Below are 72089 nucleotides of genomic sequence, written 5' to 3'. Positions count from 1 at the left end.
TTGCTTGTGAATAATTTGTGGTTTTTGTTTCCATAGTACTTGAACATTCTTGAATTAGGACGAAATCAAAATGACTTTGAGGCTCAAGGACATTGGGAAAACTACTAAATTTTTGATTTGGGGTTTTTATTAGTTTTGGGATTTTAGGGTTCCTAATTAGGGTTTGTTGCAATTATAGATTTCAATTGCTAATATTTTCCCTCTCTGTTCTTTTTTGTTTTTCCCAAGGAAACACCATAGAAGATCAAATTCTACCTAGGCTTTGTCTCTTGGCATTTTAAGGCATGGTTAGTAATGTTTTTAATTTAATTTAGGATTTCCTCCCTAACATGTTCTCTTTATTTATTTGTTAGTAGGAGTGAAATTGTGGTTTTTGGGTCCAGTTTAGTGTGGTGGTTTTGGTATAGGTATGCTTGCTTTTCATTGCAAGATATTTTGGTCTTCGTCAATGATACAAGGTTGCTTATTTTGTTCTCTTAATGCTTTTGTCTCTCCTTAACTTCTGTTCATATAATGTTTATATCATTCCATATTTTTATATATGATTAATGTTACTGATGAGGTAGATATTTACTATTTAAATTATAAAAAAAAAGGTTTGGGAGAGGTGGGTTAGGTTGATTTCAAGACTCAAACTTGGAACACATTGCTTGAGGCGGACATAACTTGCTATTGCAATGTCTTTTATTTCAATTTTCTTTATAATTTGTAGGACTGGTCTTGATTCTGTAGACTCCTTGAATAAATTGAATTTGAAGAATTGTTACCCTTAAAACATATATTCTAATGCTTTCAAGTGATCATGTTTGACAACCTACATAGTTATTAACCTTTTTGTCTCCTTCAACTTATAACTTGCATTTGCATTTACATTTGTGTACAAAGAAGTTCTTGCATCCACACCGATGCCAGCTGGTGCAATTTAAAAAGAAAAAAAGGTATATTCTTGATGATGTGTTATTCTATTTAATGGTATTTTGTTGTATATTTGCTTCTCATGGTGCTTATTACAAGTGGCTGTACTGGATATTGCATGATAGTGGTAATGTTTTTTAGAGACTTTTAATTATTGATTTCATCCTTTTAAATGTTGGGCTTTTCTGGGTTTTGCATGTAATGCTATTCTTAAAATTTTAGTTGATAATCTGTTTGAGTGATGAAGGGGAAAATCAAACGCCTTGATTTGAATTATAGGGAGTTGCAAGAATGGTTAAGCTATATATAGGTAAATCATTCCAAATTTTTGTAGCATTCCTTGTTATAATGTTTCGAAGATTAAATGTTAACTATAGTCTTTTTTTTTTTTTTTAAATAAAAAAAATATTATGCAAAGGGTTGTAATTTAGTGCTTGAGTTTTCTAATCACATTTATGATGAGTATTTTTGCTATATGTTATGTATATTAAGCAATTTTTGGGGTGATATTGTCAAATTTACATCTTGAGAACTTTGAAATCTTTGTGAACATGTACTTTTTTTTTTTTGGTTCTGCCTCCTATCCATGGCTGTGGCATGTTCTTTTTGATTTTAGGGTAATTCTATAGATTTCTTAGAGTAATGCAGGATGGAGGTTGTCTAATCTTGGCTTTTGAGTAAAATTTGATGACCAAAATTGCACCATATTTGTCACAAATAAAAAGATATATGTTGCAAGTAACAATGGCAAAATTGCTAATTGATGTGCAGTCATTAAAATGTTGAATTTTGGTTAAAATGTTGGTATCAACCTAATTTTTAGCATCTTTCACAATTTTAAGTGAATACAAGTGAATTTGGTCAAATTTTAATTTTTATGCCTTATAGGGCTTTAAGGAGTACATAAATTTGATTTTGGAAGATGTTGGAAAAGTCAACATCAAGGAGAGAGCAAAAAACTTTAGGTGGGTTCATTTTTTCATTTTCATTTTCCTCTCTCTCTCTCTCTCTCTCTCTCTCTCTCTCTCTCTCTCCTCTCTCTCTCTCTCTCTCTCTCTCTCTCTCTCTCTCTCAATAGTGGAGATAATGATTTCAGAAATTGTGTAAATTGGCATTATGTTGCCTTTTCAATCCCATTGAGGTCTAGCGTCTTTGTTTACTGGTAATGTTATAATTTAGATATATTTTGGACATCAAGAATGATTAATGTAATTTATGAAGGATATTTGATTGAATGAGTATGAAATTAACTATATTTGTGTAAGTATTGGAGTGTACTTATATTAGTTATATTTTCTAAATATGATCTCAAGCTCTTGGTTATCATGATATCTCATTGTACGTGGTAGATTTTATTGGTTTGGTATATAATTTATACCATGATATTATTTTATTTTATTTTTTTATATTAGGGAAGTTATTAACAGCTTTCCCGTGCATCGCACAGGTTAGCGACTAGTAATATTTTATGATAGCGCAGTTAGAATTTTGGTTTAATTCTTGAACAATGAATTGGAAGTTGATTATATGAGTATTCAATGGTGAACAAAAATGAAGTTAAAATTTGAGCATTGTAACAACTTCTTCACACAGTATTCTACGGGTAGCAACGAATTTAATTTTATTGTGTTACTATATAATCCAAACTTATTAATATATCAGGACTTTGAATTAACTCAATAAAACTATCAAAGCCTTTCCACTACAAGAATATGTGAAGATTCTGTTAATTTGAGCAAACTTAAACCCCCTCCATCCACTTAAATTTTAGAAACAGATTATACACTTAAAAGGGTTAGTAATTTATAGCACTTACCCCCCACTATTAGTATACAGACACCAAGTGCGGTCATCGTAAACCTTTGAAAGAACCTTCCCCAATTGGACCCTATCAAAAAAAAAAAACACCCAATTAACAAAATTTATCCAAAAGGGTCTAAAAAGCACACAAAATCAATTCAAAAAACAAAAATATGAGACAAAGTAATTACTTTCCGCTGCCAATGAAATCGTCCTCTGTATTGCTATTCCAAACTGCAACACTTATCTCTCTAAGGCCTTCAATTAATGAAAACACAAACTTCTTTTGGAATACCGGAGTATTATGACCATCTATACACACACACACACAAAAACAAAATCAACATAACTCACTATAACTCTATAGAAGCCTAAAAAATATAAAGAGAAATTAAAGGGGTTGAATTTGATATTTACGTTTAGAGAGAGAGAGAGAGTTTGCAGAAACCGTGGCTTTATATTTCTTAACTTGAGAGAGGGGTAAGGTTGCTGGGGTTTTGAGGAGCTATAATGTTTTTATTTTTATTTTTTATTTTTTAAATATTGTGCTGACATGGAAAATTAAGATACCAGCAGAGGCTTCGGTTTTATATATATATATATATATATATATATATATATATATATAGATTAAGTATGTGAAAATCAACTGTCAAAAATATGATTTAGACTTCTGCCGTAAAATGACGATTTGCCATTGATGCGAGTTTAAACAAAGGTTTCAAAATGGGGTATCTACAGCTTCTCATCTTGAATTAATACATTTGTATATTTGATTTAACATTTTTCATAAATGTTACTATTTCATTGTTAATCACTTTAATATATTTGTCTCTCATATATTCTTGTCACCTTTAATCCTTCATGTAAATTGATGATAAATCAATGATTACATGGTAGGCCTAGTGATGATGAACTCCAAAGATGACCATTGGACACCTGAAATAAAGAAGGTGACTAAGATGTCATCGGTCTACGAACTTAGATGCTTAAATTAGTAATCTTTCGAAAGATTATTTTTGAGAGCGTGTAGTATTTTCAATTATTTCACACCTCCATTTGGTGAAGAGGTTCTAAATTTATATTGTTAGGGGAATTACTCTGATGAGAATCTTAAGTCGTTTCTTCCTCGTGAATGTAGCACCTATGTCTTAGATGTCATGCTTCTCCTTATTAGAGAATAGTTTGTCAATTGTGAATGTGCTTGTATGGCTAACTTGGAGAAAATGGGCAAATGCCCTTTTCGCGTAAAAATTTCAACGTTTTGCCCCATTTCCCAAACTAATTAGGGAAATGCTCATCTTTTGAAACTCGATTTTTAGAAAATCAAGTTTCAATTTAAAACTCGATTTTTGAACAATCAAGTTATAGCAAACTGAAAATTAAAAAAAAAAAAAAAAAAATTACTGGAACTCGTGCTCCATGAACTCGAGTTCCATGCAATTTTTTAAAACCCTATAGTAGCGTTTTAAAGTCCTATAGTGGCATTTTAAAACATGCAAGATTTTTTCTTAAGTCTGATCGGTCCATAGGGAGCCCTATATTGGCGTTTTTTATGAAACTCGAGCTCCATAAACTTGAGTTCCATGCAATTTTTTTTATTATTATTAAGTTTTACCTATAGCTGCATTTCATGAAGACCTATAGTGGCGTTTTTTATGGAACTCAAGTTCCATGCAATTTTTTTTTTTTTTTTATTTAAGTTTGATCGCCCCATACTTGATTTTCTACCAATCAAGTATTACATTGAAACTAGATTTTGAGAAAATCGAGTTAGAAAAGAGGGGCATTTCCCTAATTAGTTTGGAAAATGGGGCAAAACGCTGAAATTTTTTCACGAAAAGGGCATTTGCCCAAATTCCCCTGGCTAACTTGCTTGATTTTTGTTTTGTATAAAAACAACGTGAACAAGTTGAGAATATCAAGGGTCAAAGGTATTTTCACATTATCCTCAAAAACTGTAATAATGTGACTATTATAGGTGATTTTATGTCTCCATTTTGGACATGTGCTGAGTCCTTGTTAGTCATGTGTTCATAGGCACCTACTAGTCTTTCTAAATGTTTTTGAAAACTTCACCCTTTTACCACAAAAAAGAATCTCGCACACTTGTTCAATTTCACTTAGTTAGGCCTATCGATTTGTCCTTACATTTCGCATCTCATTTTTCCAATGACCTTTAAGGTTAAGGCTTCACAACACCTGCGAAATAAAAACAAAGAAGACCTTGTAGAGAGTATTGGTGTGGTACCGACCAAATACCCTCCGAATGTCAAGTTAGAGAACTCTCACAATTCTAGAATGCCAGAGCTAGGGGAAATTATGCATACCTTGGTTTATGAGGGTTTTGGGGTTTTTATAGTAACAGAGGGTTGACATCTGTTTCTTGGCATAGAGGGTCTTTCCTTGTAGAGAAGATCTTCATTAATACGCGTGTCTTATAGGATCCTTTCCTTGTAGGAATCCCCTTAATTGGGGTTAGTCGTGGGGCATAAGATGTTTCCTTATATACTCATGCGTGGAGGCCAAACAAGGCCATGTCAGACCCGTCAAAGGTTTACTTATCCCCTTCAGCTTCCTTCCATCAGCTTCTTATCCCGTCTGCATTCTAGTCGTCTCATTCGAGATGCAATCATCGGCCTTAAGGTGGAACCATCAGCTTTATGATATCCTCATTTATGTTGAAGAATGCATAAGCAAGGTTAACGGGTTCATTAAGATCGTCAGCTTTGCCTTATGTGAACAAACTTTCAGAATTACCCTTATCAGCTACCCCCTACTCCATAGCACCGTCAGCTCTAGCTAATGGGTTATGGAGTTTGATTTGTAGCTTTTTTATTATTATTATTATTTGTTTATTCAGGAAAAAAGAAAGGGGTATTTATGGATGATTCCTTGAGCAACCATTATTAAATGCTAGAACACGTGGCACAAGCTAGTTGGTCTCGTTTCTGAACAAGGGTGTCGCTTCATCTCTCGTGCATTTTTCGTCCTATATATCTCACCTCCTCCCTTCATTTCTCTTATTTCAACCTTGCTATTCTTAAGAGATAGCTCGTCATTTTGTCTACCTTGCTTTCGTCAACTTGCTGATCTCGTCAGCTTTGTTGCCATCATTTTTTTAAGGTTGTCAACTTCTCAAGGAACCATCTACTAACTTCATAAGTCTTTTCTTTTATTTCATTCTATCTTTTATTTTCATTTTTCTAGTTGGTTATTAATTCTTTAGAGAGGCCGTCAACTTAGGTTTTTAGAATGGCTCCATCTCTTGTAGGTGAATAGATGACTAGAGAAGCGACAAGTAAGCAGTTGTCAGTTTGTGAGGAAGCGGGCTACAACGAAGTCTTCCAGTCAGGTCATGAGCTTGAGGAAGGCTTTTCCAGATCGTTAGAGAGGGAAACGTCTGCCCATTCTCCTAACGAGGAAGTGGAAAGTTGTGATGGAGAGGAAGGTGAGGAAGAAGAGGTAGATGAGGGTGAGGACGAAGGTGATGAGGGAGAAGAGGAGGGAGAGGACCACGGGGACGAAGGTGAAGTTGACGGGAGAACCTCCGAAGGAGGAAGTTCAAGAAGCCCTGAGGATGGCCACCACACTCGTCCATTTATTCTACCCAAAGTGTGGACTGTCAATGACTTTAAGCCAATGATGACGGCCAACATCTTTAAGAATCTAAGGGACCATTATCAAATTCTTGACCATATTCCAATTCGTCTCCTTAGGAAGTTTGAGAAGTTCTACTCGAGGAAGACCGCAAACGTTGGCATGTACGATGCCATGTTCACAGCAGAACTGAGGTTGCCATTGATGACATTGCACTATTAGTTGACTAATTTTCTTGGATTATCCATCAGCCATGCGTGGAGGATATTCATTGGAGCTGAGATCCTATGGGGTCGTCTAAGTGGTGGGAACTGTCAGCTTTCGTTAGATGAGTTCTTTTGGTGTTACAGACCCCAGCACATCATTTCATCCCAAGGGATATACCACTTTGCTACGCGTAAAAAAGAGCTTAGGCTTGTGTCAGATATGTCTGATTCCAATAGGAATTGGAAGGGCAGATATTTCTTTGTTTAGAGGACGGATTGGGTATGTTGTCTAGAGGAGTGAGCTACATTGCCCCACGGCTTCGACAATACTTGGGATATTGTCAAAGATTTAGGTTTAGTGCCGTCAGTTTTTTTTTTTCTTTTACTTCTTTCTCTGTTTATTTGTTAAGTATTTAACGTCGTCGTTCCTCTTTTTAAGGCCGTGTTCATCCACGCATAACTGACGAGCAGGAGGCTTTTATACGTCAGGTTCTTGAGATCCCTTTTGAGGAATGGAAGTGCCGGGACCTCATCACTCTTGATACGCTGCACGCCTATTGTGGTGGTCTAAAGCCGACGCCTACTGCACGTAGGTTGAATATTTACTTTCATCGGTGTAAGTTCTTCCTTCATTACCTATTTCTTTCCATCTTTTTCTTGTCAACTTTATGTCTAACTCCTGTCATTTGTCCTTTACAGAAATGGAGGCAACTAGGATGAAGGCATCGGTAAGGGCGTCAGTTGTGGAGTGTAAGAAGGAGGAGGAGAAAAAGGAGAAGGGGAAGGAGGGAGTGTCCTCGTTAGCCCTTAAGGTCATCGGGAAAAGGGTGCCTAAAAGGAAAACTGATGGGAAGGATGACTGTCCTTCTAAGAAAGCATTAGTCACCCCTGAGGAGAAGCAGCCCAAGAAGCCGTCGCCTCCCTAGCCGAGCCATGGGACTGGCAAAGGCTTAATGATGATGTTGGGCCCCGTCACCTAGGGAACCCATCGTCTTCTTACGCACAAAGGATACACTGTCGAGATGGTTGAATCAATCATCAATAAGACGAACGTGGATCCTTATGCCGAGTAGGAAACGGAAGACCTAGGAGCGTCGGGTCTTTTTGACCTCTCTAGGGTATGTTCTTCTCCTAGACAAGTTTACTTTATTTTTTATTAGTCAGCTAATGGTTGTGTTCCATTTTTAGGCATTGGTGCGTATGAAGGCGCTCCAAGACTGGTGCGTTGTTGAGGAGGGGGTAATCAGTCGCCTTAGGAAGCACAATAAAGCGTTAACTAATGAACAGGATCACTACAAGGACACCCTTCGTACTCTTAACAAGGAGGTGATGGAGTTAAATGAAAAGTTGAAAGAGGAGACCCGTCAGCGGGAAAAGGAGGAAGAGATAAAGGTGACCTTGGAAAAGAAGCTGATGGCTCTTCTCGAGCAAGTAGAAACAACCAGGGCTGACACCGTAACTGAATTCAGCCTTTCATTGACTCTTGTGCCATCTACTATGGTGACGGGTTTGAGGACTGTGTAAAACAGGTCAAGTCCGTCTACCTACACTTGGGTCTATCCAAGGTCACAATGGACGACCCCTGCCGTCAACTCCAGCTGGTGACACCATCTTTGAGGAGACTGACAACTCCACCCAGTCAGAGCAGGATCCAAAAAATGATGGTGTTGTTCTTGCTCATCCTACTATGGAGAAGCCCGTCACTCCTTTGATCCCATCCACTGAAGCTCCTCAAGACGCTGAAAACCCTTCTACTCAGGCCACCTAAGATCTTCCTTCCAAAGCTGACGAGAACCCTTAGGACGTCCAGGCCCCTTTAGTTTAGCTTTTTTATTTTTGAGGATAATTTGTTATGTATTTCATCCAATTTCTAGACAATATTAAGTGCCCTTTTGTGTTTTGGGCCTTGTTTATAAAGATTTTACTTTATTTATAATATTATTTTATATCCATCTCTTTTTAGCATGTGTGATGATCTTTATGTGTTGATGTGTGCATGTCCATCCATTCTTGTGCCTATATGTTAGGATGTACTTGTCCCTTAGAGGACTAGGATGAACCCGTATGCTTTGGTGGACTTATCCTTTAGGCATGAAAATGAACTGGCTCTATTTGAAGACTTAATAATAAATCTGTCCATCTGTGGACTTAATAATAACCTCTTCCACTTGTGAATTTTGTGATAAATTTGCCCATTCGTGGACTTGATAATTTTAAGGCATCCATGGGATGAACTCGTCCTTGTGGACCTAAATAATTTCAACTCATCTACTTTGCGGACTTTGTAATAAACTTGTCCACTTGTGGATTTGCTAATGAACTTGTCCACTTATGGACTTAAATAATTTCAAGGCATCCTCATGGATGAACTCGTCCACTTGAGGACAATAATTTCAAGGCATCCTCATGGGATGAACATGTCCATTTTGTGGACTTTGTATTGAACTCGTCCACTTATGGACTTAATAATGAACTCGTCCACTTGAGGACTTAATAATTTCAAGGCATCCTCATGGGATGAACTCATCCACTTTGTGGACTTTGTTTTGAACTCGTCCACCTGTGGACTTAAATAATTTCAAGGCATCCTCATGGGATAAACTCGTCCACTTGTGAACTTAGTTATAAAAGTAGTTTTGTAGAGACAAATAAATACACAGGTCATATCTAAATAACTCCTCTTATTATGATAAATGCGTGCATAAGTAAAAAAATTGTTCTTAAAAAGGATAAAAACCTACCTTTTGGGCTTAGAAAGTACTATACGTAAAAATTAACTAAAAGAAACAAACTAGAAATGAGGAGTGTTGCTCTTCATGCTGTCATCTACTGGTAGTATTTTTTGAGATGCTCAGCGTTCCATGGGTGGTGTAACTTCTGCCCGTCTAATGTCTCCAAGTGATAGGTGCATTTCCTCTGTCATGACGTGACTCTGTATGGTCCTTCCCAATTAGGTCTGAGCTTTCCCTGGGAAAGATCTCTCATGGCCCCCGTTACCCTCCTTAGGACGAGATCCCCAACTTGGAAGTCTCTGTGTCTGATTTTGGAGTTGTAGTGCTTGGTCATAAGGTCCTGGTATCGTGCTAGTCTTTGTTCGACTACCACCCTAACTTCGTCAACTATGTCAAGCTGTAGATGCATGGCCTTACCATTCCTTATTTCATCATTATTGTCCACCCTATAGCTTGTAAGCCCGATCTCAGCTAGGATAACAACCTCGCTTTGGTATGCTAGTCGAAACGGCGTCTCTCCTGTAGGTGTTCTGACTGTTATCTTGTATGCCCAAAGTATGCTCGGAAACTCGTCTGGCCATATACCCTTTGCTCCCTTGAACCGAGTCTTGATAATTTTAAATAAGGATCGATTCATGACCTCAACTTATCCATTGGCTTGAGGGTGGGCAGGGGAAGAGTAATGGTTTTTTATTCCCAATTATGAGCAAAAGTCCCTAAAAGAGTCGTTGTTGAACTTTTTCACGTTATCTGAGACTAAGGCTTTAGGGATCTCATATCTGTAGATGATGTTCCTCCAAACAAAGTTTCGCACGTTCTTCTCTGTGATGGTGGCCAAAGTTTCAACTTCTACCCATTTGGTGAAGTAATCTATGCCAACTATTACGAACTTCAACTGTCTTATTGCTATTGGGAATAGGCCCATAATGTCTAATACCGATTGAGCGAAAGGCCATGGGGTCGCCATTGGGGTGGGCTCCTTTGTTGGCTATCTGATGATGCTACTGAAACTTTGACATTCGTCGCAAGCTTTGACATATGTCTCGGCATCCTTTTACATAGTAGGTTAGTAGTATCCTGCTCGAATCAGTTTGTGTACTAATGACCGTGATCCGAAGTAGTTCCCGTAGATCCCTTCATGGACTTCTCTCATCACATATTTCGCTTCTTCAGAGTTTAAGCACCTTAGGAACGAGCTGGAGAAGCCTCTCTTGTACAAGACATCCTTTATCCGAACGAATCGTGTTGCTCGAACCTTTAGCTTCATTGCGGCCTCCTTACTGTCGGGTAGTGTGTCGTTTTTCAAGTAGGAGACTAAAGGCGTGGTCCAATTGCTTTCAAAACCTATCTCCTACACATCGATGGGATCTATCACCGGTAAAAACTAAATAAAGGAGAGTACCTTGCCAAGGATGATCATGTGTTCTACTAATGCAGACTTGACGAGATGGTCCGCTTGCTCGTTCTCTCCTCTTGGGATTTGAACAATCTTGGCCTGTGGTTCGTTCACTCTTTTCTTTACTTGCTCCAGGTACTTTTTCATCCTCTCACCCTTACATCATAATCACCGTTCATTTGGTTTGTGACGACTTGGGAATCGCAATGAATAACCACACTCTTGGCCCTTTTTGCTTTAGCGAGATCTAGTCCTACAACTAGAGCTCCGTACTCTTCTTCATTGTTGGTTGTAAGGAAGTCGAGACGTACCATGCATTCAATCTCGTCCCCTTTTGGAGAACGAAGTACAATACCCGCTCCACCAACCTGTTTGTTGGATGATCCATCCGTGTGGATACTTCACTGAGGATACTCTTCTGCCCCCTAGCCTTCCATGTTAGTGAACTCCGCAATGAAGTTAGCAACCACCTGTCCCTTAATGGCAGTGCGCGGGTGGTACTGTACATCGAATTCGCTCAACTCTATTGCCCATAGTGCCATTTTTCTAGCAACTTCAAGATTGCTCATTGCTTGCCGTAGGGGCTTGTTAGTCAGGATGACCACCATGTGGGCCTCGAAGTAAGACTTGAGCTTATGGGCTACTGTAACCAAAGTGAAGGCGAGCTTCTCCATTGGTGGGTATCTCTCCTCTACACCACGGAGTGCCTAGCTAGTGTAGTACACAGGCTTTTGCACCTTGTCTTCTTCTTTGACCAAGGCCACATACAGCCAAGTAGAGGAATAGTTCTTCCCCTGTCTTGGAGAGACTCAACAACGGTGGGGAAGAGAGGTAGGCCTTCAGATCCTCAAATGCCTATTGACACTCGGCCGTACACTCAAAAGATTTCTTCATCGTATGGAAGAAAGGTAAACACTTATCAATTACCTTTGATATGAACTTGTTCAACACGGCTACCTTGCCGTTAAGGATTTGTACTTCTTTCACGTTCTTTGGGGGTGCCATCTCTATTATGGCCTGGATCTTGTATGAGTTGACTTCAATACCTCTTTGAGACACCATAAATCCTAGGAATTTCCAGCCATCACCCCGAATGTACACTTGCTCGGATTGAGTTTCATGTTGTAAAAGCAAAGGGTGTCGAAAGTTTCCCTGAGATCATCCAAATGATCATCCTGCCTTTGACTTTTTACCACCATGTTGTTAACATAGACTTGGACATTTCTTCCAATCTAATGTGAGAACATCTTGTTCATGAGCCTCTGATATGTCGTGCCCATGTTTTTGAGGCCGAATGGCATCACTTTGTAGCAGAAGAGGCCTTGGCTGGTGATGAACGAAGTCTTCTCTTGATCCGCTTCATCCATTTTGATTTGGTTGTATACAAAAAAGCATCCATGAAGCTCAATAACTAGTTTTGAGCTGTAGAGTCAACTAAGATGTCAACCCGCGGGTGGGGGTAGCTATCCTCGGGGCATGTTTTATTTAGGTCTGTAAAGTCCACGCACATCCTCCACTTCCTGTTGGCTTTCTTGACCATCAACACATTTGCCCACTAGTCGGGGTAGTAAACTTCTCTGATGAAATCTGCCTCTTGCAACTTGCGAACTTCTTCCACTATAGCTCGGTCTTGTTCTTAGGCGAACACCCGCTTCTTCTGATGGATAGGTGGAAAGGTGGGCAACACATTCAACCTATGCACCATGACTAAAGGGTCAATCCCGGGCATGTCTTCATGGCTTCAGACAAATACATCCTGGTTTTCTTTAAGAAAAGTTATGAGTGCTTGGCGGACCAGTGGACTAGCGAGGGTGCCGATCCTAGTTGTTCGATTTGGTCTGGAGTTGTCAAGACGTATCTCTTTAAGTCCTTCAACGGGCTTTGCCACCGTTCGCTGTTCTTCTATGTTTATTGTCTGTAGACGATCGTCTATCTCCAACATTGCTATGTAGCACTCACGTGCAGTCACTTGGTTTCCACGTACTTCTCCTATTCCGTACTTGGTGGGGAATTTAATCATTAGGTGGTAGGTCAAAGTTACGGCCTTTCACGAGTTGAGGGTAAGTCGTCCTAAGATGGCATTGTAGGTGTACGAGTAGTCGACAACAAGGAACGTAACATCCTTAATGATCTGCTAAGGGTAATCACCAACCATTACAGGCAACATGACTGCACCGAGAGGGTATACTTTTGTCCCTCCAAACCCAACGAGTGGGGCATTAGTCGAAACCAGCCATTCTCTATCAATCCTCATCTGCTGGAACATCGGGTAGTAAAGGTTGTCAACAAAGCTTCCATTGTCAACCAAGACCCGGTGTGTGTTGTAGTCTCCTACCCATATGCTAACAACAAGTGCATCGTCTTGTAGGTAATGGAGCCGTTGAGCATCTTCCTCTGAAAAGTCGATGATGGGGTTATCGATCTGCACTATCTTCGGGACGAAGCCCGTCAACTGGACGTTCTAAACCATTCTTAGGTAAGTTTTACAAGCCTTTTTGGATAAGCTAAAGGTCACAGTACCTCCCACGATTATTCTTATATCTCTTATGGGTGGCCTAGGACGCTCGATCTCCCGTCAGGGAACCTACTCTGGTGGTGGGTCTGTTTTTTTCTTACTAATGAACCTCTGCAACTTTCCTTATCTAATAAAAGCTTCTATTTTTTGCTTCACGTCGTAGCAGTCAGATGTGTCATGATCGTGGTCACGGTGAAAGCGGCAATACTTGTTTTTGGACCTCTTATTGGGATCCTCCTTTAGCTTGCCAGGAAATGTCAAGACTCCTTTATCTTTGATCTGCATTAGGACTTGGTCGATCAAGGCAGTTAACAAGGTGAAGCTTGAGAATCTCCCGGTAGAGGGTTTGGAGCGCCTGTCCTCCTGTTGTTCCCTCATCCTAGCATTTTTTGCCCCTTATCCTGCCATGTGTCCTCCTGTCTTTCCCTCTTCTTGGGTCTCTTCTCAGGCTAGCAGTGTATCTTCCGCGTTCATGTACTTAGTGGCCCTGTAAAGTACATCCGACATGGTATTCGGGTTGTTCTTATATAAAGAAAATAAAAACTTACCCTTCCATAACCCATTCATGAATGTAGCCACGAGTATCTTGTCGTCAGTTTCATCGATCGAGAGGGCCTCTTTATTAAAGCGAGTTGTGTAAGACCTCAGTGTCTTATCCTCCTGTTGCCTAATGCTCATCAAGCATGTAGTGGACTTCTTATAACTGTGTCCCTTGATAAAGTGTGAGGCAAACTGGGTGTTTAACTCCTTAAAGATACTAATAGAGTTGGGTGTCAACCTGCTAAACCAAATCCTTGCGGGGCCTTTTAGTGTAGTGGGGAAGGTCCTGCACATAATCTCATCCACCACTCCTTGCAAGTGTATCCGGGTCATGAAAGACTCCAGGTGATCTAAAGGATCCTTAGATCTGTCGTAGGTCTCCACCTACGGCATGCAAAACTTCAGTGGAAGGGGAAATGAAGTGATAGAGGCAGTGAATGGTGAATTAGTTCGATGGACTAACTCATCAAGATCGCTTGACATCCGTCCTCTAAGGGCGTTCATCATAAAATCCATCCGTTCCTTCATCATCTGCATCTTCACGACCATGTGTGGTAGAGTCGTTTCCGCAACGGATGGACGGCTTGTGTCCTATCGCTCTTGTCTACTTGGGGCTTTGCTACCCTCCAGCCCTTCTTGGTCCCTTTTCTCCGCACTCGTATCTTTTTAGTCCTCCTTCTAATTTTTAGGCCCTATGTTCTTTTGGTGCAGTTGCTCCTCTAGGTTGTGGTCTTGCTTTGTGAGATGTTTTACGGCCGTAGCAAGAGTCTGAACCTATCTTTCGAGGGTAGTGGTATGTAGTTCGTCCCTTTGACTGTTGTTGGTTATCACCATTGAGCGAGTTAATACCATGCAACTCTTTGTCTGGGAAGCGATAGTATGGCTTACAAAACAAATGCTCTTTCCCACAGATGGCGCCAAGTGATGATACCAAAAATCGTCAGTAAGTCACACAGTCCTCACGTGCTCGAGACAACACCTGCGAAATAAAAACTAAAAAGACCTTGTAGAAAGTACCGATGTGGTACTGGCCAAATACCCTCCGAAGATTAAGTTAGAGAACTCTCATAACTCTAAAGTGCCAGAGTTTGGGGAAATTATGCATACCTTGGTTTATGAGGGTTTTGGGGTTTTTATAGTAGCACAGGGTTGACATCCGTTCCTTGGCATAGAGGGTCTTTCCTTATAGAGAAGATCTTCATTAATACGCGTGTCTTGCGGGATCCTTTCCTTGTAGGAATCCCTTTGATTGGGGTTAGTCTTGGGGCACAAGATGTTTCCTAATATACTCATGCGTGGAGGCCAAGCAAGGCTATGTTAGACCCGTCAAAGGTTTACTTATCCCCTTCAACTTCCTTCCCTCAACTTCTTATCCCATTTGCATTCTGGTCGTCTCATTTGAGACGCAGTTGTAGGCCTTGAGGTGGAATCGTCAACTTTATGATATAGTTGTTTATGTCGAAGAATGCATAGGCAAGGTCAACAGGTTCATTAAGACCATCAGCTTTGCCTTATGTGAACAAACTTTCAGAATTACCCTTATTAGCTTCATTCCTGTCTCCTCCTCAACAATGCTCCAATGACTATTGAATCATTTTTTCTAGTGATTCGTATGCATTTCTTAGAATACTTGCTTGTGTTGAAATGTGTGCCATCTCACAACGATGTAGGATCATCTTTGCCTTGGATTTTGAGAAAAAATTCCTATAACTGGCTTTGCCAACTCTTACTTACGTGCCCAAAATGTTTTGAAAATATTTGAGTTCTCTATCATCGTGGTTGACTAAGACCCCTTGGTAAATGGTGATGAGCCCCTTTAATGTTGTCATTGGGGAACAAAGGCTTAATTCATAAGGGTACAAAATGTGGTGTCTACAAAGGTGCCGTTGGCTACTAGGTGGTGCATGGATTTCACAAGTTTGTGGCTTAAAGGCTTGGTGGTGACCTTGTGCCGGTGATGGCTTTAAGGCCATGGCCTGTTATGTTGCAAGCTGAGGTGTGTGCTGTGTGCACATGCTGAGTTAGGATGTGGTAGCTCTGCTTGGGCCTAGCCATGGGCAAGTTGTGGTGCATCAAAGTGTTGTTTTTGTGCTTCGCAAGGCTTGGCTACCTAGAGTGTAAGGCATATGAGACTTTGAAGATAATGTAGCTTAGTCTATAAGATGCTTGGCAAACATGGTTGGATGCATATGACCGATGATCAAGTTGTGGGTAGTTAGAAGGTGGCATTGACACGAGTCAAGCCCCCCATATGGTGCGGCATGTACCAAGACTGGATGTTGGGTAGCATCCTTGGGTTGCCAGAATGAAGAACAAGGCTTGCGATAGGCTAGAGCATGTGTACAACATGTGGGAACAACATATATGTTAGAGCAATTGGCAAAAATTACCATGTAGTAGAGGTCTTGTTGATGTGCTAATAGTGCAATAGATTGTCAAAGACAACAAGAACTTTGACATCCTAACGCAGTTCCCATGTTTGGGCAACATGTCCTGCGTTATATCCCATAAGCGTGTTAGTAGCAAGATAGGCAAAAACAAAGAGAGTGTCATGTGTAAGTGTAATTACTAATTAGTGTATTCTCTAGATTTCAGTGTGAGCAGTTCGCCAAGTGAACCCTGGGTGGGAGTTTTGTTTTAAGGGGCCTTAATTTCCTTTGTATTTTGGAGAAAGTAATAAATGTTGTGAGACTTCTCTTGTAAACTTGGTGTGGCACTGGCATGGTTTATTGTCTTGATTCACTAAAACTATTGTTTAAGTATTCTCCTTGTGTGCGCGTGCGCGTGCACTGTTGGTGTCGGTTGTGGCAATGTGAGCAACTTTTTTTTTTTTTTTTTTTTTTTGAGAAAAATGTGAGCAACTTAGTACCATCACAAGGCAAAAATATTTGGTATAAATTTTGTTATTTGACACGAGGTTAGAGGAGTATTGCATCATTTTGACTTTTTATTTTTCATCAATCACTGCCTTTATAACTAACATTTTTTTTCTTTGTTTCTTCCGCATGTTGCTTTTAGGAACTGTCTTTTGAGAGCACTTATTGTAATAATTGTTTTCCTAGTTGGAATTATATTATTCTTTTTTTTTTTTTAATTTATAATTCAATAGTTATAATAGTAGAGAGGGGGATTTGAACCTAGAACAACTCAACTAGAAATATTATAGCTTGTTTGGATGGATGGGGAGTAGAGAGGAGTAAAGTAGAGGGAGAGAAAGTAAGTTAAATTACCTTATTTGAATGTTTTTTAAAAGAGGAGGGGGAGGGGGAGGGATTTGGAGGCGTTCTAACTACTTCTAACTAGGGATGGCAATGGGATGGGGTAAGGCCAAATCTTCGTTCCTGCCCCACATGGTTTTGTCTTGCCCTACCCCTGCCTCGCTCCACATGACGGGAAAAACTTTCTAACCTCATCCCCACCCCCTAGGGCCCCGTGAAACCTCGCCCCACCCCGTAAAACTATACTTTTTTATTAATTTGCCCTACAACTAGTACAATTTTTCTAATGAAACCTATTTCATTAATAAAAATATATTTGAAATTATAACTAAATTTATCCCATCAAATCAAATCAAATTTTTTTTTAAAAAAAAATTGAATAATATGTCCAAGCGTTTAGCAAGATAATCACCCAAAAAAAAAAAAAAAAAAACTCATTGTATAACACATAACAAAATAAAAGCAAAGAACCACATTGGGTAATATAAAATAAGCTAATATTGATATGTTTGTTTAAATAGTAGGGTTTTAGGGTTTGAACATTTTTACAATTATAACCCTTAGCAATGCGGGGTGGACGGGTCTAAAAAGTCTAAATTTATCCTCGCCCCATCCCTTGGTATGGGGTTAAAATCTTGCCTCATCCCCACCCCACCACCTTTGGGGGGTAGGAAAACCCGCGTGGGGCGAAGTGGGGAGAGGCGGATTAAGCGGGGTGGGGCAAATATTATAGCTTGTTTCAATGGATGGGGAGTAGAGGGGAGTAGAATAGAGGGAGGGAGAGTAAGTTAAATTATCTTATTTAGATGTTTTTTAAAGGAGGAAGGGGAGGGATTTGAAGAGGTTTTAACTATTTCTAACCCCTCATTTTTAATTTCCCCAAATTGGAGAGATTTGGAGGAAGAGCAAAGTATAGAAATACTTGACCAAATGAATTACCAAATTTACTCTTACCATATTAACAAAATTACCAATTATGAAAAAGCTAATTATTCCCCTCTATCTTACTTAATTTTAAAACATCTAAATAAGGTGGAGATAACCATTCTCCTCTACTCTTGTCCTCGTTACTCTCCTTCCTTATACTGCCCTCTACTCTCTTTTCCCTCCAAACTTCCAAATATAGCATTAGAAAGTACTTATTGAGTAATAAACCTCTTGGCAATATTCATATCTATCGACATCAAAAGCTAATTAAATTGTATATGTTATTAGTGTAGCCCTATAAGGTTGCAAAGTTGTAGCAATTTTTTATTTTTTAGATACGTAGATATTGTAAGAGGAAGTAGAGTTTGAAACATATGTGATACGTGATGGCACCGTATTCCCACTTGATTATAGTTTGAATTCTCAGGAAAGAGTTATCTACTTAGAGATAGCCATGATAGTATTATTACCACCAATAAACTAAAACTAGGCAGTCTGCGTTGACCAACTTACCCTTACTGCATCATTCTTAGGTCAAAATTTCAGTCTTTAAGTCTTTTTTTTTTCTTTTTTTCTTTTTTGAGAAGCAGTCTTTAAGTCTTTTAGTCTTTAAGTCTTTATTTGAATTGAACAACAGGATTTGTAGAATAAGAATTTAGAAGGCCATTATTATAATAATTTATAAATATATAATTTAAGTTCATCAAAAAATATATATATAATTTAAAATTAATTAAAGAACTCGATCTCATCTTGTGGGGGCCCCTCACCCTCTTTCCTTTTGCATTGTCCACCAAAATCAGGAAATTCCATTGCTTTTTAAAAAAAAGAAAAAAAGTAAAACCAAAAAAGAAAAAACCCACTCATCACATCACAGATCACTATAATAAGCTACCCCACATTTCTCCTTTATTTACTAATCAGCACAGATCACAATATATAATAGGTTACCCCACTCCCACTGCCACTGGGTACCATTATGACTAAACCCACTAAACGTTACTTTCTCCCAGAATTTCAAATTTTTAAATAAGATCACACCCAGCTCATATTTTAGTTTTTAACAAACCCCCCAGACACTCCCGTAATTTTAACCCAACATCAAGCCCATTTATTTAGAAACCCAAGATTTATATATAATATTCATTCCATATTCTTAAAAAAATTAAAGTTACACTGCGCAACAGCACTTGTACCCATTAGCAGAAAGTTCTATTGGATTTGTTTAAATCACAAACCCAGATTCTCATATCTTTCTTCAAATCAGAAAAGTTCTTTTTTTAAAAAAAAAATTTGGGTGGGAATCTTATATTTGATTTTAGAACTCATTATAGATATGAAGTTGATGTAACTTAGGACAGAAAAAAAAAAAAAAAATGCTGTGTATATCTAAAATGTTATTGTAGTATAGTAGTAAGATTGGAAGAAAGATGTTGTGTAGAAAAGGGTCGAGGAATATTGATGCAGGAACGGTTCCGGTGCACCTTAATGTGTACGATCTGACACCAATTAATGGCTATGCTTATTGGTTTGGACTTGGAGTTTACCACTCAGGTGTACAAGGTTAGTGGTGTCCTGGTTTTTCTTTTTCATGAATTTCAGTTCTGCTTGAAGTTGGTGTGGTACATTTCTGGTTAGATCTATGTTTCAGTTAGCTTACCATGTTCAGAATTCAGATCACTTAACACTAAATCTAAAAGGGGTTTTTTTTTTTTTTTTTTTTTTTTTAGTAGTTTTAGTTTTTGTGCAGTACTGGATTTGGTCATTTTAGTTTACTGTTCATGTTCTGTTTGGATAATGAGAAGGTGCTAGAAGAGATTACATATATTGAGTTTTAGATATTTGTGAAGTGGGATCCATGGAAACAAACACAAAGAATCAAACAAAAGAAAAAAAAAAAATCCTCCCTTTATTTTTCTCTGTAACTTTCTCAGTAATCAAACAAAAGAAATATCTTTTTTCAATTGTTTTTGAATGCTTTGAAGATTCTTCTGTATGTTTCCTTTCTGGGTTTTTGCTGGCATGTGATTTTGTACGCTGTGTCTGTTAATTAAGGTTTAATTTCATTTGGGATATATTCAGTTCATGACATTGAGTATGCATTTGGAGCTCATGAATATCCAACAACTGGCATATTTGAGGGAGAACCAAAACAATGTGATGGATTTACATTTAGGAAGACAATTTTCATTGGAAAAACGGATCTGGGACCAGATGAGGTGAGGGCTGTAATGGAGGAGCTGGCAGGGGAGTATAGAGGGAATGCATATAATTTGATTACCAAAAACTGCAACCATTTTTGCAATGATGCTTGTATTAGACTCACCGGAAATCCAATCCCAAGTTGGATTAATCGGCTTGCTAGAATCGGTAAGAGACAGTGTGGATGCCATTTTTTTTTTTCTTTTTTTCTTTTTCTGAACTGAATCATTGTTACTTTGTTAGCATTTTAGGTCATTAATTTTGTCTAGATGCAACGTAAAGTGTCACCTTTGCTTCTGTTAAAAGCTAGGAACAATTTTGAATAAGGTAATAGAAGTGCCCATCTCCATGAGTAAATAATTTCTTCTGTGTCTCTCTCTCTCTTGGATGTAATTTTCTTCTTGAACATGCATTTCATTTATAACCACTGCAATAAATATACTTGATTCTGAATTTGTGTTATCTTGGATAGCTTTCCAAATTATCAGAAAAGGGATTATGAGCTTTAGAAATTTTGCTAAAATATTATACATTTATTTTGAAATAAATAGATTAGATTTTGCCACACCATCAATAACTTAATTAGTTATAATAATAATAATAATAATAGTCAATGTTGACTTTAGTAAAATTCTAAAAAAGCTTAATCGATCAAAAAATAAAAAACTTGAAGCCTTCAAAATTTATTACAATGTTTCATAAAACACGATAGTGTAGCAATCGAGCATCCATTGCATTGCATTGAGTTGATTTGGTTTTAGTCATACATACATTGTTCTCATTAGTAGAATGTTTTTGTAGGATTTCTTTGCAATTGTGTTGTACCAGCGACTTTAAATTCAACTAAAGTTCGGCATCATAGAATCGAAGAGAAGCCAAGTGAAGAAGAAAAGAAGAAAATCACAAGTGACTCAAACAGATTCACTTCTTCTAATTCTTCTTCGTCGTCATCATCGTCTCCTTCTAACACTGGAATACGCAGGGGTAGAAGCAGAAGCAGACGTGCTCTTCCTCCTTCTTCGCCTTTGATTGTCAACTCTTCATCTTGATGGAATTGGAAAGATTAAAAAAAATTTATATTAAAAAAAAAAAAAAAAATCCTCAACTTAAGGGGGCAAAGTCTTAAATTCAAATTTTTTGTTCATTCTTTTCAAGGTGTCTTATAATGCTAACATCTTCTTCAGAAAACTTGGAGGCACGTAGCAACACATGTATGGTTTTTTTTTTTTAAATTTAAATTTTGGGGCAAGTAATGAAGGTCTATTGCAACATTATCACATTATAGTTGACCTGACCTCATTTTGTGTTGTTTTCTTATAGCTGCCTTGGTGAAATTATTCTTGGAATTTTTAATTTAAGCATATTTTTCTTTTAGGCGATTCTTGCGGTCCCAGACCTAAAAAGTAAAAAAATAATAATAATAATAAATAAATTAATTAATTAATTAAAGTAATGCTTTTGTAAAAGAAAAAAGACTATTAATAGGTTCAAACGAAATGCTCCCCATAGGTTTGAGAAAGTATAGAGAAAGTGTGGTCTTAAATTGAATAAAGAAAATAATTGGAACTTTTTTTTCTTTTTTTTTTGAGAATCAAATAATTGGAACTTTAATCGTACAAGTTACAGGAAAATAATGCATCGGAATGATAAAGTTGTCATGTCATGTTAGTGTTTGGAAAGAAATTATGATTGTAGAGAATAATGTATGTGCCTGTGCCTTTTTTTTTTTCTTTTTTCTTTTTTTCTTTTTTATGGGAATGGTATGTGGGGTAGGATCGTTTTGTATTTGATGTAAAATCCAGTGAAATCAAGGTCATGGTGCCACGATTTAAGGTGAACCAGTCTTTTTCAATCAAAGGCTGTCACTTTTGTGATTCTAATTGGATTTTTTTCCCGCTTGATACTGCTTGGTGGTCAACAAATTAGCCTAATTAGGAACCACTGCTTTGACCTTTGGGAACGAATAAGGACCTTAAATTCAGTATAAAATTATATATACATATTTTAGTAGATACTATATATATAACCATTCTCTTCAATAATTCCTATTTCAACATATTCAGGTCAAATGTTAACTATTTCAAATTCTAATTCTTACATATTTTCTATGTAGAAAACCTTACTGTTAATTAACATTTACACCTAACAAAATTAAACTTGATATTATTGATTTTTAAGAAATGACACTTTACCTAAAATTATCAAAATAATTGAAACTCTACCCCCTTTTCTAAATTATTTTGGGGGTTGAGAATCAAATATTTTGATTATTTAGAGGTGGAACAAGGAGAGAGATAGTCAATTATTTTGAATTTTGATCATTTGGGGGGTGGGTTGTCATTTCTTAAAAATTTAGTATAACAAATCTAATTTCGTCATACTCCAGAGTTGTCAGTTTAATTTGCCCTAAAAATAATACTAATATTCTTGAAATTTTGAATATAAACCTAAGGATATTTTAGGAAAACAATTCTTAAAAATAAACCAAACAGTATAATCTATTTTTGGGAATTTATAAAAAAAAAAATTAGAAGAAAAGGAATTTAAAAGATTCTTAATAAACGTGAACGGAATTATTGTACAGATAGATTTCCCGAACTTAATTAAATTGGATCAATTAAAATTTTTTTTTTTTTCACTTTCTATTTTATATATAGTCAGCACTCTCAAAACCTTTCTATTATCACAAAATTTCTTATAGTTCGACCAAAATTATAAAATATCAATCTCCTCCTGCCCCTCCACACTCTTTCAAGCATGTTAAATGTCTCCTTCAATTCTTTTTTTACTCTAATTTAAAATAAAATTATTTCTTACATTCTTAGGCTTCAATTTGAATTAAATTATTTTTTCACTCACATTTTTAGGTGAAGAAAAGTTATTAACACTATGCATCATGCCTTTACACCAATCAAAAATAAATATTGTAGTATATTTTCAAATAAAATCCAACAAAAACATATATGCACATCTGCACTCAATGGTGCCAATGCAAGGCCCTTCGACCTATTGACATCTCCACCCTGATGGTGAGTATACTTGGGGATTAAAATTTCTGACATCTGCAATTACAATATATATATATGTGCGTGTGTGTGTTATAAATTCATCTTCTCCAATTTGGTGGCAAGAGGTTTTTATAAAATGGCTTTTGGAAAAGAAAATTCTGAATAAATGGCTAAGAATACTTTGATTTGTGATTATTGGCAAGATACATGGGGACATGGCACCTAGCACCATTTGATTAAGACAGGAGAAGATATAGGTTGGCGATAATTAAGAAGCACCAAATCCATTTGTCCAGGCAGAAGAAGCCAGATTGGGCCATCATTCTATAGAAAGCAGATTATTGAACCGCAATAGTATCTTTGTGTACTTTTTATAATAAAATGGTCAAAGATTGCAATAGAATTCTGATAAATAAATAAATTAAAGAATATATATATACACACACACAACCCTGCAGAAAGTGCTTATAAAATGCTGCCCATAAAATGCCTCGTTTCTTTTTTTCTTTTCTTTTTTTATATAATATGAAATACATTCAGATTTTGATCTCTTCAGAATAAAAGAGAGTAATAATACAGGTTTTAAAGATAAGCAGAAATAACTTGCAGCAAATAATTGGATAGTATCAATAGTATAATATTATTAATGGTTGCACGAAAATGAACATTACATACATCAAGACTTTCTCAAGCATTATCCACAACACAAACAGTTAGCTTTTGAGGATGAGGACCTTGAGCATGACTTTCATGTTTAAAAGAAAATGGAGAAATAACATGTTAAAAGATTGAAAAAAAAAGGGGGAGGCATTTCAGGTGTGTAGTCTGAATGGTCCTGCAAACAGAGAACTAATAATGAACTTAATCAAAAAGAGTGAAACACTTTGAAGTCGTAATGAATAAGCAATTGGGTAGACATATTTCAAGTCCACCTACTTTCACGACTGTGGTTTCCAGCAGAAAATCAAGCTGACCAAATGATATCGACTAGCTCTGCTTTGCTAGCATCCATTCAACGAAATTGTCCAGGATCAAGGGCCAGGCAAGTTCAGGATCATAATTACTAAAGTCCGGAAAACTTATCTGCATTGAATTGTGTCAATGCTACCTCAGGTTTTATAATATAAATTCAAAAACAAGGCGCCAGTGAATACACAAATCTGAGCAAGGAAATTAGTAGCTTAAGACATGACAAGGGAGACCTACAAAATAGATCCTTTTCAACTCATTTAATTTATTGTTCTCCTTTTCTTGTCTTATCAAAATGTTCATGATTTCTAATAACACAAATTGATCACTTCACTTAAGAAATTGCATAAATTTTGTGAGAACTTATGGTTAGCCACAGCCAAAAGCAACATCTCTAATAAACCTTAGGCCACACAGGCACATGAATGCAAGACTTAAATACAAGAGTAATGCTAGAAACACATAGAATGGTACAACTTGTGCCACAACTCGCCCACGTGGCGAGTTGTGAGTGATAGAGGTGTGATGGTGGGTCCATGTGGAGACACCTCTATCACTCACAACTCACCACGTGGGCGAGTTGTGGAACAAGTTGTGCCATTTTATACGTCCCTAGCATTACTCTAAATACAATTATCCTAAATAGGCTCAATTTGAACAAGCTTTGAGCACATCTAAAACAAATAATTAAAATTAAAATCAGAAGTAGCCAAATGAAGAGAAGAAATCTCTAATACATTTAAACTGACTACAACTAAGGCTTATATAAGCTTTACAATTACTTTGACCACCTAAGGCACCTGAACCTGTCAGCTGCACTATTGCTAAGTAAAAACCGTGTGAAGAAAAAAAAAAGCATATGCATCTAGTGGATCTTGAATACATATAATATGGTTGTCATAATCTTTCTTACTTGTCAAAAAAAAAAGTTTGCCATAATAGTATAAGGTTGTGAATTATTTATTTCAAATCCATTCAAAGAGGGAATTTGCTAGCAGCAACTTCAGCGCAAACAATTCAATTGACTAGTTCACATTTTACTTTCACCATGAAACTGAGATGTAATTTTAAAGTAGAACTTCAAACTAGGGATTAGAAAACAAGCATGGTTATTTTTTTTCCCCTTTTAGTAACTAAGTAGTAAAGTGTGCGTGTGCGTGTGCGTGTGCGAGTGCACATGCAAATGCAGTATAAACAAGATTGGTTAATAATTTTACCACAACACAGATATCATGTTTGACATGCTAGAAGTATATAGAAAAGAAATAAACAGAGAAACACAAACCAGTAACCAAACTATAAGAGTACCTCATTGCAAAACCGGTAGAAGCCCATCCACTGATCATTGTTTATGACCTTGTAATCATTCTGAGTCTGAATTTGGAACACAAGCATATAAGGAATTATTTATTTGATTATTATTTTACTTTTTTTTAATTGGGGGAAGGGGGGGGGGGGTGTGGAAGAGGTCATGAGAGATCAAGAATTACAAAAGATAAGCATCATAATAAATAGGTTGTTCGCTTTCTAGTCTAAGCCTATCAGACCAATCAGTTTGTGAACCACATCATACTAGCTACAAGATCTCTACTAATCCGTTTGGATTGAGGGGGAGGGAGGGTGAGTAGAGTAGAGTAGGCCCAAAATTAGCCTATTTTCAGCCAACTCTACTCTACTCCCCTCCATTCCCCCTCCCTCTCCCCTCAATCCAAACGGGCCCTAGAGTCCCCACATAAAAGAAAAATAGGAAGTGATCAAATCCATTCTATTTTCTCATAGAATATGGCAAGAGTTCATTAGTACAACAATGCCAAGCAGTGTTATCAGTAAGCTGACAAACTAAGTGGTCTTGTAAACCATACATCAGCTCAAGTTGATGTGAAACCTTCCCTCACAGGTATATATAAATGTGCAGCTCTATCAACTGTAGTTAAAAATGGCATACTTGAAAAATGTTGTAAAAAAAAAAAAAAAAAAAAGTAGAGAAAAAAAGAAGATAAAGTCATCCACTTACCTTTAAATACTCAACGAAAAAGTCAACCTGCTCCCGGAATTGGGAACCTAAAACGAGATCCAACAATTCGCATATGCTCTCTATATCTATGCTTTTTTGTTTCTCCTCTGACAGAATAAATAAGAGAGAGTTGCAAAGTAGAACAAATATGAACTTAAAATCAGAGGAAAAAATGAACAAGCATTAAAATTCAAGAATGCAAACTAATTATACCTGTTAAACAATACCGGAATGCATAGGAATAGAAATCCACAAAGTTCGTTGGCCTCTTGACCTTCTCAAGATATATTTACAAATTAGAGATATTAGCAGCTTACAATCTTCATTCGATTTCCAGTAAGAACCATATGCATGTTCCAAACATATTTAATTGACAACAAGTGTTTAGAAAGGTGGCCAATTCAATTATTTTACCTCTTTCTCTAGCTCCGGGAGTGCCTTCTTTAATTTGTTTACAGTGTCAGCCCTGAGTGCTTTAAGGCCTCTTCGCCACTCTTCCTATAAAAAAGTAATGTATCACAACATATGTATGAACTAAGCATAGAGAGAGAGAGAGAGAGAGAGAGAGATAACAATTAATAATTAAATAATATGAATGTTGGGCCATTAAGAAACATGTTCATAAAATGGTATAATGTTAAGATGGATAAGTGAAAATAAAAGAAAAGATAGGATTCAAACGTGAGTGCCCCCACCCACCATCCCCCACCACCTATATTATCCAACCCTTGTCAATTTTCACAGCCACCACCTTTGTACCCACCAGCCTGCCCACCTTTTGCTCCTTCACATTTTTTCCCTCCTCCATACCAGCAACCTTGTTACCCCCCCCAAAAAAAGCAACCATTTTTATCTCCACATACTATTCTTTTTCCACAATCTTATTACTGGCCGTATCAATTTGGACAGTATGTACCACACCCTTCGCCGGTCAACCCCACTAAACCTTTGGCCAATAAGAACCTAAAACCCCCTGTTACACAGCCACCAACACAAAATATCATCCCACCCTCTTTTCCACAACATAGACCTCTTCCTAACCAAGGGTTGACAAACAGAAATTCAGCTTCTTTTCGTATTGATTCGAAGGCCTTTTCCTTAGTTTTTGATGGGGGTCAAACGGATTCTTATTTCATTAATGAGCCAGGGTAAGTTCCATGAATCTATCTGAGTGGGAAGGAGCAGGTAGGTCTGCTTGTTGGGCTGATAAAACCCAGCCCATTAATGATGGGTCTATCTCCTTGTATACAAACCGTGAGTTTGGGCCTCCTGCTGCCCACCAAGCCCAGCCCGTTATTTCTAATAAAGCCTTGGGCACTTCACGTGTTGGGGATGTTCCAATAGTGTGTCAAAGCTCCTGGGAGATGGGTGAAGGGTTGAGCAACCTTGGGTCAGAATCAAAGACACCGGTGGTGAGGTGGGTCCTGTCTCTGACGTGGGTTAGTATCCCAATGGACACATCAACACGGGTGAAGGGTCAGGCAACCATGGTTCTAAATCGAAGATATTGGCACAGCTTCTGAGCTCTAGCGTTGAGGTGGGTCTCGTTTCGAAAGTGGGTTCATACCCCGAAGGACACATCGACTCGGGTACCTACTTGCTCCATCGGTGGTGAGCTTTCCGACCTCGTTTTCAGCTGATGAATTTGCCGATTCACTTCAGCGACAACTTGGTGAGCCCGAATCGATTTTCTCCTCTTTCTGTAATGGTTTCCGATGACGAGGTTTTAGTGTTAGAGTGGGATGAGTCTTTGTTGTCAGTTAAGGGTGACGAGGAGCCAAAGTCTTTGGTTTGCGAACCTTTGGCTTAGTGGGATCCCAATGGAGGTCTGGTTCTAGCTATGGAGGAGGGTGATTTTGTTGAGGTTAATTCAGGGGGACAATATGGAGCCTTCAAAGTGGGTGAGAATGATGATCAAAAGATTTGGCAAGTATGTGGGCTTCCTTATTTCATCTTGTGAGAATCTGTGTATTTCTTTTTTTCAAAAGCTTGAGAGAACCTGGGAAGAACAGGTTCATGCTGCAAGCACACATCAGGTGGGCAATCCTAGCCAAAAAAGTATGAGAGAATTAAGATATTTAATTTCCACAATTAATTATGATGGTCAATTGAGAAGAAATACTCGAGGAAGTTTAAAATCCATTGGAATGGATCATTGTCTATGAATTTGAAACTTTTATCTTGGAATGTGCAGGGATTGAACAATCCCTAGAAGAGGGTAATTGTGAAGAATTAGCTTACAGAGTGGAAATGTGATGTAGTTTGTCTCCAGGAGATAAAATTGGATAGTAAAGGAGATTCTTGAGGCACTAAAGGAGGCTGAGGGAGATAAGGCGCCTGGGCCTGATGGGTTTACTACAGCTTTCTTCTAAAAATGCTAGTGTAGTGGAAAGGGATGTTATGGCTTTCTTTGCAGATTTTCATAGACATGGCATCTTTGAGAAATCTCTTAATGCCACATTTCATTATTTGATCCCTACAAAGTTCAATGCTGTCAGTATAAAGGACTTTCGCCCTATTAGTCTTGTGGGCAGCTTGTATATGCTTCTGGCAAAGGTTTTAGCACATAGGCTATGAGGTGCTTTGAATAAGCTTGTTTTTTACTCTTAGAATTATTTTGTTGAGGGAGATAGATCCTTGACTCATTCCTTATTGCAAATGAGTGTTTGAATAGTAGAATTAAGAGTGGAATTCCTGGTGTGATTGTCAAGCTGGATATTCAGAAGGCTTATGATCATGTGAACTAGAATGCTTTGTTCTACCTTATGGAGAGGATGGGTTTGGGGGAGAGGTGGTGGAGATGGATGAAGGCTTGCATTTCAACAGTTAGGTTCTCAGTTCTTGTTAATGGTTCTCCAACAAGTTTTTTTTCGACAGTTAGGTTCTCATTATATGTAAGAATGGTGTTGATTTTCTTTGAAGTTATCATAGGTTTGAAAGTCAATATTGGTAAGAGTGAGATTGTGCCAATAGGTGAGGTAGGTAATTTACATGCACTAGCTCGTGTTATGTTGTAGGGCGAGAAGTCTACCTATGACTTACTTGGGTATGCCTCTTGGGGCACATTACAAGGATCCCTCGATATAGAATTCAATTCTAGAAAAAATGGAAAGGAGACTTTCTAGGTGGAAACAGTTATATTTGTCTAAGGGTGGTAGACTTACTTTGTTAAAGAGTACACTTTGGAGCCTCCCTACTTATTTTTTATCATTGTTCACTATTCCTCAAGCTGTAGTAGCCAGATTGGAAAAGATACAAAGGAATTTCCTTTGGGAGACTACTGATGAAGTATTTAAATATTCTTTAGTCGCGAGGGATAAAGTTTGTTTACCAATGGAGAAGGGTGGTTTAGGGATAAGGAGAGTGGGGTTGTTTAATCAAGCCTTGCTTGGTAAGTCGCTATGGTGCTTTGGGAAAGAAGTTCACAGATTATGGTGTTAGGTTATAGCAAACAAATATGGAGTGGATAGTGGGGGCTGGTGTACTAGGGAAGTTCAAGGGACTCATGGCTGTGTAACGTGGAAGAATATTAGAGCAAGAGCTGAGAGTTTCTTTAGACAGGTGGAGTATGCTATGGGGGAAGGCCATCGTATTCATTTTTGGTATGACCCTCAAAGTGGGACTATCCCTCTAAAGAATCTCTATCCAGATCTTTTTGCTCATGCTGTTTCCAAAGAAGCTTAGATTTATGATTTGGTTGTTTCTAATTTAGATGGGGGTTAATAGAAGCTGGAATTTACATTTCCATCAAGTTTTTCATGAAAGGGAGGTAGAAAGAGCATTTTCTCTATTAAGCATCCTTACTCCAATATGCCAAGGGGCGACGGAGATGATACTTTGACTTGGAAGTTGAATCATTTTGGTGTCTTTGATGTTCGCTCTTGTTATAATTTGTTAACTGTTCCGGATGGCTCTCCCTCTATCTCTTCCCCCTAGAAGGGTATTTGGAGTAGAAAGGTACCTAAAAGGGTGTCTTTCTTTTTATGGACAGCAGCTAGGGGTAGAATTCTTACCATTGATAATTTGGTTCTTAGACATTTACCATTGATTAATTGGTGTTGCATGTGTCGGTGTGATAAGGAAACTGTGGACCATCTTCTACTACATTGTAAGTTTGCTTATGTCTTGTGGAGTGAAGTTTTATTTATTTTATATATATATATATATATATATATTTGGGATCCAATGGGTGATGCCGAAGACAGTAGCCTCCCTTCTTTTTGGCTGGTGGAATTGGCTGGGGAAGCATTCCTCTAATATTTGGAATATGGTTCCAGCTTGTTTGAAGTGGTTAATTTGGTAGGAGTGTAATAATCGTACTTTTGAAAATATTGTAAGATTAGTAGATCTTTTGAAGCCTATACAAGTTGGGACCTTTTCAGTGGGATAGAATTTGGGGTTTTACACATCGTATTTCCATTTCTAAATTTCTTCCTTCTGTTCGTATCTCTTCTTGAGGTACTTGTATTCGTTTTAAGAACAGAATGTTCACCATCGTGAACATGATGTCCTTTTTATGAAATAAATCTTTGATTACCTATGAAAAAAAAAAAGGATTCGAGTTTGAAATGAAAAAAATTCGCTGAAAGATAAAGTTTACCCTCATTAATGAAAAGATGAGAGTCTCTTGAGAAGATTTGTCATGTGCAAAGAAGAGCAATTAAAACACCAGAGAGGAATAATGAGTTAATTCAAGTCAAGGGAATGAAAAAAATAATAATAATAATAGAGAAAGACCTAAAATAACATTAAAACAAAAATATCAAGTATGCCATGCTAGTAGCCAACCCCAAAATGTTGGGACTAAGGCTTGGTTGTTGTTCTAATTATGCAATATGGTATCTAGACTTTAAAAGTATAACAAACATGAAGAATGTAAGGAAGAGGAGTAAGAGGAATAGTGAAATACAATTCCTTATGAGGATCAGAGTTAACAAGACAGGCTAAAGAACTTAAGATTTGATTACTCATAACATGGAAACTTCTAATGTGTAATTTCTTTTGACGGGTAAAAGCTTTTTAGGGAAAAGTCTTTTTTTTCCCCGCCAAACTGGCAAATGACCTATGGGTGCTTATAATTTCTTTGCTTCAAGAAATAGGGCTGCTGCCACAAGCAAGATAGGACCTAGCAGAATTGCAAAATCCAACAACTAGGTGAAGGAAACAACAGCGTCATAATGGTGGTGATGATAGTGTTGGGTGCCACAGTAGTGGTTGCAGTCATGATGGTGGTGGCCACAGTAGTGGGCTGGTAGCCGTGACAATGGCAATGATGACATTGTAGACACCGCTAGAGGGGGGTGTGCACAAGTCGGTTTGGGTTAGTTTGGAATGATTTTTCAACCCAAACCAACCTCATTGGGTTGATAAACTACCAAACCAAATCAATCCACACTCCACAGTCCCTAAATTAACTGATCCAAACCAACCCACAAGTGACCAGTATAGATTGATTTGGGTTGGTCAATATGGGCTTACTTTGTCAGGTCCATTGGGCATTTATCTCCAATAAGGGTCTCAAAACCGCCAAAGGCCCACATTTTTATTTCAATATGTAAATTTCAAGAGTAACTTCCTAATCAATCAACAAAAGCCATAAGAAATAAGGGTTTTTTTTTTTTTTTTTTTTCAATTGAAAAGGTTTTGATGAAAATGTTGGTTGTAGGTAGGACTATCCAGAAGACCCGGCGACCCGCTCAACCCGGCCAACCCGCCCGCGTCCGACCCGCCGCCATCCAATCCGACGACTCCAGTGGTCGAACGCGGGTTCCGGCGAAGCTAACCCGACCCCACGCAGGTCGATTGTCGGTTTTTGGTTTTCAAACCCGTGACACCCGACCCGAACCGAATCCTTATCCTTTCCGGCGAAGTATTTTTTTTGATAGGTAATTAGAAAACTTATATTAAAGAGGAAAAAAAAGAAGAGAGAAGTACAAGATGTTCATGATGATGAACAACAACACAACACAACAGCAATAAAACAGCAACACAGCACAACACTACACAACACAATAGCAAGAGAGAAGTCAGGAAACTAAGCTAAGGGAAGGCATAAACTCAGAGAGGGAAGAACACTCAGTAAAACCCCAACACTGAGACCACTCCATTAGACTGCGTTGGCATAAAATCTTTAACTCCTCCAATGTTTTCTCTTTATCTTCAAAAGATCGACGATTTCGCTCTAGCCACACAATCCACATTAAGCACCCTGGAACCAAGTTCCAAATTTCCGAATTATGCTTCCCAAGCCATTGATGCCAACTAGATAACAAACCCGCCACCGAACCCGGCATAACCCAATGAATACCAAAAGAGAGTAAGAAGAAGGTGGTCTACCGACTCTCCATCAGAGCAACACATACAACACCAATTAGCTAGAGGACGACCCTTAAGCATTAGGTTATCCAAAGTGAGGATCCGACCATGGGCAGCAGTCCAAAGAAAAAAAGCCACGCGCTTAGGAATCTTTGATTTCCAAACACCCTTCCAAAGAAATAAAGAATTCGAGGCACCCCGAATCTCATGGTAGTAAGATCGGGTGTCAAACTTCCCATCCCCTTTCAGCCCCCAGCGAAGAGTATCTCTCCTATCACCTCGAGGAATACGAGGATGGATAAGCTGAAAAAGAGAGTAAGAAGCAGCCAACTCCCAATCTTCAAACGCTCTATAAAACCTTAAATTCCACACTCTAACAGAACCCCCTTCTGGAGCCCACAAAACCTCAGAGATGCAAGCATCCTTGACTGCTGAACATGCATAAAGCACAGGATAGCGATCTTTTAAAGAATTCTCACCAATCCACCTATCATGCCAAAAGCGGATACGAGTACCATCACCCACTTCATAGGACAGATGCTTAGAAAAGCTCTCCCACCCTTCATTAATGCTTCTCCAAAGACCACACCCATGAGCCCTCCTGCAGACTTTAGTGCACCACCCCCCTTGACCCTCACCGTATTTTGAGGAGATAACTCTCCTCCAAAGATGGGTAGCTTCATGACCAAATCTCCATAGCCAATTCCCTAAAAGAGCTTGATTAAAAGACACCACATTTCTTATCCCCAAACCGCCCCTCTCAACGGGAGAACACACCTTATCCCAAGCCACCAACGGAAACTTGAAACTCCCCTCAGAAGACCCCCACAGAAAATTCCTCTGAATACTTTCCAATCTAGCCGCCACAACTTTAGGAATAGTAAAAAGAGATAAAAAATATGTAGGGAGACTTGAGAGAGTACTCTTTATAAGCATGAGTCTACCACCTTTAGATAAATAGAGCCGCTTCCACCTAGATAGCTTCTTCTCCATTTTCTCCAAAATAGGATTCCATACCGCAGCTGTCTTAAAAGAAGTTCCCAACGGCATCCCCAAATATTTCATAGGCAATCTGCCCACTCTACATTGAAGAATATTAGCCAGAACATCTATATTATTCACCTCCCCAACAGGAACGATCTCACTTTTCCCGATATTAACCTTCAACCCTGTAAAAGACTGAAAACAAGACATCACCAACCTTATGGACAGCAACTGTTCCCTAGAGGCATCACAAAATAAGATAGTGTCATCAGCAAATAACAGATGGGAAATATGCACACCAACAGCGTTCACACCTCCCACATGGAATCCCCGAATAAGATTACACTCCTCTGTCTTCTTCAAGAGTCTACTTAGAACCTCCATAATCAAGAGAAACAATAGCGGGGATAGTGGATCTCCTTGTCTCAATCCACGCGAGCATCCAAAAAAACCTTCAGGAGATCCATTTACCAGGACAGAAAAACGGACAGACGTAACACAAGCCTTAATACACCCCCTCCATTTCATCCCAAAACCCATCCGGTCCATCAAATAAAACAAGGCTTCCCAGTTCACGTGATCATAAGCTTTTTCAATATCAAGCTTGCATATCACCCCTGGACTTCTGCTCTTCAACCTGCTATCCAGGCATTCGTTTGCAATAAGCACTGAATCTAGAATCTACCTTCCGCCAACAAACGCATTTTGAGTCTCAGATATGAGCTTGTCCAAAACCACCCTCAACCTATTAGCCAAAACCTTAGATAGCAACTTGTACACGCTACTCACCAAACTGATGGGACGAAAATCCTTGATGTTAATGGCATTACCCTTCTTAGGAATTAAAGTGATAAACGAAGCATTCATAGACCTCTCAAACCCCGAGTGTCGGTGAAAATAGGCGAAAAAATCCATAACATCTTTTTCCACCACACTCCAACAAGTGTGGAAAAAAGCTATGGTGAAACCATCAGGACCAGGGGCTTTATCCCCCTCCATCTCCCTTAATACCTAGGAGACTTCCTCCTTTGAGAACTCCTTCTCTAACGATAACCGCTCACCCTCTTCGATACAAGCAAAATCTAGCCCATCCATAGAGGGCCGCCCCACCTCAGTTTCCTTAAACAGTCCTTGATAGAAAAGAACTAACTGAGAGCGCACGTCAGGCTCATCCTCATAAAGAACACCATCCACCTCAATCCTTTTAATTTGATTAGCATTTCTATGAGAGTTTGCTAATCTGTGAAAGAATCGAGTATTATTATCGCCCTCCTTCACATACAAGGCCCGAGACTTTTGCCTCCAAGAAATCTCCTCAAGAGAAGCCAACTGATCTATGTCACCTTTGATTTGAAGGCGACGGATCTGATCTTCATCTGAAAGTCCCACCAACTCCTCCCTCGCATCTAATCCCATTAGCTCAGCCAGCAAGTTCTTTTTTTTGAAAGCCAAATCACCAAACTCCTCCATGTTCTATTTTTTTAAATCTGCTTTCAAAGCCTTCAATTTTTGAGCCAAAATGAAGCTTGGAGAGCCCGCGAAACTGTACCCATCCCACCAATGCTTAACTCTATCAACAAAACCCTCAACTTTTAACCACATATTTTCAAATTTAAAGGCACTTCGACCACGCCGAACAACACCAGCTTCCAACAAAAGAGGGCAATGGTCAGAAAGAACCCGGGGAAGAACCCGTTGGGATACATTGACATAATGCTCCTCCCAATCTAGAGAAACCAATGCCCTATCAATTCTTGACATAGAGGGGACACCAGAATCTCTAAACCAAGTGAAGGAGGCCCCCTCTAAAGGTAAATCAACTGAAGAATTATTCTCAATAAAATCCGAAAATGCGAACATAGCAGGGCTAAAAGACTCACAGCCAATCCTTTCACTAGGGTACCTGATAATATTGAAATCACCTACAAGACACCAAGCCATAGGCCACCTGGCACGCACCTGGGATAACTCATCCCATAAGGTAGATCGCTGACCATTGTCATTAGGACCATAAACACCTGTACAAGCCCACACAAAATCATCCACCACTCCTCTCAATAATACACTGACAGAAAACTGACCAACCATAACATCCAACTTCTCAAAGACCCTCTTATCCCAAATCAGCAGGACCCCTCCTGAAGTTTGCACAGCATCCAAAGCAGCCCAATCAATAAAAGGACAACCCCATAAACTCCAGCGAAGTATTACGATTTTCCGACTAGATCCGGCGAGATCTCGCCGGATCCAGCCAAAATCAGGTCGTATCGGCCGGCGGCCGAAACTGACCAAATTGGCCTTGAATCATGCCAAAATCGGCTTTGAATGAGGCCCAAACATACTAAATTTGTCCTTCCTCAATTTTATTTTGAATATTTGTTGCTTCTTTTGTGTTTTCTTTATTGTTTTGTTTCTTGCCTTCTTCTTTCTTTGTTTTGTGAACCAAGGACATATAATGTGTTTTTTAAGAATATTTTAATAGTAAAAATATATAGAAAATATAAATAAAAATATTTTTAATAATTTTTTAATCGCCGCACCCGCACTCTACTTTTTCAAAAATTGCCGAGTCCCGCACCTGTGCTTCATAGCAATCCATTGCCTTCTTATTGGATTGGGATGGTTGGTTTGTATGCACACTCTTACTGGCAGTTGTGGCAAGTGGTCCAACACTCTAGATAATCACAAATTTAAGGGATTTATTTGGACATTCCAGTTCCTATGAATTACTCCAAAAATACAAATTTTTGTAGGACTGTACACGGGTCAGTCGGACTCAGGTTGAGGGTCAACCTGTGACTCGACCCGATCTCATCGGGTATTGGAGTATGTCACCTGCAGTCGATTGACAATACTTGGGTCTCTGACTGCCGTTTGCCTTCAGGTTTATGGACAGGTTCAGTCGGACTGGCTGTTGGCTTCAAATCTACAACCACACACAAAAATGAAAAACCCCAAACACAATACAACACACAACATCAAATCATACCATAGCCACCTCACCATACCCAAAGGAACTCACACTCGCACGCGAAATGAATTTGGTTTTAGCTTTTGATTTCAAAGAGAAAACCCAAGAGTCCGAGCCTCAGAGGTAATATTTGATAAGGATAGGACAGATAAGTTTGCATAGAAAAAGGGAAAAAGAGAGATAAGGCTTAGTACGTGTCAGCCATGCAAAGAGGCAAGAATTTTAAAAGCCAATCAAGTAGAGACACATTACACAGGTAAAAAGAGGTTATTTATCTCACAATAATCAGTCAGTTTGGTTCTAACGGTTAGCCATTATAGAGACCGACATCAGAACCAAAAAATTGTCAGATTTAAATGTTTACATCTGTTGCCGACAGAAACTTATTCAGAGCCGACCCATATCTGATTGGGTCGAGTTGGTCCGGTCAATTTTGCTCAGGTCCGGGTTGGTTTGGACACCCCTACATTTCTGGATAGCCACACATTCAAAGGATGGATTTGGTCATCCAAGTTCATATTTCGAATTCCTTCAATAATTTTGAAATTGCCCATACATGTTCTCCTAGACTTAGGGATTGCGTTGAAGGAATTTAAAACTTCCACCTGGATACTATCCTAGTAGGAATAGAAAATAATTCTACTAACCTAGTAAGAAAAAGAATTAATTTCCTATACTAAATAGGAAAATAAAATAACTAATGAAAAATAAAATATATACTAAACATTAATAGATTGGGCCTTAGGTCCAACTAATAGCAGACTCATTCATAACACCCACTGACGTAGGACAAATTGGGGAATTTGTCTACATGTGCTTGTGGTGGGTTTAAGTTTACTTATAAAACTGTGTAGAATTGCTGGAAAAAAATTATGGGGTTGCGTTAGGAATTGAAAGATGGTTTGATGAGTTATTTTATGGCTATTTGATATAATATTAAAGGATTTGATTTGGGGTTGTAAGGAGGGAGGAAAAGAGAGGAAATCGTGGTGTTTCGGCATAAACAGTATCTGTGAACAGTACCACAACAGAGGGAAGTATAACAGAGAGGAGAAAAGGAAGAAGAGTGAAAAGGGTAAGGGAGGAAAAACGAATAAGGCCAACATGCCTCAATACTCAAAACACTCAATATTTTATTAATCAACTCCATCTCCTTTGAATACATCGAGCAAAAATACACACACACACACACACTAGAATCAGGACTCCTAATTTATCTAGTAAATTAAAAACCTAATAAAAGACTAACTTGGACTTAAAGAAAATAAAACCTAAGATAGGATGTCTTAGAAAATTGTAGAGTCAACTAAAGTACCAAAATACCCTTAATTCGCAAAAATTGCAGAAATTATAGATTTTCCTAACTACAAAATTGACGATAAAATAAAATAAAAACCCAAATAAAAAAAACAATATGTAGACATTGAAAACTACACAACTTTAACGTCATCCACATGAGGAACCCATAAAATAGACTAATGTATATTTTTGGCCCTTAAAGTTTGGGGTTGTTTTCATTTTTTCCATTTACATTTCAAAATTTCATTTTGGCCTTCCATATATGATTTTGTTTTCATATTGGCCTTAACATCCATTTTCATGTTTTTATGCCTACAACAATGAAATTCCTACATTCCATAGCATTTTAGAGATGGTATTTCTTGAAATGATTAAACATGACGGCCGTTTAATGGTAAATCACTAATGGAAATGGCCAATATGAAAATGAAATCAGACACAAAGGGTACCAAAAAAAAAAAAAAAGAGGCAAAATAAACACAGCCCCAAACTTTAAGGGCCAAAAAGTGTACTTTAGTCCATAAAATAATTCTTGAATAGGCAAATTTGAATAGTAATCACAAATCAATCTTCCATGGGTGCATAAACCCCCAATTGAGCCATCTTTTTGTGTCCATAGATCTTCGTAATTGGAGGCCTATATTTTGTTTTTGCACCATTATGTTAACAAATGTTATAAACTGTTAAAGTATTGGGTTTGTGTTAATGTAATGGCCCAAGAGGCCCAGTTATGTTGAAAGCCCAAATTGGGCTAACCCTAGCTTGTAGTCTCTATATGTATCATGTTAGGGTTTACTGTAATTGATGACTTTGAGTATACAATTAAGATGTAGCCGCTAGGGCTTTATTTTGTCAATGTAGGCTGTTGGCCGAACCACGTAATCCCTTGTGTTCTTCTCTCTTTCTTGCTTCCGCTTCTCAATATTATTTTATTCTCATCTTTAACATGGTATCAGAGCCGATGGTTGTCAGTGGTTGTTTGCTTGTGCAACCTTCAGATAAATTTGTTGGTTGTTATTGGTGTGGTTATGGTTGTTGTTGGTGATTGTAGTTGTTGTTGGTTGTTGTTCTCAGCACTTCTTGGTGGTCATTCTATTATTTGGTTGTTTTCGGTTTGTTCTGGAGCCACCGGTGTTGGTTGTTGGTCAAAGTAGACAGGGAAATCCCTTGCCAATTTGGTGGATTTTTGTTGTTTGGGTATAGGTTTTACCTGTTCCTTATCCATGATAAGGATAACCTAACCACTATAAAACTTTTGTTTGGTTTTTTTTTTTTTTATATTGCAGAACTTCGGTTGGTTCATCTCGTTTTTTGATTGATTCAACTTCAATTTTGGCCAATTCACTTTGTTTTCAGCCTCTTCAAGCAAGTTGGCAGTTGTGTGTTACAAGCTGGATCTATAGGACTATATGCTCCAGCTTGAGGGGAAGTTTTAAAATATTGGGTTTATGTTGATGTAATAGTCCAAGAGGCCCAGTTATGTTGTAAGCCCATATTAGGCTAACCCTAACTTCTAGTCTCTATATATACCCTGTTAGGGTTCACAGTAATTGATGACTTTGAGTATACAATAAAGATGTAGCTGCTAGGGCTTTATTCTGTGGATGTAGGCCGTTGGCCAAACCACATAATCTCTGGTGTTCTTCTCTCTTTCTCGCTTCCGCTTCTCAATATTATTTTATTCTCGTCCTTAACATAAACTCTCACTTATCCCAAAATATTTTAGAGGGTAAAAATGTTGAAATTAATTACTTAACCATTATTCTAACACTACATCTTATGTATTGGCCTAGACACGCCCTTAATAAGTGCAGCTAAACAAGTGTAATTTCAAAATTTTAAATGGAATGTCCAGTGGAGATAAGGTTATAACTCCTTCAACTAAGAGTGGGGACCATGTGAGGTGGAAGTGGAAAAAGAATGGAGACTTTGATATCCATTCTTATTATAATATGCTAAGAGTTCACTCTTGTAACATCTTCCCTTGGAAAGACATTTGGGGGGTTAAGGCATCCAGAAGAGTTTCCTTCTTTGTTTAGACTACAGTGTGGGGAAAGATACTCACCAGTGATAGTTTGAGGATAAGAGATTTTACAATGTGGATTGGTGTTGTATGCGCTGATGTCATGGGGAGAGTGGATCATCTAATGATTTATTGTGAAGAGGCTTATCAATTATGGTGTTTTTTCTTTAGATCATTTGGAGTTTCTTGAGTTTTACTAAGGAGGGTGATAGATCTGCTATTTGGGTAGAGGAATTGGTTGGGGAGCACTTGTCCAGCATTTGGAATTTGGCACCGTTGTGTTTGATGTGGAGCATTTGGAGGGAGCGCAATAATTGCACATTTGAGGATGAGAAGAGTTGGGGGAATCAGCTTCTTGCCTCATTTATTTTCTCTTTGTTTGATTGGTCACGGGCTTGGGACTCACATTTGGTGATTCCCTTCCGATGTTATAGATTCACTTCTTCCTTATACATAGGTTTTTTAGTTGTTTCCCTCTTCTTTGTACTTGGCTGCTTTGTGATCTTTTCGCATGAAAATGTCTTTTTTTAATAAAATTTTTCTTACTTATCAAAAAAAAACTTAAACGACTAGCTCTAATACCATGATAACTACCACTTATCAAAATAGCTTAGGTTGATCGGAAATGATGAATTTAATCACTTAGGGCATGTTTGGTAGACTGTAATAGACGTTGTAATGTAATAGTTATTCCTATGATTTAGTTATTCTTTAGTTTGGTTATGTTTTTATTACAATGAATAATCATTCCTTATGAATAGCTATTCTTCAAAATGAGGAATAACTATTCCTCTTTAAGAGGTTGTATTAGCTATTCCTTAGTAAGTGCAATAATTTCAAAACTTAATATATTTCCAAGTAAACAAACTTTCTATATACATCTAACAATTATAAAAATAAAAAATCATAAAAAATAACACATATCTCTCTTAAATTTAAAAATAACAATTTTTAAGGAAATATAATTGTATGAGTAAGAAATTTCCAAAAATAAATGTTAAGTTTCAATCTAATGTTATAACTCACAACCAAACTAATGAATAGATTTAGTTATTACATTACAACACATTTTATTCCTAGTAATAAAGATTACAATTCCTGTCGTAATTCTCATTCAGTGTACCAAACGTATCCTTAATTATTATTCTAAATAGCATAATAGCTTGCAAGTCCAGCATTGGATTTTGCTAAGCATGCCTACCTTCTATTTTTTATTCCTTTTTGATTGGTATGTTACACGTATGCCCAATGGGTCTTAAACCCACAAGGATTTCATTGGAATGCCTACCTATAAGGGGGGCGTTAGTGTTAGTGTCGGTAATTTTTTATTAACGTATGCTTGAAATGCATCATTGGCTCACCGACCACAATTTTTTGTTGTTGTACGGTTGTGGTGACGACAATGACAAGGGGCCGTTTGGTAACGTTGTTCTAGTAACATTGCTTGAATTTTTTGGAAATACGTGTGGGTGAAAAAGTGTGAAAATACGTATAATGTTGTTTAAAAACTGAAAACATGTGTTTAAACACATGTACCAAATGACCCCTAAATATCTGCAAATGTTGCCTAAATGCTAGCATGAATATATTGTATCTTCAAGCAAACAAGATAATAAATGAAACATGATAACCCAAAGAACACAATTCTTAACAAAAAGATAAGCATCCTTCATCACAAAATCAACCTTTAAAATCTGGTGTTAAATACTAGTAGACTTTACAATGGATTGTGAAATTTGATATATAAAAAATCATATGGTAGCACAAGTGGGTGATAAAAATATAAATGAAGTGGCTAAAACAGTCATTAAAAAAAAAAGGTAACAGAAACAGAAAGAAATGCTGTGAATAAAATTTCCTTACCAGGCTAAAATATCCCTGCTTTTCAGCTTTCATTTTCCTGGTACGTGTAGTCATCAGTTTTAACAAAAGGGTGAAACCTAAAAAGTGAGATGTCCAATGATTCTAGGCTCCGCTTGTTTAACGTAAAAAATTTTCTTAGCAAATGTGTTTTCAATAAAAAAATATTTTTAGGGAAAATGGATTGTTTAGTTCAAATCCAGAAAATTATTTAAGTGTTTGGTTGCACTGAAAGTCTCTATGTTAAAACTAACAGAAACAACCAAAAAAATCAGTAGATAGTGATAGTTGAGGTGGAGAGAGGTGTCAATGGTTAAAAAGGAGGGGGGGCCCTAGTGGAGAGGGGGCACTCAGAAGGGTGGTGATGCAGCCGCACCAGGGGAGTTGGGGAGAAAGGTGATGGTGGAAGCACTAATATGGGAAAAGGTGTTGGTGGAATGAAGTAGGGTTAGGTAAAAGGTTGTGGTGGCCAGGCAGTCAAATGGGAGGGGAAAGGTGAGAAGGGGGTGGAGGAGGTATCGGTAGTAGGGACAATGGGAGGGGAGGAGGCATAAGCTTGGTCCAAGAAATGGCTCACACTTGCAAAAAAGCATAACTGTTTACCACTTCTTTGGTTATAATTTTCTGTTGGTCATAAAAGTTTTTCCTTTAACTGTCAATTTTGATTGCACCAAAAACAGGAAAATTCAAAACACATTTCTAGAAAAAAAATTTACGTTGAAACAAACGGAGATAAAACTTACCAAGCAAGCATCAAGATCCTCACATCAGTATGATCTACTTCCATGTCTGAACAAAGAGCTTCGATTCCCTCTGGGCTGTTGAAAAAACAATTAGTATACTAAAGCTGTATTTGCATTTTCATACATGAAAGATAGCTTTTTACATAAAGCAAATAAATAAGGTGGAGTTTGATACAAAAGTTAGTTATCAACTTATCATTAAACTAAAAAGGATATGAATCAAATTTATTACCAAATCAGTGTTAATCATAATAAAAAGAATATCAAGAAGCATCACTTCTTTCTCTTTGGAAAAACATATTTACCATTTCTTGTCATAAGAATCTGGTTGGACCTAAAGGATCTAAAAGAAGGGGAAAAATTTTAGTAAAAAAGTAAATATATTAGAAGACAAAAGATTAAGTAAATAGGATGAATATACTCCATCCTCTCAAGAATATTACCAAAATTGGGAAGAGCAATGAATCCAAGAAAGAATTATTATGTGTACTTCTCAAAGCGTGTGGCTAGTCAAATAATGAACAAATGAGCTACACAACATAGAAAGTATGGTATTCCTCTCCCAGCAAGATGTCACATGATAGTGAAAGGAATTAACCCCCAAATAACATCATTCTCATGACAACTAAAACTCCTTCTCCAGCTAGCAAATACTTTCATCACAATATGAGACATTACCTAATGCATCCTAAATAAGGAACAGGCTAACGACCACAATTCTCCTGCCACAACACAACACAGCACAGCACAATATAACAAGAGATGGTCTATCATCTCACAGCAATCCATACACATTCCACATCTGTCCACAATCATTTTTCCCCTTGTTTTCTCAAGGTGTTAATTGTAAAAACCTTGCCCAAAGCTGCTACTATTTTCCATGGTACCCTTGCAAACAAAATATTCTTCCATGGAAATTCAATCATTAAAGACCCTAAAAGCCTCAAAGAAAGCAATAACTAGCTTAAGTGATTAGGCTTCAGCTCATTATTTCCACACAATACTTTCCTACACTCTTTTATGGTCCAAATCACTCCCAAGAATTTATAGTATAGAAGTATTGACACATCACCATTTTTCAGGATAAGTAAAGAGAACACATGTACAAAGAGTTTTAGAATTTTTCATTATAGATGTCAAAATTGAGCTATCATGCCTTGCATATCACACAACCTCATACACTTAGACATCCAGAAAAGATTTCTAAATCCATAATTGAAATATAAGCAGAGGCAATACAAGTCAGACGTAACAAAGAAATTGATTTAAAGAGGGATCAAAAAAGAGAGCTTACGTTACATACTAAAAGAATGGCATACATGAGCACAGTGGCGGAGCCAGGAATTTTTTCTAAGGGGGGGCCGAACTATCGTAACTAAAAAAAAGGTTTTATTTCATAAATTAATTTAAGTCAACAAAGTAGTGCATACTAAAGTCATTTTTAATTGATTCCAAACTAATTTGTTTAACAATCATTTTTTCTTAATATACAGTTAAACAATCACTCAAAAACTCATCGTATTACAAAACTTCATTTTGAGAGACGTTTGATGGATTTCATACCGTGGATTAAACGAATTCCAATATTGATCTTTGTAACACATTCTAAAGAAGCAATATCCATTTGTTTAGGTTAACATCTTCAAGTGTTTCTAGGGGATTTTACCTATAAAGTTGAACCGATAACTTCTAAATTATGACATTTCTTTCTCAAAAAACAATCATCAAATATGGATGGTTTGTCTATAAATTACTTACACTTTAAAATCTAATTATTAAATTTTATAAAATAGTTACGGTTATATAGCTTAAGTTAAAAAGAAAAAGAAAAAAAAAAATTGTATGAACATGAAACGTAGCTGCTATATATTATATAACGTTATTTGTTTTTGAGAGTATATAATATAACATTCATTTTAAACTACACTAATTCCTAGAAATGTTTGTACCTTTAATTCAATATCAATGTTAGTGTCCAACAATTATTCACTCACACGGTAATAGTATGTATATATAAAGTAATAAACTAAAATTTGACAGCCAAACATACTCCATCCAAATAAAAATAATAAAAAACAGATAGAAATTAACAGCCACACAAAAAGTTAAGGTTAGTGCAATACAATTGTACAGCATATACTATCACAAAAGAAAAGGAGAGAGAGTAGTAACTAGTTTAGTGATAGTCTGTAGCAGTAAATGCTAAACAGAGCAAGAGTGTGACAGAGCGAGAGATAGAGAGAGTGAGAGATCTGTACCAGTTATGATGGTCGCCAGAGCCTGGAAGACCACGGACTCACCGCAGTCAGTTGACTGACGGTGCAAAGGGGCAGGTGCACATGAACTATGGTGATTTGGGATATATTAAAGGGGAGTTTAGGTTTTGTTACTTTTTGGACAGCCAAAGTGAATGGACCATTAGATGGATTATATTTATTTGTACCAATTTAATTTTTTTTTTTTTTTTAGGAATACAATCTCGACAATATTTTCACAACAAATCTTAAGTGACAGGTTAATATTGGTGGACAAAAAAAAATTTAGTGGTAGGTTTAAATTAGAACCAATAACACCTTACCACTTATGAATTGTTGGGAAAATGTTGTGGACTTAGCTTCTTTTTTTTTTTTTTTTTTTTTTTTTTTTGTGACCAATTTAGTTCTTTTGGTTTGCTAGACTGCTTAAAAATTTGAGCTGCCACTCTTATGATATAAATTTTACATTTTGAGAGGCAAAATTAGAAAATTTTGCGCGGGGGGGCGGGGGGGGGGGGTGTGGGGAGTATGCAAATTTTTATCTAAGTTATAAATATTTTTACCTACTCTAGGGCAAAATTTAAAAAGCTAGGGGGGACCATGGCCCCCTCTAGCCCCCTCTAGCCCCCTTCTAGCTCCACCGCAGCATGAGAGTATCATGCATTGATGTATAAAATATGCTGCTAACTGAATAGGTTTTCTTTTTTTTTTTTTTTTTGGTGATAATAAAAAATTTTATTGTGAAGAAAAATGCATAACCAAGTGCACAGGGGGTATACTATGGGTACATAAAAACCAGAGCCTCAAATTACAAGGATTAATCAAATCTAAAAGGGGTGGGGAGAAAAAACAAAGCCTACTGTGCATCCACTCATACAAAGATTGAAAGAAAACTAATTGATCTGAAGAGGGATCAAAAAGGAGAGCTTGCATTACATACTAAAATAATTGCATACATGAGCACATCATGCATTGAAATATAAAATAATAATGCTGACTGAATAGTTTTTTTTTTTTTTTTTTAATTTTAAAAATAACAAATTTTATTAAGATGAAAAATGCATAACCAAGTACTCAGGGAGTATAATATGGGTACATCAAAACCAAAGCCTCAAAATACAATGACCAATCAAATATAAAAGAAATGACAAAATAAAAAATAAAAAATAAAAATAAAAGCCTAATGCTAGTATCCACTTACAAAGATTGAAAGTACACTAATTTCAAGTCTATAATAAACTTCGAGCATTCCGTTCCTACAAAAGATTCCAGATTAAGCAATGAGGGACAGTCTTCCAAACTTCTATGTTCTGATGTTGACCAAATCTACCTTGTCAGCAAATCAACATATTTAGGACACTTTTCAGCATAACCCATTGAACTCCAAACAAGCCAAAAACCACCTCTCACAATTCTCTAGCTATAGGATAATGGAACAGCAGATGATCAACAGTCTCCCCACTCCTTTTGCACATACAATGCAAATCAGTCACTAAGCTTGCTGAAAATAAGAAGCAATCAATTCTAGGGTTGCTAAAAGTAGCCTATACAACCTCCTCTAAGTCATAGTTGGGAAGTGATCCCCCACCACTTGCCAAAAATAAGAAGCAATCAATTCTAGAGTTGTTCGACCATGTGTTGAGATGAAATCAAAAAATCCATGCATTGCTTGAGAAATATTCTCATCCCCCATTCAATCTGTAGGAAAACGAACCACTGACCACGTTAAAATCAGTACCCACACACCAAGGTGTATCCTACCAACACATCCTCACCGAAGGCAATAGTGGCCATTGTGTCCCTTGCTGGTGACTGAGGTAGCCTCAGCCAGAGAACCCATACACTGGAGTTGCCCACGACTGCCCTACCTTCCCAACGTAGTTATATATGATTTAATGTAGAATAGGATTACAATCCTCAATTAAAGAAGTACACAATTGACTTCAAAGCTAACTTAAATTTCACACACACACACAATTTAAGGCACAATAGTCAAATAGAAAAGGCAAAGATTAGCATAAGCATTTTGACATAGTAGACTTACTCAATCATAGCAGAAGACCCATTTGCATACGAATAGTATAAGGCGTCGATTCGTTCCAGCTCTTTCGTAGTGGCTTTACTCGACGCTGAATAGTTGAGATTCATGGCATTATAATAAGCATCGTGAGCTAAGTAATTAATATTATTGAAAAAACAATAAATGACAAAGCTAGAAGAAGCTTTTTTTCTTTTCTTTTCTTTTTTTAGTTTCCACAATACATATGCATAGTCAACAACAGAGCAAAACCATAAGAGCTTAATTTTCCAATTCCAATCACAATAGTTCATGAATTGGAATTTTTTTTTTCCCGAGAAAATTAATATTGATCACCTACACAAACACACAGTTATGCAACAAATAAATTCCCATCACAATAGGCAATAGCTCATAAACTGAAAAAGGAGGAGTTTTTGAAAAAATAGAAGAAAAGTAAAGCAAAAAAAAAAAGAAGAGAAACATACCAGAGCGGAAGAGATCGGCGGGGGAAGAATTGAGGGAGGGAGTCGAATTTGGTTGACCCGTTTTCCTCGATGCAGAGCGACGCATCTTCAGGAATTCCAGCGAGAGAGAGAGAGAGAGATAATCAGAGAGAGCGATCGAAGAATTAAAGCTTCGTCGCTCGATATTATGCCCAAATCCTTTTACAGAGAGACAGAGAGAGAGAAAAAAATTAAAGAAAAAAAAAAAGTTTTGGTTATTGGGTTTTCTTTCTAATCTTTTCCTTTCTACTTTCTAGAGAGTTGGGAAATTGATGAGAGTCTGTTTGAGAGAGAGAAAGAGAAAGAGAGAGAGATAGGGGTAGATCATGGATGACGTAGTTGGGTGGTTCCTTAGATTTGAGGCTAATAACTAAGGTCAATTATCACCGGGTGTGGTTAGATATAGTTTATTTTGTTAAAATTAAAAAATTATTGCAAAAAATATTATAGATAAAAGTAAAAATTAATTGAAATAGTACAATGGAATCATGAATAGTAGTAAGAATAAACTAAATAGTGAAATAATTTTAATTTTTAATTCTAACACAAAGGCACACATGCTCAAAATTTAAATTTATTGTTCAGTTTTTTTTTTTTTTTTTTTTGGTTACAATGGTTAAGAAGATTTACAATCTTATGTATGTGTCATGTCATATGCCAAGCTATTAAGTTACAACTAGTCGACCAATTAAGCTACAAGAATAGTTGTCAAAATGTGAATCATATCGTAAATCCTTTTTTTTTTTTTTTATCGTGTATCATATTGTATCATATCATATATCGTAAGATACACAAACACTTGATAAAATTTAAAAAAAAATATATATATATATATATATTATAGATCTACATATATAAAGGGTATATCAATTATAAATTTTGAATATATTCAGATAATAACTAATTCCTTCATCACTTATGTAATAATATCTAACAAGCTAACTAAATAAATCAAGTTTATAACATACACATTCAAATTGCTTAAATTCAGAAGTGATAATATATTACAAATGACTCAAAAATTAATTTATTTTCATCATATTAGCTAATCAATCTCATCTAAGTCAATGCTATCATCACATTTATCATTTTGCAAATTTATTTCTTCACTAAAATTTTCTTGATCGTCATTAACATTTACTATCTCTTCTTGTTTTTTTATTTTAATAATTAAAAAAAAAAATCTTCTTGGCATTCTAGTTTCTTGGACTTATAACAATAATTAAAAAAATTAAAAAATAATTATATTTTCAATTAATATCTTATTCATAGTATAGAAAATATATTTGTAAATATTAAAGTGAAGTGTAAGTGTGTACTGTGTACTCCAAATTTTATAGAAGAAAGAGAGGGAAAAAAACTTATGAATATGTTATTTTATTAGATTAAATTAAGTAACCTAATAATTTTGTGTTTAAAACAAGTCTAACAACTTGTTAGATACAAATAAAAGTACAAATTTTAACAAAAAAATATCATTTTAAAGCATTTGTCCATGTATCGTACGATACGATATGATTTATACGATACACACACTGTATCGTGCGATTCATGAGCACTTACGATACGTTAATACGATATGAAACTTTTTACACACAATACGACAACTGCCTACAACTAGTCGCTAACCCATGCGATACACGAAAATACTTTTAAATGTAAGATTCAAAAAAAAAAAAAAAAATGTCATGCACTTTTGCAACATAAAGGTTGTATCTGGCAGCATGTAAAATAATTTTCAAGTATAAAATACTTTCAGTTGAAAATATTTTACTGAAAGGTCATTTTCATCTATTTGGTTGTGTTCTGAAAAATAGTAAAATATGCCGAAAAAGTATTTCCGGTGTTTAGTTTTGCATGTAAAACATTTTCCAGAAAAAATTGTCAAAAACCTTACCTAACAAAAGCAAATCTAAGCAAAAACAAATCAATTGTAACCCAAGAACAAATCATTGTTATTACCTCAACCAAATCATGTAAACAAAACCAAAAAAAAAAAAAAAATCTACACTATAAATATGAACAACCCCATAAAAACCAAGATCTTAGTTTGAGGAAGTGTCTTGAGGGAAAAGAAGGAGGAAGGTGGGTCGGAGGAGGTGGATCAATGAGGACAAGGGATGAGCCAGTGGAGGTGGGTTGGGTAGGAAGAAGAATGGGTCAGTGGAGAGAAGAGAGAGAGGAGGAAGAGAGAAGTGTGAAACTACCAACACCGGCGGAATGGCTTGCATGAACGACAAAGGGGGCCATGGGTCGAGGGCTGGTTCTAGGCTTCACTAGCGATACCCTCTCCTTTATTCTCAGCCTGGGCTTGGCGTGAATGATGAGAGTGTCTTCTTCAGGTTTACTCTTTAAGTTCTCTCTCTCTCTCTCTCTCTTTGGGTGTGTGAGTCTGGAAAATGATTTGAAGGTAAATGAAATATGTAATCCATTTTACAGGTCAAAGGACGAATTTTACGGAAAAAGTTTAATATTTTCAATTTGACTTTATTTTACTTTTGCACCCAAACACGCATCAAGGTGTAAAATATTTTCCCAATTCCATTTACACCCAAAACAAACATAGCCAAAGTATCAAAGAGATCATACAACTAATTTTTTGATAATTTTGGTGGCCATCGCCTACTTGAAATATTAAAATCACTATGAAGGCGTTTGGATTGTGCTTGCCAAGGGCGTTTCAGCATTTGGGTTTTGGATTACGGTGGGACCCACGCTACAGTGCCACGAAATTAAACACGCAAAAGTTCAACTGAAACGCATGGATGAAAGATTAAACGCATCGTTTCATTAACACTGTGCATGTGTGTATATTGTTCATGGACACCCTTGAAAGGAAACGCGTACACTAGTGTGTATTGTTCACTCATCTGACCCACGAAAAAGCAGAGTAAAATAAACACAAAACAGTGTGTTCAGGCCAACGGCTATTTTTGCATTCTTAGGTTTCTTCTTTCTTTCAACTACCGTAGAAGATGTCTTCAAATTTCTTCAATGCTCCGTCCTCTTCCTCTTTAATAAATTGCACCTACCTACCAACCAATAAACCATCAAAACAGAGGAAACACAGTAATTGCAAACTCATTACGCGAAATAAGCTAAAATTTCCCCCTCTGTTCTTCCTTCACTCGAGCTCACCTTCTCTCCGTTTGGGACATCCTTGCCACCATTGTGGGTCTCTGCATTCACGGGTAAGTTGTGTCTAACATCTCATACTCTCTGATCTGTTGGTGTATGGTTATATTATTTTCCATTAGGCTTCAATCTATGGTTTTGTGTTCAACGTTTGTGTGTGGTTTTTGTGTTTTCCATGACACTTGAATTTGGGTTTCTTTCCTTCGTGTAATTTTGTATATTTCTCTTCCTGCCTATGTTGTATTTGGATTATGTGAATTTACTTTGCATTTTTCATGTGGGCATGCGTAACTAATTATGATATGCATATGAATTGTTTGTTGAAATGCCTCAATGAGTATAGAAGGAAGTTGTTGTAGCAAAAATGGGTAAGGGGAAATCGAAGGACGGTGGTAATGATGCAAGATTTGGGTAGAAAGAACCAGCGGAACTAAAAGTTTTTTGTGATTTGTGTGCTGCTCAAGTCCTAGCTGAGAAGAGGAATGAAGGATTTTTGAGAAAGGAAGGGGTTGATGCAGTGATTACGAAGTTGGATGAAATGGGAAAAGTGGTGACTCATTTGTAATTTAAAAACAAATGAGATCATCTGAGAAAACAGCAGAAGGCTTGGAAGGAGTGTTTTGACCGTGAGACTGGGTTGGGTTATGATTCTGTAACTGGCAAGCTTGAGGCCAGTGATGAGTGGTAGACCCAAAAGATTGAGGTTAGTTCACTTTATATAATTGTGAAAAACTCAATTATCTACAACTATATTGTGTTCTAACTACTGGTTGTCCACATGTAAGCATGTCCCAAGGTATTAACCTTTAAAAAGAAAGGTTTGCCAAATGTTGAGTCCATGGGAATCATGTTTGACGGCACAGTTGCAACAGGGAAAAATGCATTCTGTACAAGTGTTGAAATACCAAAGGAAAGCATCGAAGGGTCTGGGGATTTTGCTGATAACAAAAAATTTGTTGACCCCCAGTGTCAACCCTCTACGAATGTTGACCTAATGGAGGTTGAAGGCCCATCATCATCGAGGGCAGGACCGGTAGTGAATAAGGGGAAAGGCTTGGTAAGCGATGTCCACCATTTTAGGGGAATTTCAAAGAAACCAAGAAAAATGCGTTCAGTTGTGTAAGAGATGTCCAACTTTTTGAAGAACATCTCAGATGTTATTGTTGAAAGTAGAAGTGTAAGCACTCGTACACCATTTGCTTCTACAGCAACTGCTGAGGTTCAAGCAATTCTGGACATGGTGTTGAGCCTACTTGGGGTGCAATCGAGTGATCGCCTTCATCTATTCAACACCTGCTTTATCATAGGAAACTCAGAGCATAGGATCATGTTTGCAACACTTGTTCACAACAAGGATGTCCAGCTGAAATGGCTAGAGATGCAGTACCAAATGGACCCTCAAGATCCGTTTGGATTGAACTTATTGTTGCTGAAACTGAAAACTGAAAACTGAAAACATTATAGCAAAATAATTTTTAAATGTGTGAATAGTATCATGGGACCCGTAAACAGTGCATGAACAGTGCGTGAACAGTGTTTTTTGTCCCTTGCACAGTAAAATCATGTGATTTTACTGTTCATGCGCAGGGAAAAAAAAAAAAAAAAAAAGAGCTTGAAAACGCAACGCCACTTTCAGCCACTTTAAGCCCAATTCAAACGCTCACTCAATATCATTTTTCCTGAAGGAAAGGGGATTGTCTTGATAAGGTTGCTTAGGCTTGGTGTTGTAGTAATCGAATTTTCTTTATGTACCTGTTGCATTTTTTTTTTTTTTTTTTTTATTGGTAGAAACTATGTTTACCATGGGTGTGTATGTAAGACAATGGTTACTAATTAATTGTCATCTAGTGTATGCTTACCTTTTCCTTTTTCTTCTGCTAGTGTTTATAATTGTCATCTATAAGTAAGACAATGGTTACTAATTAAACCATAGCTCTAATTGCATCAATGTCTACCCCATAGTTTGAAGTAAACTTATTACAATCTAGATCTTGAATGAGTCTTTGTTTTCATTTTTTTCCCTCTAATGGGTATCTGAAGCTTCCTAGTTAAATTGTTAAATGCATGGATTTTGTATGTGTATATATATTCTTGGGTCTCAATTTTGGATGCCCAGACATAAAGTTCTGTCTTTTATTTTTTATTTTTGTTTAATTTTTCTTAGCTTTATTGTTTTTTTCTGGTCTGGATCATCCAACTGTTTGTTTAGAATTTTACTCTATGATTTTGTTGAAATCAGTTTCAACTATGTTGAATTATATGGTTGAAAATATTGTGCAAGTTTCTTACTATTTTTCTAGTGTTGATTCAGTGTACATTCCTTAGTTAGCAATGTGTCTGAGTTGGGATCAAGCTAAGTTCACTTGTTGATGCAAAAAGGTTGTTTGATGAAGTGTCATAGCTTCAATTTCATCCTTATACAAAAACACTACATGGGTCTCATGCTATAACTTTCAAAATCGAAGTCCCTAAACTATTACTTGGGTCATTCATCCGTCAAATTTCAACATCAAGTAAATTCCATCACTTATTGTTAGAACTTGACTTGATTAAGGAAAAATTTGACTTGATTTTAAAAAGTTGAGATATGAAATTGACAAAATTAGATATAGTAGAATAGATTTGAAATTAAAGGCATTGTTGGAGCACCAAAAGTGTAGTTTGGTCTCTCTCTCTCTCTCTCTCTCTCATAAATTATGTTCAAATGTATGTTTTGTATGAGGTCATATGATAATGAAATTGGATTTTACTTTGCAGGTTATTGGTATCCTCACTGAAACATATTTAGCCTTGTTGATGAACTGGGAATTAAGCCATTCACAAATTGGATAAAATCTGCATAGTACTTAGGAGAGGGGTTAGAGGTAATCACCAGCTTTCTTTTCTCTTGTTGTTTGAAGGAGATTTGATATGCAGATTATAATCCCATAGTTCCTATTTTATTGCATTAGTAAACTCAATTTGATGTTATGATGTCTTCTCTAGGATTTTGACAAATCAGATATTCAGTTGGAAGCATTGTTGATAGAACTCTTTTTTATTGGTCTTGTGCTAGGGGTCTTACAAATTGCAACACTCTTAAATATTTCACAGAATCACTTCTATTTTGTGCATAACCTTCTGTAATTAGTTTTAGTTATAGAGTGCTCATCATCCTGAGCATGAAGTAATCTATTTTATTTGTAAATTTATTACTAATAAAAAAAATAGATTGCCGGAAAACATGGACAACAGTTGTGCTTTGGGATTTATGGCTGATTTGATGTGGTTTTTGGTGGATATTACTAGAGAAAATATGTGGGATTTTATGGTTTTGATAGGTAAGGAGACCAGCTTGATTTGGGGTTGTAAAGAAGAACAAAAGGAGAGTAATTTATTGTTGTTCATGGACTGTATGAACCATGAGGTGAACAGTAACTGTGCACCAAAGAGAAAGAGAGATAAGAATATTCTAGGTACTTCAGCCTCATTTTCCATTAATGAAAGTCTGAATAAAAGACTCCTAATACCTTTGAGAAGCTCTAGACTAATCTAGATCAAGCACTATTTAAAAACTATGGTCATAGGTGAAAGACAATTTCATGAGGGATCTAAATTGCAAGTATTAATAGTCAATAGACAGATTTAGAAGCTACCCCAAACATAAGAGTGTTGTGCATTTTAGCCTAAAAGGTTTGGAGTGGTTTTGTAATCTTTCTAGTCAGATGATCAATTTTAACAAATCTGTAGTGTTTTTCCTGAGCGTGTAAAGAACATGTTATAACTCTTTTTAAGGTTAAAGCTTAAAGAATCTAATTTGGTTGGTAACACCTGTAGGTTTTTGTTCTCTCTCTTTACGTTGTACCTGCTGTATTTACTCCAGCCAATCTTAAAAGTTTCCTTCTATTTGGATTTTAGTGGTAAGGTACTGAACATGTATAGCACCCCGTTAGATGGTCTTTTGTTATTATTGGTTAATTCTTCGAAAAGTCTGGCTTTTAGGCTTTAATTTCTTTTAACAAGTCTGATTTTGAATTCCCTTCTCTCCCATTCTAATAAAAATTGAAGGTGTTTGGGGCATTAGCAAGAATGAGATGTCATTGAACTTGCCTGGCAACATGGACTCTTTTATGCGACGTTGTTCTTGTGTTATTGATTTTTACTAATATCTATTAGTATCTCCAATTGGACTTTGAATTGTAAAGTGTAAACATTAAAAATATCATTGATTTGCCAAATACTCAAGCTCTTAATTATGCTGCAATATTCACGGGTACTGTTATCACAGCCTCTAAACAGCCCTAGCTAGCCTCTCTCTAATTCTTCTTCTTTCCTACCCTAACCCCACCACAAATAAACGTAGGCAAATCCCTAATTTGTCCTACATCAGTGTGTAACAATGATAGGAGTGCTCTGGTGTATTGGGTGTTGTTGGTGCGTGGGGTGCTGATGACTGGTGTGTGGAGTGCTGATGTGGCCAGGAGCTGCTACGCTTGTGATCAGGGGTTGCTGCTACCATGTATATGACCGAAGTAATTGTGAAGTTAGTTAATGGATAGTTCTAATTGGTATTATTCTGTTAGTTACAACAATTGAGTGATGGGGTGGTTAGTTAGTTAGTAGCAGTTATAGGGAATACCAATGTACCACAATTCTGTTAAGCTCGGGTATAAAGGAATGTAGGGTTTGAAGGTATGAATCAATGAGAAATCTAATGCAAATTCCTGTGTCTTCACTCTTCTTAATCTCTATCTCTTCCTCTGTCTAAACTCTCACTGTTCCATTCTTCTTTCCATCCCCTGTTTCTTCTTATTTGGATAGGAATAAGGTGAATCAGAATCAGTACTTTCATTTCATGAAAATATGCAATTCTTTATTTATTGATTTATTTTTCAAAATTACAAATTTGACTCAAATGGCTGCTTTAGATATTCTTGAAGGACTTCAAGGGCAACACTCATGCAAAATACCCCAAAAGAATTTTGAATTTCCAGATGGGCATGGATTTCTCTTTCAAGTCAGTGGGGCACTTAGCTGATTTATTGTACTTTGTTAATTAAATATTATATAAATTCAACCATTTTTTTGTTACTATTTTCTCCTTATGATAGAATTATGAAATTAATGCATTTCTTGATTTCCAGGAATTGATTGGTGCTCTTCTTGGACACTCTTTGTTTTGTCTGTTCCCAGTCACTAATAGAGGTGTTGAACATCTTCCAACAATCAACTTTGATCAATTGTTTGCGTATGTGAGCTTGAGCTTTCTTTTGTGAAATCTTTTATCAGTCTTGTTCAAGAAATTATAGGATATGAATCATCCTTGTGACAATATGTTTCAGTTTTCTACTTGTATATCTCTGATCCCTTTCATAGATAATATTATGGATGAAGAAGAGCATTTTTATGTATCATAGTTGATAATGCCATTCTGATTGGTCTAGATAAGTAGAAAATTTTATTCAATAGGTTAGAAATTCTGATTGGTCTAGATAATATAAAATTTAATTGTTAAGTTTGGCTAACAAGTGGCTATACATGGATACCATTTTTACTGATATGCATAAAAATTTTTGAGGTGACATTGAAGAGTATAACACAAACCATGTGCTATTTAAATCCCAAATACTCGTTTTATTGCTCCAAGAAGAACATCATATGCTGTAGAAGGTTGCTGCAGTAGAGGGTTTGAATTTTCTTTGCATCTGAATGTCTGGTAGGAATTAACATACATGTGGATGGTATAACCTATATCACCCAAATATTCTTGATTTTCTTTAGCACATGTGTTGAATGTTGATAGAAAGGATCGGTGTAGAAAATGACAAATCTATACACTTTTTAGTCCATGTAATTGTATGGGTTTATTATTTTATTCTATTTACAATTGATTTATATTCTTCAAGTTGGTTTATCATTTATTAGAATTTTATATTTTTCTATTTGAAGGCTAACTTATATTTTTCTTATCTGGATAGGAATAAGCAGCTTTTGTGAAGTAAGTTTTTTTTTTTTTTAAAAAAAAATTATTTGCTTACAGGTTTCTGGAAAAAGAAAAAGAAAAAAGTCTCAAGGCATACAAAAGGATGGATTTGCTAAACGATTCATCTAATTCCTAGTGAGTTTCTATACTTTCTCCTCTGGATGTGAATATACAATTTTTAGTAATCTTGGATGAAATCATGGAAGCATATGTAGGGACGTAGACTTCGAGTTGAGCGATGACATTGTACTCGCAGCATATATAGTTGGGTGTGCAACAGTAGCTTAAGTGGAGACCTATATGACCAAAGTATCAATGCATACAAATATACAAACATGGTAGGAATGGGTATAATATATTTTAAATGGAAATGAGAAGAAATGTCGCAATGTCTTTAGACTATCAAGCCATGTGTTTCGACAATTGTGTAATACACTACGCACTTAGTATGGATGTGATGGTACCAAAAGAGTTTGCCTGTAAGAGTCTGTAGCAATGACATTGGTGGTACTTGGTAATGCCATGGGTAACAGAATAACGCATGATAGATTTCAGCATTCAGGTGAGACAGTGCATCGACACGTGGCCATGGTAGTGACATTGTTAGCCACCATTATGGCAGCAGACATTATCAAGCCTGCTGATCCTACATTTCGTGACGTGTTATCACATATTCGCAGTTCAAATCGATATTGGCCACATTTCAAGGTACTTTGTGAATTTGGTATTTTAACTTAATTTTATTCAAATTATCTTTATAGTCATACCACGTATTTCATTTCACATGGTATTTTTGTGACAATGGTTAGGGTTGCATTGGTGCATTGATGGGATTCACGTCCCCGTAGTCTTACCAGTTGAGGAGCAACACCCATATAGAAGAAGGAAGGGGATCACAATGACAAATTGCATGTGTGCATGTGTTGGATGGGAAGGGTCAGCGCATGACACACGAACCTTTTTAAATTGCCTCAATAATGAGAGTAACAACTTCCCAAAACCTCCAGCTAGTTTGTAAATATGCAATTTAATTATAGTATTAAAGTATGTATTATGTAGTGAAAATGCTAATGTAATAAATGTGTTCATTTGTAAGAAAGTATTATCTTGTTGATTCAGAGTACCCTATGAAGAGAGGGTTCCCTGCACCATATAAGGGGGAGAGATACCACATCCCCGAGTTTCAGCAAGGTGAACAGCTGCATCATCTAGAGGAGAAATTTAATTATCTCCATTCCTCACTTTGTTCGATCATATAACGAACTTTCGGAGTTTGGAAGAATAGGTGGAAAATTTTGAAAAGTATGCCAGCCTTTCATATACGTACTCAAAATCGCATCATTGTTGCTACAATGGTTCTTCATAATTTTATTACAACATATGAAAACAATGACGGTGAATGTGGGCCTTCTGCATGAGGCACATATGGAAGTAATGAGGGAGGTCATTATGTTGGAGTGGCACATGTGGTCTCTTACTTGGACGAACCTGAGATGAGAGAGGTTCAGAATAGTATCACAGCATTGATATGTAGAGACCATAATTGATGGTTCACAAACTTCAATGTAATACCATTTTGTTGGGCAGAACTAATGGCTCACAAAACTTAATTGTAATACCTTCGATTTATGAAGTCGTATATATCATTACATGTGAAATTCATCAATATTGCAATAGTAGATTTCAAGCTTACAAGAGACTTCTGAATGAAGTCCAATCTTATTTGAACAAGAGATAAACTCAATGAATTTTAAGATTGCAACAGTAAACTGCGAGGAATTAAAAAAAAAAAAAAAATTCTACCCTCAATTTGTTTTAAAGACACCAAGAACCCTAACTATCAATTGCTGGCAAAGTGTATATATATATACATATATGTACAACAACAGAACTTACAATCTCCATCAACTTGGACATTAACATTATAGAGCAAATTCAAACGTCTCCACATTGTTTTAAGAAGCACAACTACATACATATCATAAACTGTTACTTGCAATAGTATGATTAACATACAAAACAAATGTAATAATATAAGTCTGTATTATTACATACATACACATCCCATTATAGCAAATACATGTACCTGATTTTGACTTTCCCAAACCTAGTAGAAAAGATAAGCAAAACTAGAAACATGACTGAGGAGACTACTAGAGCTATTGTCAACTTCTTTGCTTTCTCTTTAGAAATCATGCGTGTAGCCTTGGCTCTTTCAGCCTTTCGTTTTGCAATTCGCTCCCTTTCCAATGCTACGTCTGTCAGGGCGTGTGCTTGCTTCAACTCTTCATTGGCAACTTCCACCACATGCTCCAATTGCTTGAATTTGGCTATAGCTATAGGTGTTGTGGCTGCGCCACGCGTACAACAAATGCTGGTGTCTAACCACTTGAAGAACTTGCATGCACGGTCATCATTCTGCACAATACAATACAACACATAAACAAGAATACAACAAATTGGTTCTTTAATGCACAACACAAATATTTTGCCAATACTTGGATATGGTACTTACTGGCAACCAATAGCGACAAGTATAAAACCTCCTACCAAATGTATGAAGTTTTAGGGAAGTCTTAATGATGCAGTTGTCAACGTCACAAAAATGGCCATCATAACTGGAGAGATAGTCACTCGTTTCCGACATTGGCATATCTTGGGCTTGAAAAAGAAAAATAGAGGATAAGGTGTATATGTAAGTAATCAATATAACAGAAGAAATGAGAGAGCTAAATAACATTAATCTAATAAGCAATCTCATTGGTAACAAGTTGAACTGCTAGTTTGCTGCTTAACTAGAAGCAATTGCCACAACTACAAAAGGAACAATCAAGTAGACCAGATCAAGCCCAAGAATAAGTACCAATCCAAAACACAAACTAGTTTAATTTACCAAGATTTTTAGTCAGTTCCTAGATTCATTGAAAGTGAAAGTGCTACCTCTAAACTATTAAAGATCAAAACTTTGTAAAAAAGCAAAGTAACTAATAAATAGAGAGGACTAAAATTCTAGCAAATGAAACCCATTAACAAGAACTGAAATTCAAACAAAACAAGATAGAAAATAGTGAACAAAAATCTGAGAGAAGTCACCTTAGGGAAGTGGGTTTGGCTTTTTTTTGCTTCTGGTTTTTGAACTCAAGCTAATTCATCTGATACCTCATGTGTCTCCCACTTCCCAATTGCCATTCATTTCAAGTTTCAAGGAGTATTGTCATACGTAACGACAACTAGAGAATGTGAACCACTGAGAGTCACCAAGTTTTTATTTTATTTATTTATTTATTTTCGCGGGAAAAACACGACAGAGTTCCAGTCTTTTAGTCTTAGGCAGCAATGCAAACATATGCATAATCAATAAGAATCAATCATACAGACTATCCCTATATGACCATAAATTTAAATGGTAAAAATCAAAATTGAATGGTACATATATCAAAATTTCCAATAAATCACCATATATTTTCTTCTCCTTTTTTATGGGAAATATTTTCAAAGAAACCAGGAATTCTTGATGTGCAGCATATACTCTCTATAGAATTGCAAAGCCATTCTCAAGTATAAAGAAGTCCTACATTTCACACTCTACAATGATATTGAAACGCTATTGTAGCAATAAGATTTATTTATTAATTAGCAAGACAACAAACACAATGAATGAATAAATGGATGATTAAACGCCTCATTACCAGAGAAATATTTAACCAATAGATTAAAGTTGGACGATAATTTATTAAAAGAGAAACTAGAGGTCATAAAGAACCAAACAAGTAATACATGCAACTAGTCAATCAGTTTTATGACAAGAGAAACAAGAATTGAGAAAGTTGAAGATCTAATGAATAAGATAGATACCCTTATATCCCATTAACAGAGAAATACTGAATCAAAATCATGTAGATAGAACCCTAATATATCAATGTAGCACATGAACACACACCATTCTTGAGGTATTTACTCAACTTCCTTCTTATAATTCTAGTCTATTTCTTCAAACATAATCATATCCTTTTTGTATGAGTAATCTGTGATAAAAAATTAATGCATAATCCCAGCTTTGACCTCAACTTATTTTCATTTTCTTTGAATGTTGGTATAGTAGTGAACTCCCATTATCATAAGATACAAATTAATTGTAGCCCTATTAGTAACCGAATAACAATAGCAATCATAAGCACAGGTTATTGTAATTGCCATTCATCGACAGAGATACATTACCTAGTACATTCATGCTTACAAATCAACCAAGAAAAATTAATTATAGATAGAGAGAATCAGATATTTTCCAATCTCAATCTACACAATGTAGGTCCATAAATATGTAAATACATTAACCAATCTCATTGCTAAACAAAAAACAGAGCTGATCATAAAGCTAAGTCTGAATCTTAAGCAAAAAGAACAAAAAAAACAAACCTAGCAGATCCACATCTCTGTTTATAGCTTTGATCATCACGCGTTTCAAACAACAATCAAAGTATTGAAATCTGTTGGGTTCTAAGACTCTAGGTTTAAATATATTAGAACTTCATTTTGTAATGTTGGCAAACCATGATCAAAACGTTTAGTCTTGTTTTAGACTTGCTCAATGTATGTTTTTGTGTAAAGTTGGAATCGAGTGTACTGCAGGATTTACTGTGTAAATATGCCTAGCTCGATCGATCAAAAATTAGACTTGATTGATCGAAGCTCATGCAGATTGTTTTTCTACAAAATTTTTCAACTCAGCCCAAGCCTGTTTGACGTGTAGGGTTTTATGTTTTGCCTTATGTATAAAAGGAAAAACCCTAGCCACGTTTTGAGGTTGCTCTTTATGCTGTGTGTGTGAATCTCTTGTGAGATCTAGAGGTACTTGCCTTCATACACACTTAGGGTTTCCAATCTCAAGATTGATGTCAAGAGTTTGGTGATCAATTTAGTTGCTGCTTTCAAGAGCTTAAATATACACAAGCGGGAGTGCTTGTACTTACTGTGAATCCAAGAAAGAAGTAGTCCGTGGACTCGAAGCTGTCACGTGGTTGTGGTAGTAAGTTTCCTACTTGAGGTAACAATAGGATGTTAGTGGTCTAAGTCGCCATTGTGTAAACTTCAATTCTTTCATAGTGGATTTGTTTTACCTTGAGGATAGCTAGGTTAAATCCTCCTCAGGTTTTTTACCGGTTTGGTTTTCCTAGGTTATCATATTGTTGTGTTCTTTATTTTTCGCACTTGTCAATGATATGATTTATATGTGTTAACCTAGATCTACATAATTTACCTAAGTTAATCACTTGGCTAAATAACTAGGTTAATTTGGTTGTGTTTAAGGGGTTTAAAAACATACAAAATCCAATTCTCAAAATAGAAAGAAACAAAGAGAAAACACACACACAAATCATAGTAATGAGAATATTGTGAAAGTAATATGTACCTATGATTTAGAACACGAAAGATCCATAAATAAAATAAAATAAAATAAAATAAAATAAAATAAAAACTCACAAAACCAAACCCTAGCCAAAACTTAATCTAATAAAACCCACAAAACCAAACCAAACAAAACCCACTTTGCCATTGTAATCAGTAACCAAAACAAAACGATGTGAACCAAGAAAAAAAATATAAAAAACAAAACTTTCAGATCTCATTACCTGTGGAAATGAGTGAGCCACAATGAAAGATATCGAGAGGCTTTCTACGGACTACATACAGAATGAAAACGCGTTGTGCTTGTTTGTGAGAGAGAGAGAGAGAGGCTTCCTCGTAGATTTCTCATCTGAGCTCTTTGCCGGCATTGGACCGATGTAGGTCTTCCTCGTGGATTTCTCTGGTAGGCGTGGAACTCTTTGCTTGAAGGCACAAGCATTAGCTAGGGTGGGTGAGGAGTGAATAGAAGGAAAAAAAAAAGAAAAAAAAAAAGAAAAGAAAAAGAGTAAAACACAACCCTTAAATACTTTCAACTGAGCTACAGTACTCAGGCCAAAAAATAATCAGCTACGTTTTTCACTTATTTGCTATAGTGTTTTCAGTTTTCAATTTTCAGCAAAATAAGCAGTATCCAAACGGACCCTATATTGAAGAAAAAAAAAAATCAAATTTAACAATTATTAACAAATTAAGAGAAATTAAAAATTATTAATAGAAGTTGCTATGGATGGTAGTTGTAGCAGAATTCATTCAATGTGTTATAATCATTTACATCACCTCATAACATTGCTTCATAATCCATGTATGCACACCAAACTGTTAGTGAAATTCTATCTTCAAAAACCCACAATATCACACAACAATTCCCAAGCTGCCAAAAAATCCATAGTAAAAGAGACAACAGTAGAAACCATTTAATCCTGCAATATATCAAACATAGGTTGATATCAATAGAAAAGGAGGAAAAAGAGATAGAAAAATGTGTTTAAAAAACCCAAACAAACTCATGAAAGCAATTCAAACACAAATCCACTAAAGCCAGTTATTTTGAGGAGTATATATATTTGGAGATAGGAAAAGCCTAGAAAATAGAAGAGAGAGAATTGAAGGCTTGGCAATGAAGGCAACTTTTAGGAATAAGGTTTGATAAAGTTAAACCAAAACCTAATGATGTGTTAGGGTTGGTAGAAAGCGAAAATTTGTTAGCCTACAAAATAAAAACAAAGCTAGCTATTCCAACTCCTCAGCTAAGAAAAATTAATTAAAAATAATAGCAAAAAGGAACACAATTACAATTAAATAAAATATAAAAAAAAAAAAAACATTTGGAGAAAAAGAGTGAGGTGGGCCTGTTAAATGAAATCGGAGATCTATGGGTTGAAACATTGCTTGAAAAGATTGTGAACTGGAATCTTTATCAATATTTGCATGATCCAATCTATTCCAAACCTATTGTGTCTAAAATTTCAACTGAAAGTTTTCTCAAATTTCAATTACATAAACCCAAATATTCTTTCAATGGCAAAGCTTGGATTCAATTTCTAGTTATAATGGATCTGTCACGAAAAATTAGCTAGATACATACAATTAAAAAGAAACTAAGCCAACTGTGTTTCTCAAAAATTTAGGATTCTCAAAAATGTCAACAATTATTTATTTAGGATTCTCAAAATTTTATATATTTATTTTTCAGTAAAATACAAACCTAAATTATGAAATTAGAGATAGAATACATATGTGAAGAAACTAAGCCAACAATGTTTCTACAATTCTCATGATTAGTCATGAACGTGCGCAAAGCAATATTAATCAATATGTGAAGAATGCATATATGGTGAATGATATTAAGAGGAGAGACAGAAGAAGTGAGAAAGAAAGAAGTTGACCTCCAACCCTGACTACCAAGTTTGAGTCTTGGGATTTTTATCTCTTCCTCCATTTTCAATAACACAAGAATTGGAGCTTCAATGAAAAATATTCTCTAGCAAATACTTGGGAGTAGGGAACATTCCTCTTTTTCCAACTACCAAAATTATGTCTCACTTCTAACATATATTCGTGTGATAGTAAGTGTAGAGTTTAATATTTTCTAGTCGGGTTTTCAAAACTTGCTAGTAGGGTTTAGTTAAAATTAAAAAAAAAAAAAAATGATGTGTAAAATTATGCAAGCAACAAAGCTTATGTGTCAATATACTATGAAGTCAACAAAAAGTCAAAAGCTTCGATTTTATAGTATATATAAATGATCTTAGCAAAAGTTGAATTTCTTATCTGTCCAATTGCATCTAGACTTTAATTGGCTCACACTCCTTTTATATGCTCTCTCTCTCTCCTCTCTCTCTCTCTCTCTCTCTCTCTCTCTCTCTATATATATATATATATATATTATATGTTAATTGTTAATATTTTTTTTAAATATAACTTCAAGCTACCAAAGTGGCCAAGAGCTTTATAACTTAACTATAATTGACACTTCTTGGTGTTTTTAATAATAATAATATCCGAGGCTCATACTATGTGTAAAGCAAAAGAAGTAGGGGTATGGGTTTTCAAGAACTTCATGCTTTTAACTTGGCCTTAGAGTACTTACATTAGTGTGTGTAAAATAAAATATGGTATTAGTTTTGTGCATTTAAACTCAAAAATACTCACATTAGTCAATTTTAAAGTGTGTAAATTTACATAGTTATTACAATAACCACATAAATATACATAGTTACTATTCGCATCCAAATCCATTTTTCAATACTTCTTTACTCATAAACACAGAGAGAGAGAGAGAGAGAGAGAGAGAGAAATTTTATAAAGAAATAACATTTTAATGAAATGCAATGTAAAATAGACAATCTGATATAGGTATTTTTTTAGAAGAAAAAAAAAGTACGTTCTTATTCTAAAATAGAGAGAAATTTTTACACAAGCTAATGCGAATGCTCTTAATAGCCAAGCAAGTATAGAGGTTCCTATAAAATACTCATTCCCTATTCTATCGAGTTTTTAAAGCAAAGCACATCCCACAAGGTACCTTATTGCATGCAGAATTGAGTCCAATCCTTAATACATATGATATGACCAAGCTTTATGGCGGCTTAAGCAAAGTGGAAAAGATGTGCACAATATAGAGAGAGGGGAATGGTGGAAGTATTGATGTGTGGCATGATAGATGGCCCCCTATTGAACTCCACCACATGGGACTAAGATGGAAGGGATGGAACATGTTTATAATTTGATAGACCATGTTGGTGGAAGTAAACTATATTATTGCTATTTCGTTAGAGCATCAGCATCAGCTGTTGCAAAAAAAAATTATATTTTCACACACCAAAAAGTTACTTTATCTATTTTAACACGCCACTTTACAATACACCCTACATCACATCTCTCATATTAACACACCACCCATTAAAATAACTTTAAAAAAATCCTACCTTTAATAAAAGGAAAAAAAAAAAAAAAAAAAAAAAAACCCCACCACTACCCACAATGGTAGCTAGCTAGCCACCACAATAACCACCTAAAACATTGCTAGCACCTAATCACTGAAATCCACTCAAAACCTAGAACCACCTAATCATTGAAACCAATACCACTGGCACTACTGCCACCCCTTTCTTGCAACCCACAACCCGCCTCTGAAACCAATAGAAAGCCAAACCCATCGGAATCCCCCAATCATCGAAACCAAGACATAATGCACTACCACCCCTCTCTTTAGACACCTAATTTTGTACCCGATTAATAAACTTTAGTCCACAATCCTAATGATGAGCTTGACATGTCTATAAAAGGTAATTGAAGTTATTTTTATAGTTTGGAAGTAATCACAACTCAAAAATGCTCAAATCGCTTTGAAAACGATGCTAAAAAAATGATCTTTGACCACTTTTTTTTACCATAACTTTTGATCCATAATGGAGTTTTGAGTGAAGTTTATCTCATTGGAAAGTAGATATCTTGGGCTTCAATTTAAATACAAGTTTTGCCTGATTTGGACTTATATTGAGTGAGTTATGATCGTTTGAAGTCAGGTCAACCCAATAGGCAAAATTAGGGTTTCTAAGGAGGCATGCGTGCGCACACTATGTTCCAAAACTTTAGAACTTCAGTTTTTAGGGCACAAAGCCTCCCTCTTTGATGGGCCTCGACTCCTAGACCTTTTGGAATGTCCAAAACACTCTAAATGAATCTGAAAACCCTAGTTTAAACATATAAATACAACCTTATGCCTCCAAACACAAACCCTAGCTAGAGAAAGTTGATTTTTGACATAAACTCTTCAAAAAATATTTTTTCCATTGACTTAAGCATCAGAGTGTTTTTTGGAAAACACCACATCGATGCATTACATTTTTGTCCTAGGCTTTCATGCAAGTTTTTATCGAAGACACGACCAACCACGAGATCGTCCATCTAGTGAGACGAGGTCCTCAACTTGGTGATTTTTCACATCATCAGTTTGGCACGGTCTATGGGGAACGTTAATTATTCAAGTCATCTTCCCTAATTGACAAAAGAGAACCTCGTAGCACGAGATGGATGCCGAACAAGCCACCCAGCAAATTTAAGCCCTAACAGCCAGCGTGGAAGAAGTGACTTGCCAGAATGAAGAACTAATGAGAACCGCTGAATCTCTGAATAAGGAACTACAACGGACTATAGAGAATCAGAATGAAAATGAGCGTTGGAGGATCAAAGGAAACTGTAAAGTTGTGATTTACAACTATGTTTTATGCTGGCTTTATTCCATGACAAAAAAAAGTGTTGTAATTGCTTTAATTTTTATTCCTTGTATTTTGTGGGATTTTATTGTATTGGGTTTAGTATTAAGTTGGTGAAGACTCAAGCTTAAATGAAGAATCGGTGGATTTCGTGAGAAGCTCGCGAGAAGTTAAGCTGCGAAAGAGCATGTGAGGAGCACATGACTGGAAGTTAAAGAGTCGTGCCAGGCTGTCGTTTTCATGAGTGTCTCGCGAGTAAGGCCTTCCCGTAAGACAGTCGCGAAACATTCTGTCTGGAGGATTTTTATGTGTAAATTCCTTACCCCTCACCCATATATATACCCTCATTACCCACAAATGTAAGAGAGGCCATTCAAAGAGAAAAACCCTAGATAGGTTTTCTATAACACACACACCCATCCTCTTGAGAGAAAGCTACTCATCCTTAGTGAGAAATCATTGTAGTCTCTTCTCCATCCCTCTCCCATTATCATACCTTGAGAGGAGATTTGTACCAAAACACAATCCACACCTTTTCAGAGTGTAGTGAATGTTTTTGGAGTTGTTGGGAAGTATTGGAAGAAGCCAAGGATGGCAGATGCAACATGGAGCTTGTTGTGGGATCCGGAGAGCTAGAAAAGACACGGTTCCGAGAAGCCTTGTTGGAGTAGGAGCTTGGAGGGCTTAGGTACAGAGGGTAGGTTAGGCTTGGAGGGTCTCTTGCTTACCCATGTATCCTAACTGATTGTCTAGTGGATCGATTTCCGCTTGGAGGGTAGTGGAGAGGTTTTTCATCGAGATTCTTCGGTTTCCTCTTCGATAACACATCTCGGTGTTATCTGTGTTTGCATCTCTCTTCCCTACTCTTGTTCATTTCATTTTTACTGTTATGTTGCTTTAAATTTGGATTAGAGTAGTTGTCTTGCTTATACGCTTGTATTTACTCTATTCTGCACTTAGTATTAAGTTAGTGTAAAATCAACCAAGCCGTAATTTGAATTGGGGGTCTAAACGAGCTCTAGTTTTTTCACACAATTCGAGCTTTCAAAAACCATAATGAGGAAGGATTGGACAGCTAGGTTAATAAGAGGACGTGAGCATCAAAAGAAAACTTGTCCAAAATAGAGAAAGAGCTTCGAAATATGAGGAGGGAGATGGATGACCTCTGGAATGTAGTAAAAGACAGTGCCGTAAAGTACTTAGATGGAATGATTCGAAGGACAGATTCACCATTCACCACAGAAGTGTTGAACCGTCCACTCCCACCAAAGTTTCACCTTCCTCAGCTAGAATCCTTTGATGGCTCAAGAGATCCCTTGGATCACATTAAGTTGTTCAAAACTTTATTGCTTTTGCATATGACCCCAGATGAAGTAATGTGCAGGGCCTTCCTAACAACGTTGAAAGGCGTAGCCAGGGTGTGGTTTAGTAAACTACCCTCAAGCACGATTGCAAACTTCGAGCAACTCAACAAAGGTTTTGTTCGTCATTTCATTGAAGGACAATGACACAAGAAGCCAACTGGGCATCTTCTCAACGTACGCCAAGTAGAGGGGGAATCGTTGAGGCAATATGTGACGCGCTTCAATAAAGAGTTGTTGCAAGTAACGAAGTGAAAGATCAAGTCATCCTGACGACCTTCCAAGCAAGGTTGCTACTAGGAGATTTCTTCTTCTTAATCACCAAAAGTCCGCCGAAAACAGTGGCAGAACTACTTCACAAGGCCTTGAAGTATATGAATGTAGAGGACGCGGTGACTGCTAAAGGTGTGACGACCAAAACGAAACGAGATGAAGAAACTAGTCACAAACTTGATAGGAAGAAGAAGACACAGGGCACTGGGCATGCATTGGACAAAAAGAACCTCCCAGATCGAACTAGTTTCACTCCCCTAATGATGCCTATTGAGCAAGTATTGATGTAGATAAAAGAAGAACCTTCTTTGCAATGGCCTAGACCCATTTATGCTCCAGTAGAAGTAAAAGACAAAAGCAAGTACTATAGATTCCACTAGGACCACAGGCATCACACTAATGAATGCAGGATCTGAAGGACCAAGTAGAAACCCTAATCTGCCATGGAAAATTACAGAAGTTTGTACAAAAAAGCTGTATAAATGACAGCAAAGGGACGAGAAGGACAGGGAACCAAAAATGGGGGGGCAATAAAACCCCCATAGGAGAAATAATGATGATCTTAGGAGAATTGGTAGTGGGAGGATCCTCCAAATCACTGAAGAAGGCGTATGCGAGAGAAGTGAACAGTGTACACTTGCGGTTCCCGCCTTAAAAAATGCCTAGATACAGCGAACTAGACATCATCTTTTCCGAGAAAGATGCTCGTGGTGTTAGACAGCCCCATGATGATCCCCTAGTTATAATGCTCAAGATGGAAGGATTCAACATGCATCAAGTACTGGTAGACAATGGAAGCTTAGCAAACACCATCTATCTGCCAGCTTTCCAAATGATGAAACTAAGCAAGGAAAGGCTTCGACCATTCACTTCCCTATTGGTAAGTTTCACTAGGGACAGAGTTATTCCCAAAGGCATTGTTAAGCTAACCATAATTGCAGGCACTTATCCAGCGCAGGTCTCCAAGGAAATTGATTTCCTCGTGGTAGATTGCCCATCGATGTATAATGTCATCCTTGGACGACCAACGCTCAACAAGTTGAAAGCGGTGACATTGACATATTATCTAAAGATGAAGTTCCCTACTACCCATGGCATAGGGGAAATCAGAGGAAACTAAATCCTTGTAAGAGAATGCTATCAAGTTGCCCTAGCATTAGGGGAAAACCACACATGGATGATAGACGAACCTGAACCAGTCCTCGAATCGTTAGAAGTGCCACAAGAAGTTGAGTTGTCCTTAGAGATCCGTCCAAAGTCTTGAAGATAGGTTCAACACTTTCAGCATCAGAAAAGACGAAGATAACAAAATTCCTGAGAAAGAACCAGGTTGTCTTTGCTTGGAAGCACAAGGACATGCCAGGGATCGGCAGGGAAGTCTTCCAGCATTATCTCAACGTTAATCCAGAATGCAAATTGGTGTAGTAGAGACGGAGAGTATTTGCACCAGAATGCAATAAGGTAGTAGCAGAAGAGGCTGAGAAACTCCTAAAGGCAGGCTTCATAAGGAAAGTGTTCTACCCAAAGTGGCTAGCCAATGTAGTGATGGTAAAGAACGACAAATGGAAGATGTGTGTCGGCTTCACAGATCTCAACATGGCATGCCCGAAAGACAGCTTTCCCTTACCTAGGATCGACCAACTAGTAGATTCGACTATTGGACACAAGCTCTTAAGCTTCATGGACACCTTCTCCGGCTACAATCAGATCATGATGGATGAAGAAGATCAAGAGAAGACCGCATTCATCACTAGCCAAGGGTTATACTATTACAAGGTGATGCCTTTTAGACTGAAGAATGCTGGGGCCACATACCAGAGGTTGGTGAATCGCATTTTCTCTCATCAGATAGGAAGAAATGTGGAAGTATATGTAGATGATATGCTAGTGAAGAGCAATGATGAAGCAGACCACCTGGACGACCTAAGGGAGACCTTCAACACACTACGTAAGTATAAAATGAAGCTGAACCCAACAAAATGTGTTTTTGCTGTTTCTCAGGGAAGTTCTTAGGATTCATGGTATCTTAATGGGGCATAGAGGCTAATCTAGAGAAGATAAAGGCAATAATGGAGATAAAATCCCCAAAGACAATGAAGGAAGTAAAGAGCTTAACAGGAAAAGTTGTAGCCTTGAACAGATTTGTCTCTTGAGCGACAGACAAGTGCCTACCCTAATTCAAGGTCTTGAAGAAGGCCTTTTAGTGGACTGACGAATGTGAAGAAGCCCTAACAAAGCTAAAATACTACCTAACACAGCCGTCATTGTTGAGCCCTTCAGTAACATGAGAGAAGCTACATCTCTATTTAGTAGTATCTAACATGGCAATAAGCTCGACATTAATTAGTGAAGAAGAGAATGTGCAAAGGCCGATGTACTATACCAGCCAAGCATTCTAGGGAACTAAATCGAATTACCCAAGGCTGGAGAAGATCGCCTTCGCTCTAGTAATTGCTTCTAGAAAACTGCTCTATTACTTTCAGGCATATCCCATTGTCTTCATGACAGACCAACTGATAAGAAAGACAATGAACAAGATAGGTGCAGTAGGGCGCCTCATCCAATGGGCCATAAAGCTTGGTCAGTTCGACATAGAATATTGGCCCTAGGTTGTAGTCAAAGCCCAGGTCCTCACTAACTTCATTGTAGAATTCACTTACCCTCAAGAAGAAGAAAAACCTCAAAAGAAGACATGGACGGTCTAGACAAATGGGTTCGCTGCCAAGAAAGTTGGAGGAGTAGTTGTGGTCCTCACATCACCAGAAGGAGAAATCCTAAAGTACGTGGTTAGATTGCAGTTCCTAGCAACCAACAATGAAGCCGAGTATGAAGCACTTCTAACAAGATTGAGTCTTGCAAAAGTACTAGAATCCAAAACCCTTATTGTCCAAGTTAACTCTCAGCTTGTAATTGGCCAGGTAAGAGGAGATTATGAAGCAAAGGAAGAAAGAATATAGAAATATCTGAAGATCGTCCAAGAACTACTATAGTACTTCGACAGTGTCGAGTTCTAGCAAATCCCTCGTGCAAAGAATGTTGAAGCTGATTTCTTAGCACAACTAGCCTCGTCAGACGAACATGGCATATCTCCTGAGTTATGCATGGAAATAAGGGGACAACTTAGCACGGATGAAGAACAAGTGATGAAGATACAGGAACAAGACGAATGAATGACTCCCATCATCTGTTACTTAAAATAAGGACAACTCCTAGAAGACAAGAATGAAGCATAGAAGGTACAGATCAGAGCTGCTCACTTTGTCATTATTGACGATGCCTTATACGGACGTGGACACTCCCTCCCCTATCTCCGATATGCTAACAAGGAAGAAGCCAACTATGTACTTCGAGAGATACACGAAGGAATTTGTGGCAACCACGCAGGAGTAAGATCTCTAGTGAAAAGCATTTAGAGCAAGTTATTACTGGCCAACGCTACAAAAGGACGCACACAACCTCGTTAAAACCTGCGACCAGTGCCAACGCTTCACGAACGTCCAAATACGACCAGGTGAGCTAATGACGTCGATAACTGCTCCTTGGCCATTTGCCTAATGGAGGATCGACATAATAGGACCACTCCCTATAGGAAGGAAGCAGTACAAGTTCCTCATCATCGCAATTGATTACTTCACGAAATGGGTGGAAGCTGAGCCAGCAGGGACAATCATAAAAGCCAAAATCACTAGTTTTGTATGAAAGAACATAATCTGCAGATTCGGGATTCCTAACGTAATCACATCAAACAATGGGAGGTAGTTTGACAATCTCAAGTTTCAAAAATTTTGCCAAGACTTAGGCATCAAGAACCACTACTCTTCCCTAAGCCACCCTTAGGCTAATTTTCAAACCGAAGTGACGAACAGAAGCATACTCAAAATTATCAAAACTCAGCTTGAGGGGGAAAAGGTTGCATAGCCTGAAGAGCTGCCTAATGTTTTATAGGCGTACAAGACAACCATAAGAGTGCCAACAGGAGAAACACTATTCAAACTAACGTTCGGAACTGAAGCCATCATACCAGTGGAGTGGGACTGACGAACATCCCACTCAAGGTGTACAAAGAGTAGAGGAACCACCAAGGACTCAACAATAATTGGGACTTGATTGACGAAGTGAGAGACGAAACTATGAAGTGGATGGAAAAGTACAAGGGAGCAATGGCCAGATACTACAACAAGAAGGTGAAGGTCAGAAGATTCAACGTAGGTGATCTCGT

General features: G+C 37.0%; 2 protein-coding genes across 4 annotated transcripts; one reads left to right on the top strand and one right to left on the bottom strand.

Annotated features, from left to right (window-relative positions):
* The first annotated feature begins 18897 nt into the window (after positions 1 to 18897).
* On the top strand, positions 18898 to 21328 carry LOC115988880 (deSI-like protein At4g17486). The gene is made up of 3 exons (XM_031112507.1): positions 18898 to 19412; positions 19932 to 20219; positions 20853 to 21328. The coding sequence occupies exons 1-3, from the start codon at positions 19280 to 19282 to the stop codon at positions 21098 to 21100; spliced, it is 669 nt and encodes a 222-aa protein (XP_030968367.1). The 5' UTR covers positions 18898 to 19279; the 3' UTR covers positions 21101 to 21328.
* Positions 21329 to 23576: 2248 nt separating this feature from the next.
* Positions 23577 to 47350, bottom strand: LOC115992468 (DCN1-like protein 4). Of its 3 annotated transcripts, none has more exons than XR_004092525.1 (10): positions 46998 to 47350; positions 46537 to 46621; positions 42238 to 42312; positions 41498 to 41534; positions 26457 to 26540; positions 26256 to 26316; positions 26043 to 26149; positions 25337 to 25402; positions 23996 to 24142; positions 23577 to 23908 (listed from the first exon to the last, which is right to left on the bottom strand). XR_004092525.1 is itself a non-coding variant. In XM_031116675.1 (9 exons), the coding sequence occupies exons 1-9, from the start codon at positions 47080 to 47082 to the stop codon at positions 24047 to 24049; spliced, it is 696 nt and encodes a 231-aa protein (XP_030972535.1). In that variant the 5' UTR covers positions 47083 to 47350; the 3' UTR covers positions 23577 to 24046. The 3 variants fall into 3 exon arrangements, 1 of the variants encoding a protein (XP_030972535.1); XR_004092526.1 differs by having other exon boundaries at positions 23577 to 23894; XM_031116675.1 differs by having other exon boundaries at positions 23577 to 24142.
* Positions 47351 to 72089: the final 24739 nt, after the last annotated feature.

This window comes from Quercus lobata, chromosome 5 (assembly GCF_001633185.2).
Source record: "Quercus lobata isolate SW786 chromosome 5, ValleyOak3.0 Primary Assembly, whole genome shotgun sequence".
In the NCBI taxonomy this organism is placed as follows: domain Eukaryota; kingdom Viridiplantae; phylum Streptophyta; class Magnoliopsida; order Fagales; family Fagaceae; genus Quercus; species Quercus lobata.
Note: the sequence above shows the minus strand (reverse complement) of the source record. Positions and strands in the feature narration are given on the sequence as shown.

Coding starts and splice junctions, on each gene's coding strand:
- LOC115988880 (XM_031112507.1), top strand. CDS start 19,280: ATGTTGTGTAGAAAAGGGTCGAGGAATATTGATGCAGGAACGGTTCCG. Junction 19,413..19,931: donor TTACCACTCAGGTGTACAAG/GTTAGTGGTGTC, acceptor GGATATATTCAG/TTCATGACATTGAGTATGCA. Junction 20,220..20,852: donor TAATCGGCTTGCTAGAATCG/GTAAGAGACAGT, acceptor ATGTTTTTGTAG/GATTTCTTTGCAATTGTGTT.
- LOC115992468 (XM_031116675.1), bottom strand. CDS start 47,082: ATGCGTCGCTCTGCATCGAGGAAAACGGGTCAACCAAATTCGACTCCC. Junction 41,535..42,237: donor AGGATCTTGATGCTTGCTTG/GTAAGTTTTATC, acceptor TACACGTACCAG/GAAAATGAAAGCTGAAAAGC. Junction 25,403..26,042: donor TTTTCGTTGAGTATTTAAAG/GTAAGTGGATGA, acceptor TTCCAAATTCAG/ACTCAGAATGATTACAAGGT.